The sequence below is a fragment of the Podarcis erhardii genome, assembly GCF_964252035.2.
Source record: "Podarcis erhardii genome assembly, chromosome: 12".
Lineage (NCBI taxonomy): Eukaryota > Metazoa > Chordata > Lepidosauria > Squamata > Lacertidae > Podarcis > Podarcis erhardii.
This window is the reverse complement of record NC_138513.1, coordinates 30,698,290-30,770,378: the sequence shown is the minus strand read 5'-3', so window position 1 is coordinate 30,770,378 and position 72,089 is coordinate 30,698,290. Positions and strand designations below refer to the sequence as shown.

At 45.1% G+C, this 72,089-nt stretch overlaps 1 protein-coding gene across 2 annotated transcripts; it reads right to left on the bottom strand.

Annotated features, from left to right (window-relative positions):
- Positions 1–25,355: 25,355 nt before the first annotated feature.
- Positions 25,356–71,884, bottom strand: SNX10 (sorting nexin 10). 2 transcript variants are annotated; one of them, XM_081833947.1, is made up of 8 exons: positions 71,730–71,884; positions 69,356–69,459; positions 58,147–58,195; positions 44,390–44,476; positions 41,684–41,784; positions 39,565–39,663; positions 27,811–28,023; positions 25,356–27,377 (listed from the first exon to the last, which is right to left on the bottom strand). In XM_081833947.1, the coding sequence occupies exons 3-8, from the start codon at positions 58,168–58,170 to the stop codon at positions 27,290–27,292; spliced, it is 612 nt and encodes a 203-aa protein (XP_081690073.1). In that variant the 5' UTR covers positions 58,171–58,195; positions 69,356–69,459; positions 71,730–71,884; the 3' UTR covers positions 25,356–27,289. The 2 variants fall into 2 exon arrangements, with proteins under 2 accessions (XP_081690073.1, XP_081690074.1); XM_081833948.1 differs by having other exon boundaries at positions 58,147–58,191.
- Positions 71,885–72,089: the final 205 nt, after the last annotated feature.

Below are 72,089 nucleotides of genomic sequence, written 5' to 3'. Positions count from 1 at the left end.
ACTTACGTATCCTGTGTTGCTTCTCAAACCAGCTTCACATCAGCGGGACTCCTTCAGACATTCCTAAAGGACAGATCCTGAAGCTAAGGCTCCAATACTTTGGCCACCTGATGAGAAGAGAAGACTCCCTGGAAAAGACCCTGATGTTGGGAAAGGTTGAGGGCACAAGGAGAAGGGGATGACAGAGGACGAGATGGTTGGACAGTGTTCTCGAAGCTACCAGCATGAGTTTGACCAAACTGCAGGAGGCAGTGGAAGACAGGAGTGCCTGGCTGCTCTGGTCCATGGGGTCACGAAGAGTCGGACACGACTAAACGACTAAACAACAACAACAGCAACCTTAATTCATCTATTGCTGAGATGTGAACAGAGTTAAAAGTCTGAACTGGGAGGTTCAGGTAAAAGTTGTTGAGCTTTATTTAGGGGAGCCAAAGTTGTTGATCTACCAGTAATCTACCACAGATCTACCTGTTGGATGTGCCTAGCATAAGGTAAAGACATCCTCGCCTCCCAACACCCCCTGATGTGTACACAAACAGAAATGAATCTGACACTAATGAAACTGTGAGGATGTGAACAGCTATTAGGGAAAGAGCTGTTGAATGTAAAGCTCTCTATGGTGGTAATGTGAACAGACCCTTGACTGAGCATTCATCCTGATTTGTTTAGAGTGGGTTTATATGTCTTTCCATTAATCATGCCACACTTTTCAATGCATTTCCCCACCACTGTCCTAAGTGCAAAAACTCTGTTGTTGTTGTTTTTTCAGTGGATTTCTTGCACTAGGGTGGCAGAGCACTGTAATCCACTTTAACTGCAGAAACTTACCTTTCCAGACCCTCCAAGTGCCTCTATTTTCCATGGACAGCCCTGGATTTACAGAAGCCATCCTGGTTTCTGATTTGACCCTTGGAATGTCCCACTTTTCCTTAGGACATCCCTATTTTCATCCGAGAAATGTTGGAGGGTATGGAGTTATGTGACTCCCGAGCCAAGGAAATAAGTAACTCTACCTTTAGAAGACATCTGAAGGCAGCCCTGTATAGGGAAGCTTTTTAATGTTTCATGCTTTATTATGTTTTTTTATATGTTGGAAGTTGGGGCAATCCAGAGTGGCTGGGGAAACCCAGCCAGATTTGCAGGGTATAAATAATAAATTATTGTGATGATGGTGATGGTGATGATGCTTCTCTTGGATTGATTGGTGGTACCTGGCCCTGTGGGCTGGCTTGGGATCATCCAATTGGAGCAGGCTCTGAGATGGTCTTCACCTGCCTACCTCGCGTGCCATAATTTTTTGAGTGGCTTTCGTTCATAAAATTTGGTCTTCCACCCACCATGCCAGGTAGCCACATTGCTAATATATGCTGTGGTGCCTGCCTGGTTATAAAAACATTCCCGAGGGGTATTAAAAACATCATTAGTATAACATTTTGTTTTGTTTTGTTTTGTTTTGTTTTGTTTTGTTTTGTTTTGTTTTGTTTTGTTTTGTTTTGTTTTGTTTTGTTTTGTTTTTGTTTTTGTTTTGTTTTTGTTTTGTTTTTTTTTGTTTGTTTTGTTTTGTTTTGTTTTGTTTTGTTTTGTTTGTTTTGTTTTGTTTTGTTTTGTTTTGTTTTGTTTTGTTTTGTTTTGTTTTGTTTTGTTTTGTTTTATACGTACCTACGGGACTGCCTCTCCTGGTATGCTCCGCAGAGGACCTTAAGGTCCACAAATGACAACACTTTGGAGGTCCCAAGCCTCAAGGTGGTTAGATTGGTCTCAATTAGGGCCTCAAATAGGGCCAGGGCCCTGACTTGGTGGAACGCTCTGTCATAAGAGACTAGGGCCCTGCGGGACTTGACATCTTTCCACAGGGCCTGCAAGACAGAGCTGTTCCGCCTGGCCTTTGGTTTGGACTCAGTCTGACCCTTATGTTTCCCTCCCCTGATGGTTTTAATCTATGGGCTACTTTTAAAATGAGCCTGCATTTTGAATTGCATTTTAACCTGTATTTTAAATTGTGTTTTTTTTCCCTATTATGTTTTTATTGTAATTTTACTGGTGTTAGCCGCCCTGAGCCCGGCTCTGGCCGGGGAGGGCGGGGTATAAATTATTATTATTATTATTATTATTATTATTATTATTATTATTATTACAGTGGTACCTCGGGTTACATACACTTCAGGTTACATACACTTCAGGTTACAGACTCCACTAACCCAGAAATAGTGCTTCAGGTTAAGAACTTTGCTTCAGGATGAGAACAGAAATCGTGCTCTGGTGGCACGGCGGCAGCAGGAGGCCCCATTAGCTAAAGTGGTGCTTCAGGTTAAGAACAGTTTCAGGTTAAGTACGGACCTCCGGAACGAATTAAGTACTTAACCCGAGGTACCACTGTATTATTATACATTTGGATACCACCCTATACCCATAGATCTCAGGGAGGTTCAGAACATAAAACAACAATCTGAAAAATCTGAAAATACATAACAGAAACGAAGATAACCCAATAACACCCTCCCTTCCATAGCACATTTTAAAAGGGCATCAGATGTCGATTAGCCAATGGCCTGGTTAAAGAGGAACATTTTTGCCTGGCACCTAAAGGTGTATAATGAAGGCTCCAGCTGAACCTCCCTGGGGAGAGCATTCCACAAATGGGGACACTGCAGAAGAGGTTCCCTCTCGTGTTGCCACCCTCCTCCAGACCTCACATGGAGGAGGCACATGAAGAAGGGCCTCAGAAGGTGATCTCAGGGTCCGGGAAGGTTCCTATGGAGAGAACTGTATCCATGAGGCTAAAGCTAGCTGGGTATATGAGTTCTTTGCTATAGTTGGTCTGGCCCCAACAGATCATCTCAGTTTCTATTTCTATGGAAAAATATGTCTTAAAAATGAACTGCTGGTTCACCAAGCAATATCCTGAGCAACATTTTTATTCGTTTGCCATTAATTAGCAAGATGGCCCATTGGAACCAGGAGGGGTTCATGCGGAATATGCAAACAGAATGAAAGTCTCAAAACCAAAGGGCTGACATATCGGTTGTTCATCCTCAGACTTCAATGATCCTAGACTACTCAGACAGCAGCCCAACTGAATATGTGGATCATCTTTCAGGATTTTGAGTACAACTCTGATAAGTCGCTAGCAATCACCATGCAATGTGCCGACCAATTAATTCACTTATTCGTTTTACGTGGCAATGTTATACCTGGAAGTAATCCCCATGGAACAGAATTGCGTTATTAGAAAGTTACTGCTTACATTCCCACCCACCTTACAATTGAGTTGACAAACTCATTGCATAGTAGAGACAAATTCTCTTCCCAGTCAGAAGCTGCAATGAACATTGCTTGGCGAACTGCGGTGAACATTGCAATATAATCTCTCCGTATATAACTGCTTTCTATATTACCTAAATGGATGTTTGAACATGGTTGCACGGGTTATTCAATATTTCCATTTGATCAGAAGTATTCCCCCATTTGATCAAATTTACTTTTGCCTCCGACGTCTCACCATCTCCGTCATTTCAAAGGCGTTAAAAATTCATTAGTTGCCGCATTATTCATCATGCAAGATTAATGCCATTCTGACAGGTTTTGTAAAGATCTGGGTGCTCACCGCCCCCACCCCAAGCCCTCATCCACAATACCTTCCTCCCGTGTGTATATAACTGTATCTGGGTAAGATTTGTCTAGGATGTTGCATATTGATTAATCCCATCTTCTTCCTTATTTCTGATGCTAAAGAGAGGATGTGAGGGTTGTGATTGTCAGGGTTAGTATCTCTCTGACCTACACATGTACTATTAATAATGTATGAGTTGATTCAAAATAGATCTCCGCGGAATGAGCTCGCAATGAGGACTGAGGATGACAAAGAATCAGAAGGGGCTAACTCACGTGGCAGAGCCTCGTCTGCCTTTTCAGCCTGAAACACAAAAAGGAAAAGGAAACTCAGCGCTCCTTACAGAGCAGTTGCAGAGTCGTTCTCCCAATGCACAGGCAATCACAACACACCCTATTAAAAGGTTTTATCGGGGAGGGAGAAGTGCTTGATTTGTCAGCTTTCGATTGAACTTCCTTGGGCGTTCTGTTTGTTTGACTAATAAGTGTGACTGCAGAACGAATGAGCTCCTGTGAAATTAGGCTTGCCATATTACAAAAAGTGAAAAACTGGACACAAAAGTTGTTGAGTTTTGTTGTTGTTTTTTGTCAAAGTTGTTGAGCTGTTTTGGCAAAATCACTTTTTTGGAGCTATTTTTAAGGTAAATCAAAAAACAACAACACTGCCGACATTGTCCTGGACATTTTTGACAATTTTCACCCGGACACTGCTTCCGACTGCAGTATTCCGGCTATGTCTGGGACATTGCAGACATATGGCAATCCTATATTATGTTAGTTGTTTAACCCTTATAGGATCTGATTAAAAATATGCAAGGGTTCAACTTAACCAAACAATGGTTTTATAAATGCCTCTCTTGGTTCTGGAAGACAAGGGGAGAAGGGAGCTTGTTGCAGCAGAAGGGGGAGACACCTGTGACTCTTCACCAGCCTGGCTCATCCCTGCCTCTTGGCCTCCCTTCTCCCATTCTCCTGCTTCCGCTTCTGCCTCTGATTCTGAACTTCTCTCTGTATAGACTCTCCCAGCTCACTAGGCCCTGCTACCCTTTCCCTTGTAGAACCAGGCCACCTGCCTGACCTTGGCTGTGTACCTGTTTCTGGCACCTCTGATCTTCTCATCTCTCTGACCACATAGTCAACCAGTCTGGCCTTTCCAAGCGACTATTTGCAGGGCTCTGTACGGCTAGGTCCAGGTTTGTAAGGGGCCTTTGGCCAAGGGCTCTCTATGGACCCCCTCCTCTGTTGCCCCCCCCCCCAGAACACAGGCTTAGCTAGCAGAAGTGGTGTGCAGCTGACAGCTGCCATCATTTTAAATACCCCACAATGCCCCAAAGTGCATCATAGAACTTCCCCATATATTTATTTATTTTAAATAATCCTACCTGGTCCCAGGGGATGCAGGTGGCACTGTGGGTTAAACCACAAAGCCTAGGACTTGCCATACGGAAGGTCAGCGGTTCGAATCTCCATGACGGGTTGAGCTCCCGTTGCTCGGTCCCTGCTCCTGCTAACCTAGCAGTTCGAAAGCACGTCAAAGTGCAAGTAGATAAATAGGTACCGCTCTGGTGGGAAGGTAAATGGCGTTGTTGTTTTTTTTAATTGCTCTGGTTCGCCAGAAGTGGCTTAGTCATGCTGGCCACATGACCCAGAAGTCTGTACGCCGGGTCCCTCGGCCAATAAAGCAAGATGAGCGCCTCAACCCCAGAGTCAGCCACGACTGGACCTAATGGTCAGGGGTCCCCTTTACCTTTACCTGGTCCCAGAGTGGGTTGAAATTAATTAAGAAGAAAAAAACCATACATAGCAGACATGCCTAAAACCAGGTGTTAAGATCAACTATGAAGCGTCTTCAGTACCTAACACAATTCCAAACAACCTCAGGAATTACTAGCACTAATTGCCCAAGAAGCCTCAGGCAAACAGGTGGGGAAACTAATAGTAAGCTCAGTTTTCATAATGTGTAACCAAAATAGTACCATCCACACATGAGAGGAAGGTATCCGCAGGCTTGGGAAAACCCCAAGGTTTGCAGTAGTAAATAGGGAGCACTTGAGAAAAACCAACCTGAAGAGGGGAATTCAAATATCAAAGGGTCTAGAAATCAAAGGGGTTAGTTGGTGGTGGTGCTATTGGTAATGGCTATTTAGTGATTTGTTATGAGTTGTTATGGTGTTATTTTTAAGGATTGGGTTATGTTATGGAGTCTTTCCCTCTTCTTTGATTTTGATGTAAACCTCCCTGTGGCTTGTGCAGGGGACAAAAATCTAGGCATGGGAAAAAATCTAAATGAATGAATAAGGAAAGAACAGGAAATGGCACATAGCACAATTCTCAGGGAGCTTTGGCAAACACTCCTAATTTATTTGTAACGATTGCATTTATTTATTTATTGCATTTATATCCCATCTCTCTTTTTTCCCCAAGGAGCTCAAGGCGGCAAGCGTGGCGCTCCTCTTCTTCATTTCATCCCCACAGCAACCCTGTGAGGTAGGTTAGGCTGAGAGGCAAGAATTGGGCCAAGGTCACTCAGTGAGTTTCATGGCCAAGTGGCGATTTGAACCCTGCTCTCCCAGGTCCTGGACCAAAACTATCCATTACACCACACTGGCTCTCAAGCCAAGGGTGGTCCCTGAGGCTTCATCAAACATTAAGCTACATCGAGTACCAGATTTACATATAAGCTAAACAAGCTGTAGCTTAGGGCCCCACTCTCTTGGGGGCCCCCAAAAAAATTTAAAGGAAAAAAACCTGGATGTACATTTCCAAAATATAAGATAAAAAACAAATAAAATAAAACCTACCCACAGCAACAGTGTTTTGTTTTTTGTTTTGTTTTGTTTTGTTTTGTTTTGTGTTGGCTCCTGTGATGTAAGTAATGGGCCCTGCCCGCTAGCCTGCTCCCTAAAATATCCCTGGTTTGCTCATTTCTAAATATTGGGTGCCTACATTCTGCATGGACTGGTTGCAAATGTTATGTGCAAATGGCTTTAGATACCTATTAGGTCCATAAATTACCATATAGCATATATTCAACACAAAAAACAGCAACAATTGTTGTTGACAAAGGACAGCTGGATATATAAAGGGCCCTATTACTTTCAGTAGCTGAGGGCCATCTAAATCCGGCCCTGGCTACATCCTTTATACGGAAGATACACCATCTTGAAGAGATGGCTTTCATCAGCTGCTGAAGGAAACCTGTTCACATGGAGGTTTGAAGCAAGGGGTCTCATTTTCTGGGTAAACAGGGCTGGATTAACCATTAAGCAAAATGAGTGTGTGCTCAGGGCATTAAGGGAAATTTTCCAGTCCTGAATTTACCATGGACTATATGGTGCATGTTTTAAAAAGGCCTCCCACAGTAAATGAAAAAGAATGTGTGTGTGTGTGTGTGTGTACAAAAAAATAGTAATAATAATAATAAAATTGTAACAATTGAGATTAATTATATACATTAATCTTGGGAATACAACCAAATTAGAATCTGGTAAACTGGTAAACTGCCACTTGGTCTACCAAGATTCACGTGTTTATATTTGGAATTAGAAATATATAGGGGCACCCAAATCTTTTAAGTGCTTAGGGCCTCCAAAGGTCTTAATCCAACACTGTTTGTAAATCACAGAATTATAGAGTTGGGCCATCTAGTCCAACCCCCTACAATGCAGGAATCTTTTGCCCAGCATGAGTCTTGAACCCATGACCTTGAAATTAAGAGTATCCTGCTATGTGCCATTGATGTTGTATGGGTGTGTGGTAGAGCCTCTCTTTTTTAAAACAGCCTATGGAGTGATCCCGCCATCGAATTGACTCAGCCCAGAAGGTACACCTACCAACCAATAGCCAACACAAAGAACCCGACTCACTTGTTAAGGCCTTGTAACAAGTCTGAAATGAAGATGTTCGACCAAGAAAATGACACTGAGCCACACTAGCTGCGGCAGGAAAGAACAGCCTGTCAGGCTCATATGAGCGCCACCGTGACATATAGACAATAAAATGGGACAGCACTGGTCCTACTCCATGGGAGGGTTTTCTTCTGCCGTCTCCTGGGAGCCCCCGTGTGCCTCCTTTCGTAGGAAACCTTTCTGCTCAAAGTGGCAGGAAACCCCTTGGAGGTCTTATTAAAATTCTCCCTTCATGCTGTAATATATGTTGTACAAAGCAGCTGACAGCACCCCAACAGTTAATTCTTTATAGCGTCGAAACGGAAGCAACAGAGGCGAAAGCAACTCTGCAGCTGACATCTCCTGGTAAAACTGCACTGCTGGCATCTCGGAACAAGAAATTAATCAGGAGGGAGAATCAGCACATAATCCCACGGCCGGCAGTCCTGAGACGCAGCGGTATGTATTATTTACACTACACAGCTGTGGACTAGATTTACAGGCGATGGCTGCAGTCCCGCACCTGGATAAGGGAGCTCGCGACCCAGTGACTTCAATGGGACATAACTGCGCTCACTTCAGTAAATATCTGTAGGCCTAAAGAAAGACGGGAGGAGGGATTTTTATTGATCTGAACAAAATCAGTCTTGACACTGACTTCGAGTTAGGAATCTTCCCTGCAAAGTTCTCCATTTATAATCAAAACTTGCAAGATGTTACGACACCCAGAAAGTTTTGGGACCGTTTTTTTACTTGTTTCTTAAGATTTTTGAAGCAGGGTGCCCACTTGCATGGGAGAAACAATAGAAAAGAATAGTTTGGATGGAGCAAAGGGAAGCCCAAGGGCCAGGCATAGGCTAACTCCGGCCCTCAGGTGTTTGGGACTACAATTCCCATCATCCCTAGCAAACAGGACCGGTGGTCAGGGATGATGGGGATTGTAGTCCCAAACATCTGGAGGGCCGGAGTTTGCCTCTGCCTGCCCAAGGCCATTCTTAGAGAAGCCAAGACTGAAAGCTGACAGAACAAATCAGGTGACAACAATCAGGTGCCCCATACCCCTTTGGGTCATCCCTGCCATTTCTCTGGAAACAAGCATGGAAGAAGGATTGGACTTTGGTAGGCAGCCTTAAAGACACCGTTGCCAGCCCTGGGAAGGGGAGAGTTACTATTGGTATTCAAGTCAGGTAGGCAGATATTCACATCTCTGTTTCTCCCAAAGAAGCTGCAAGTTGAGATAAGTGTCTTGAAAAGGCAAATCCAGAGGTTACAAAGTTCAGTGGTGAACTTCACCAAATCATTTATACAGCCCATAAGCTTCTCGACCTGGTGTTTGCCTCAACACTGCTGTTTCAGTGAACTGATTGACATGTTCTCCGCCTGAAGACGAAATGCATACATTGGATCACTTTAGAATCCAGGAGGAGGAAGAGGCAGACTTCCTTGCCTCAGAAATCCATAAAGGGACATGATGGAATGCCTTTTATCAAGGAGATAAAGGACTATACAACTTTTAGAAGACATCTGAAGGCAGCCCTGTATTGGAACTTTTTAATGTTTGATGTTTTATTATGTTTTTCTATGTGTTGGAAGCCATCCAGAGTGGCTGCGGCAACCCAGTCAGATGGACGAGGAATACTACTACTAATAATAATACTCTGACACAGAACATATTTAATAGATAGCCATTTTAAGATTTGTATTAAGTCCCAGGATGACACCGCCAGGGGTGGTGGCAGGGGGATAGTGGCTCCCGATTGAATCAACCTCTTTACAACAGGTTGTGATCAATGTACCCATGTTCTTTCAGACAATAGTCCGAAAACTACAAGTTATTGATATTACCAATACCGAAGCATTAGGTCATGCTTTTCTAAAAGGGAATAATTTTGGTGCAATGCATAACTGAATGAATGGGGCAACAAAATAGCAAATGGAATTCAATGTATGCACCTGTAAAGCAATATAAAGGTAAAGGTAAAGGGACCCCGGACCATTAGGTCCAGTCGTGGCCACCTCTGGGGTTGCGGCGCTCATCTCGCTTTATTGGCTGAGGGAGCCGGCTTACAGCTTCCAGGTCATGTGGCCAGCATGACTAAGCTGCTTCTGGCGAACCAGAGCAGCGCACGGAAATGCCATCTACCTTCCCGCCAGAGCGGTACCTATTCATCTACTTGCACTTTGAGGTGCTTTCGAACTGCTAGGTTGGCAGGCGCAGGGACCGAGCAATGGGATCTCACCCAGTTACGGGGATTCGAACAGCTGACCTTCTGATCAGCAAGTCCTAGCCTCTGTGGTTTAACCCACAGCGCCACCCGTGTCCCTGTAAAGCAATATACATTTAGCCAAAAGGAAAAAGAAGTAGTAAATTTCATGAGTATGCTCATGGGGTTTGGAATGGCAGAGAATAACCAGGGACGAGACTTTAAAGTCACAGTTTGATGAAGATGTTGAACTGGTGTGTGGCAGCTGTGAAAAAGGCATATTCCATGTGAGGGATCATTAGGAAAGGGATTGAAAATAAAACTGCCAATATAAAAACGGCATTATATAAATCTATGGTGCAACCGCACTTTGAATACTATGTACAGTTCCGGTTGCCTCACCTCAAAAAGGATATTGTAGAGCTGGAGAAGGTTCAGAAAAAAGGCAACCAAAACAATCAAGGGCTTGGAGCATCTCACCTATGAGGAAAGGACACATTTGAGGGAAAAGTTTAGAAAAAAGTTTAGTTTAGAAAAAAAAAAAGGCAAGCAAGAGCATTGGGACATGATCCAGGTGTATAAGACAGTGTAGAGAATACTAGAATCTGGATCGATCCATGAAGTTGGAAGATTCGGAACAAACAAAATAACTTTCTCCAAACAGCCCATATACTGTGGCATTTGTTCTCAAAAGGTGTAGCATTGGCTGCCAACTTGGATGGCTTAAAAGATTAGGCAAGTTCATGCTTACAGGGAGACAGACAATGGCACCGTTGTGTCATTCTCAACTGGGCAGCCCTTCCTACTTAGCCAATTTTCGAAGATTTACTGATCTGAACAGGATGAGGGTAAGAGGAACCACTTCTCACGGCACTCCTGGAAGAAAACCACAGTCGTTCACCTAAGGCAGGGCTGGAGAACCTGTGGCGCTTCAGATATTCCTTATTTATTCAGCGAGATTGATATACCACTTCATCAAAACATACCGTATTTTTTGCACCATAACACTCACTTTTTTCCTCCTAGAAAGTAAGGGGAAATGTCTGTGCATGTTATGGAGTGAATGCCTGCGGGTGGTGGTGGGGATCTGCTGCAGTCGTGAGCAGAGGATCCATGGTTCCCCTTCCTTCCCTCCTCCGTGGTTACAAAGCATGGATCCACATGGATCCTCAGGATTTTTGCATTGGGCTATTCCAAACTCACTGTCAGATCACATGTCTGTGGCTACAGCATGAACCACAAAAAACATATATCCACTATTTCGTTTAGAATATTTTTTTTTTCTTGTTTTCCTCCTCTAAAAACTACGTGCGTGTTATGGTCTGGTGCGTGTTATAGAGCGAAAAATACGGTATATCTCTAAGTGGTCATCAAAAGAATAACAACAAAAGCAACCTTTAAGAACAGCAGATAAAATTACCCAAAAAGTAAATAAATGTAAATAAAATCACGTTTCTTGGTAGGCTTGCCTAAGCAAAATGGTTTTTAGCTTATGCACACTTACTTTGGAGTAAGCCCTGTTGAACATAGTGGGAGTTACTTCTGTCTAAATGGGCACAGGGTACTAAGTACAGCCTCCCCCTTGATGATAGACCAGGCTGCTTGGGAGCTCAATAACATAGAAGCTCACAGGTTGTCCATCTCTAACCTAATTAAAGTGGCGTTTCCTGCTGCTGCTGCTTCCAAAAGTGCAAAAATTGTAGCCGTTCAGATATTTATTTGCAGACATCAAAAACATCAGTACTTTGTTGTATGGAGGTTATCCAAAACAATTTAGTCTAGAATGGCAGCAACAATAAGACATGCATCCCCCCAAATACTCTGATGAGCCCTATGAATAATTCTCTCTCTCTCTTTTACGCACAAACATATTCTTCAAGAAGTCATGGTTAACTATTTTGGGGCAGCTTCCTCACAGTGGCCACAATCCTGAACCCTCTTTGTGAGAATAAGACCCATTAAACTCAACAAGACTTACTTCTGAGGGAAAATGTATCCCCTGCACTCTGGTCACACCTACCCAATACATTTAAAGCACCCTTATACCACCTTTAACAGCCATGCCTTCCTCAAAAGAATTTGGGAACTGTAGTTTATGCAGCATGCTGGGAACTGCAGTTCTGTGAGGTGCCTCTTTACAACTCTCAGCACTCTTAACAAACAACATCTCCCAGAATTCTTTGGGGGGGGAGGGAGGAAGCTATGACTGTTAAAGTAGTATAAAAGTGCTTTAAATGTATGATGTGGAGGTGACCTTATTCTGTCAACTTTTCTTTGGGTGCTTTCACATGCCTCAGCGCTGCTGTGCAAATTTGGTGCAGCTGTCCTCAACAAAATGCTCCACATGATTTCGCCATTTAATCTACATTTACCGTTTCTGTGGGAAATCCATTAAGGAAAAACCCATGCAGAAGCAGTAAATCCAGATTCAATATGGGGAATGAAAGACTTTGTTTCTTTCCCCTTTGAAAGGCATCCTAAATTTGCATCCATATAGACAGCATATACAAATTGTATGCAGATTCATCTCATGGACCTGTGTCCCAAGTTTTTTAAAAAATATTTACCAGCGCTCCTGCTTCCTGTTGATGCTGGTCAGAGGAGAGGGATTCACTTCTGCCTGGAAACATAGCCTTGTAGCCTCTTAGCAGGCCAGTAAAAATTGCTGCAGGCTAGTAACATTTTTGGGATGCAGGTGGCACTGTGGTCTAAACCACAAGGTCTCTTGGGCTTGCCAGTCATAAGGTTGGCAGTTTGAATCCCCACGACAGGGTGAGCTCCCGTTGCTCGGTCCCTGCTCCTGCCAACCTAGCAGTTTGAAAGCACACCAAAAGTGCACGTAGATAAATAGGTACCACTGCGGTGGGAAGGTAAACGGCATTTCTGTGTGCTGCTCTGGTTTTGGTGTTCCGTTGCTCCAGAAGCGGCTTAGTCATGCTGGCCACATGACCCGGAAAATCTGCCTGCGGACAAATCTCCCTCGGCCTGTAATGTGAGATGAGCGCTGCAAACCCCAGAGTCATCTGCAACTGGACTTAACATTTTTAGGCTTTGAAGGTCCGCTGCAAGCTGCTGCTGTGAAGTCTCCATCTCTTTCAATTTCTGTGAAGGATCTGATTATTTGCTTTTGTCAACAGCCCTTTACACAAACAATATCCAATGTCTGATGGCAATCTGACTCTCTTCACATTTCCCTGAGAGGCAAGAATACATTGGATCATGGTGCCTAGTTTAGTTCCCAAGCAAGGAAGGCTTTTGGTGCTTGCAGTATTATTAACCAGCATACAAGCAGGTATAGCACAAACAGGAATAGCTCACACACAAACCACTTATCCAGCATCAGATTTTTGAGGTGACGCAGCAACACCTCGTCTTGTCTGCTTCCAGTCCAGCAGAGCTCAAGTAAAAAAAAAAAAAAAAATTCACTCTCAAATCTATTAGCAAACCTTCCACCAGATTTTCTTTTCTCCACCAAGCAGTGGATGGGTGTTAACTTCTACAGGCGGAGATGATTATAAAGCCATTATGGTAAAGTCCTTCTGTCAAGTCTCAAGCCACCCATCCATTTTGCCACACACACACAAAAGCCAGCTAGCCATACAATAAAGGGGTTCATAGGAGCTCCTCTTCACACGCTAGAAAGAGTGCATGAGGGAGGTTGTGGGTCCGTGCAGTCTAGCCCCACAGCCTGCTGCCAGCACACCCAGAGACCATACCCAGCAACTGTCTTGTGTGCTTGGTTCATGTCAAAAGTGTGCGCATATCAATGCACACACATAGAGCGCATGGACAGCTCAGTTGGTTAGAGCATGGTGCTTAGAATGCCAGGGTTGCAGGTTCGATTCCCGTATGGGACGGTTGCATATCCCTGCATTGCAGGGGGCTGGACTAGATGATCCTCATGGACCCATTCAACTCTACAGTGGCTCCTCCACACCCCATACACATGGAGGAACACTATACAAGTGTGTAGAATCCCTTTTGATGTGCTCTGAATGTATGAGAGATGGCCGCCTAAGGATGGCAGATTTCCTTACATATAAGCATACCCAGATGTCCCCATGGATGCAAAGGGATGGACGACAAACATGTCCAGAAGCAAGTCCAGAATAGGTGGGACATTTGATTGCCCCATCAGTTCATAACTCGGGTGTTGCTATATCTGTGTTATTCATTTCCTTGACAAGACACCCAGGTCCCCGTCCTTGTACCACCAGCCTTTTTCTTCGAAAGAAGGAAAAAGTAGCACGTCTAGGTGCATCCATATACAGTGGTACCTCAGGTTACATGCGCTTCAGGTTACATACGCTTCAGGTTACAGACTCCGCTAACCCAGAAATAGTACCTCAGCTTAAGAACTTTGCTTCAGGTTGAGAACAGAAATCGTGCAGCAGCGGGAGGCCCCATTAGCTAAAGTTTTACCTCAGGTTAAGAACAGTTTCAGGTTAAGAACGGACCTCCGGAACAAATTAAGTTCTTAACCCAAGGTACCACAGTATGGCCATGTGTGCTTCTGTGCAATGGATATTTTAAAATGACCGTAGACGCATGCATATGATATGTGCAATCCTAAGGAAACACTATGCAAAAAAAAAAAAAACCTATGCAAAAGCCTTTGACTGTGTCAACCACAGCAAACTATGGCAAGTTCTTAAAGAAATGAGAGTGCCTGATCACCTCATCTGTCTCCTAAGAAATCTCTATGTGGGACAAGAAGCTACAGTTAGAACTGGATATGGAACAACTGATTGGTTCAAAATTGGGAAAGGAATACGGCAAGGCTGCATATTGTCTCCCTGCTTATTTAACTTATATGCAGAATTCATCATGCGAAAGGCTGGGCTGGATGAATCCCAAGCCGGAATTAAGATTGCCGGAAGAAATATCAACAACCTCAGATATGCAGATGACACAACCTTGATGGCAGGAAGTGAGGAGGAATTAAAGAACCTTTTAATGAGGGTGAAAGAGGAGAGCGCAAAATATGGTCTGAAGCTCAACATCAAAAAAACGAAGATCATGGCCACTGGGCCCATCACCTCCTGGCAAATAGAAGGGGAAGAAATGGAGGCAGTGAGACATTTTACTTTCTTGGGCTCCATGATCACTGCAGATGGTGACAGCAGTCACGAAATTAAAAGACGCCTGCTGCTTGGGAGAAAGGCGATGGCAAACCTAGACAGCATCTTAAAAAGCAGAGACATCACCTTGCCAACAAAGGTCCATATAGTTAAAGCTATGGTTTTCCCAGTAGTGACGTATGGAAGTGAGAGCTGGACCATCAAGAAGGCTGATCGCCGAAGAATTGATGCTTTTGAATTATGGTGCTGGAGGAGACTCTTGAGAGTCCCATGGACTGCAAGAAGATCAAATGTATCCATTCTTAATGAAATCAGCCCTGAGTGCTCACTGCAAGGACAGATCCTGAAGCTGAGGCTCCAATACTTTGGCCACCTCATGAGAAGAGAAGACTCCCTGGAAAAGACCCTGATGTTGGGAAAGATGGAGGGCACAAAGAGAAGGGGAGGACAGAGGACGAGATGGTTGGACAGTGTTCTCGAAGCTACAAACATGAGCCTGACCAAACTGTGGGAGGCAGTGGAAGACAGGAGTGCCTGGCGTGCTCTGGTCCATGGGGTCACGAAGAGTCGGACATGACTAAACGACTAAACAACAACAGCAACAAAAAGGAAACACAGCAGCCAGACTTGGAGAGGCCTGGCAGCAGCAGCTGCTGAAAGAGCATAGAAAGTTGTCGTGGCAGTAGATGGCAGGCCTGGTCTTGGTTATGGCTCCAGGAGGCAGAGTATCTGCTTCACACCCAAAAGGTCTCCAGACTCCAGACAGAGCTGGGAGCGCCCCCTGCCTGAAAACCTGGAGAACTGCTGCCCGTTAATAGTGACAATAGAACCAAGGCCACATTTGCACCATATATTTAAAGCACTGATACCACTTTAAATGGTCATGGCTTCCCCCAAGCAATCCTGGGAACTGCATCTTGTTAAGCGGGTTGAAAGCTGTTGCCCTGCTATTCCCCTCACAGGTGATAACAGTTTCCAGAGCGGTTTAACAGTCAATCCCTCTTCACAGGGAACTCTTGAGAATTGCAGCTCTGTTGAGGGGAATAGTGGTGTCCTCTCCTCACAGCTCTCAGAAACTTTAGCCAAACTACAGCTCCTGTAATCCTTGGGGGGGGGAGATAGGATTGTTTAAAGTGGTATCACAGTGCTTTGAATGCAAGGTGTGAATCAGGCCCAAGATGGTCAGTATATGTAATAATTTTAATAATTGTCTTATTTGTACCCCACCCATCTGACTGGGTTGACCCAGCCACTCTATAAGTGACTTCCAGCATACACTAAAACATAATAAAACATAAACATTAAAAACTTCCCTATACGGGGCTGCCTTCAGATGTCTTCTAAAGGTTGTAGAATTACTTATCTGCTTGACATCTGGTGGGAGGGCGTTCCATCAGGCAGCTTTCTATGTACCTTGCTATGTGCTAAGTACATACAGTGGTACCTCGGGTTACATACGCTTCAGGTTACAGACTCCGTTAACCCAGAAATATTGCTTCAGGTTAAGAACTTTGCTTCAGGATGAGAACAGAAATTGTGCTCCAGCAGCACCGCAGCAGCAGGAGGCCCCATTAGCTAAAGTGGTGCTTCAGGTTAAGAACAGTTTCAGGTTAAGTACAGACCTCCGGAACGAATTAAGTACTTAACCCGAGGTACCACTGTACCTATTCTTCAGCCACCACCCAATTGCTTGTCTTTGGTCCTTTTAAGACTAAGGTTTCTGTGCTTCACAGAGGCCATGGTTTCTATGACAAATGTGACCCTCAAAACTCCTCATTTAAAAGGAGGGAACACCCTCACAAGGCTGGGCAACAGTACCAGGGCCCAAGGCAGCCTTGTCTCCTGCCCCTTTGTTTGGGGGGAAAAATCAGTTCCCCTCACTTTATGATTGCAATTAATGTTTTCATTCAACTGCAAAAGCTGGTGCTCAATATAAATATTAGCAGAGCGAGCAAAACTGCCATCCTCTCCTCTGCCAGCAGGGTAATCTCCCTTCCCCCCACTGCTCTATTTTTCCCATTATCCCTTTAATGCAGAGCAGGGCTGCTGATTACAAAAGAGGCAGTTTGACTCCAGCAATAGGTCTTCTTCACTAATCCTCACTGTCATGGAAATTCCAGCTGCTACACGAATAAGAGGCTCAATCCATATTTGCCAGCTCTAATATGAAATCTGTCAGAGCCCAAATTAATGAGTTCCAAATTCCTTACATCACGATAACAGGTTAAGACTGGTCAATTAATTACATAAATCCTTCCCGATTCATTGTGCATTTTCAGGCGAGATTGTGTCTTACATTACTCCATGACACAAGGCCTTTTGGCTCTTGTTGTTCCGCAGAAAGGCCCCCATTTAAGCACAGCCCGGCTGCCACAGCCAAGTGTTAAATGTCATGCATTGGATTTGCACTTCTCTGTAATTGCTTTTGTTTTTTTAAAAAAAATTAAATTAAAAGCTGTACTGCGGCAGTGCGTTCGGGCAGCGAGAGGTTAGGGGAGTGGGACCCTAGAAATCTGTTCCTCCCCTTACCAACCTGAAAGAAAGGCTAACTCTCTCATTGCATATTGTGGGAGGGGAGACGACCCCCCAAGGCACTAAGGCAGGTTCTCTATGGCATTTATTTTTGTGTGCTTTGAAAAAAAAGGAGTAAAATGAAGTACCATTGTTAAATTTCCAGACACTGTGAACATCTAGAACCTTCTAGACTATTCAGTCAATAGGGAGGAAGCTTAATTCTCACATCCGTTTTTGGGAGGTCACTGTGGGATTCTGTCCAACTCCAACCCCTGCTTTTGTCCTTTTCGCAAAAAGAAACTTTTGTCTGAATATACACCCCCCCTTGTGGAGAGATAAAAATATACCACAACGTTAACATTTTGTTTTAAACATGGTTAAGAAATAGCTCACCAGCTAGAGGGAATTCAAAAGTAAGCTTCAACATTTAAAAATGGAAATAAAAAAGACCCATGTCTTACGGATTTTTTTTTACCATCTCAAAATTAATATGAAAATTGTGCACTGGCATATTAGGTAGAAGAGTACTGTCACCCCTGGAAGAGATTTAAGGAAGCAATCCAGAAAGGTGACGTGTGTGGTGCACATTCTAGAATACTCCAGAGTCATCTGTTTATTTTCATCTACTGTCATGTCCGAAAGATAAAAAGGCATCTGAAATAATTTAGGGGCTGGGGAGGAGGAACTAATGAAAACAAAACTGATGAGAAACCTTCATAACTCTGGACCATGGCCTCTATGGCTGTGTTATGTGTGTATATTCATCCACTTGCAAACATACACAGCTTGACAAAATAACAGTAAGTGCTTTCTGGGTAATATTATACTTGTTAAACCAAAACATAAATTTAAGTCTAAAATAATTCTGCCCCAAATATTGTGGTATGAGGAAAAGAGACTGCCCCAATTTTTATAAATGTTTATTTTTTAAAAAAGTTATTTTAGGCTTGGCTTACACAAAAGCTAAAGGACCCCTGGATGGTCAAGTCAAAGGCGACTATGGGGTGCAGCGCTCAATTTGCTTTTCAGGCTGAGGGAGCCGGCATTTGTCCACAGACAGCTTTCCGGGTCATGTGGCCAGCATGACTAAACCACTTCTGGCGCAACGGAACACCGTGATGGAAACCAGAGCACACAGAAACGCTGTTTACCTTCTCGCTGCAGCGGTACCTATTTATCTACCTGCACTGGCGTGCTTTCAAAATGCTAGGTTGGCAGAACCTGGGACAGAGCAACGGGAGCTCACCCCATCGCACAGATTTGAACCACTGACCTTCCAATTGGCAAGCCCAAGAGGCTCGGTGGTTTAGACCACAGCGCCACCCGCTCCCTTTTTACACAGTTCAGTGGGTCTCCACACAATCCATCTGCACCTGTATGACAGCTGTGGCATCATGGATGACATAACATGGGATCCAGCAGCAGTTGCGCAGTATTTGGGGATCCATGAGATCACACATCGCATCCTTCCAGCAACCTAAGGCTGGTTGGTGGCATTGCCATGCCGGTGCCTCAGACACATGTGAAACATGTACCGATTGTCCCTTTGAGTTAAAGTCATATGCTTGTCATGAGTTATTACGCGTTTGCTCAGAAGCTGACACCTGTGACTGAAAAGTGCTTTACACAATCACATTAGAGAGTAAGGAGATGGCAACCCTGGCAGACACACAGGGAATAAGCACTGCGCCTTGTTAAAATCTGCCATTCTACCTTTTCCGCTGGTGCTTAATTTAAGCTAATGCTCAGCAGTACACAGTGCCCCCTCCTCAAACTGCTTTCATGGAATATGGAATAGCCCTGGGGGATGTGCAAAGGTTTTTTTAAAAAACAACAACAAAACAAACCAACCTCTGAGCATGTGCAGGCGGCCTCCCACTACCAAGCAACCACAATCTGCCCTCTCCTAACTAGTATTGTGGGATGAAGGTTTGTGATTTCTAGTCAGGCTAATATGTTGCTTTGGGACGTGGGTGGCGCTGTGGGTTAAACCAGAAGGTCGGCGGTTCGAATCCCCACAACGGGGTGAGCTCCCATTGCTCGTTCCCTGCTCCTGCCAACCTAGCAGTTCGAAAGCACATCAAAATGCAAGTAGGTAAATAGGAACTGCTCCGGCGGGAAGGTAAATGGCATTTCCGTGTGCTGCTCTGGTTTACCAGAAGTGGCTTAGTCCTGCTGGCCACATGACCCAGAAGCTGTACTCCGGCTCCCTTGGCCAATAAAGTGAGATGAGCGCTGCAACCCCAGAGTCGGCCACGACTGGACCTAATGGTCAGGGGTCCCTTTACCCATGTAATATGTTGCTTTACATGGGCAAGGGCTGCAGCTCAGAGGCAGAGGATTTACCTTGCATGCAAAAAGTCCTCAGTTCAACACCTGGCATCTGCAGGTACGGCTGAGAGAGACACCTGTCTGAATACCTGGAGAACTGCTGCCAATCTGTGTAGAACATGCCATCAACCGTCAGACTTGGAATATGCATCTTCCTTCCTACTCTGCCATCTGCTTTTAAAAACTGACTTGACACAGAGGCCATGTCCCTGAGCAGATTATTTTTTAAAAAATACTGTATTTCAAATAAGGATCCATGTTCCACCAGGCTGTTGTTTTTTAGACACTCTCCTTTCAATATGGGGTGAAAGTTATGCTTCTGCTGCCAGCAAATTCTGAGCTGTCTAAATAGTGGGGGTTTCAAACAGGAGCACAGAGATTGCAGGCTTTGGAAATGGCAGCTTCTGATTTGCAGCGTGGGTTGATAAAGGAAAGGTGACTTTTCCAACTGACGCAATGACAGTGCTGCACAGTAACAAAACAACTGTCATCTAATACACTGATCCTCACTTCAAAAAAATTGTGGGAGGGGGGCAGATAACGCCATTCCCCAACTGTTCGTTCTTTTGAGGTTTCTCTACTTTTAACCTACATGGAGGGCTGCAGACTTTTTTCCTGCCAGAGCTCCTGTGCCTTTCGCTGCATGATGGACTGAACCTTTTCTCATAACTTTGTCTCGAACAAATGCTTTATCTGCCTCACATGGAAACCATACAGGCAGAGAGAGAGAGAGAGAGAGAGAGAGAGAGAGAGAGAGAGAGAGAGAATATGAAATACTTTGGAACTGCCCTTCATTTTGAGAGGATATTGGAATTTGGCATGAGCCCATCTGCTCTTCAAAGCCATCTTCCCTCCTTAGTTCAAAGCTTAACATGAGTCAATAGTGTGATGCAGCAGCAAAAAAAGCTAATGCTATTCTGGGCTGCATCAACAGAAGTATAGTGTCCAGATCAAGGGAAGTGACAGTACCACTCTATTCTGCCTTAGTCAGACCACACTTGGAATACTGTGTCCAATTCTGGGCACCACAATTTAAGAAGGAACGTGTGCAGAGGAGGGCAGCTAGGATGATCAAGAGTCCAGAAACTAAGCCTTCTGAGGAGCGCTTGAAGGAGCTTGGTATGTTTAGCCTGGAAAAGAGGAGACTGAGAGGAGGTACGATAACCATCTTCAAATATCTTAAGGACATGAAGGAAGAGAGCATGTTGTTTCCTCCTGCTCTGGAGCAGGCACCCCAAACTCGGTCCTCCGGGTGATTTGGGACTACAACTCCCATCATCCCTGACCGCTGGTCCTGCTAGCTAGGGATGATGGGAATTGTAGTCCCAAAACATCTAGAGGGCAGAGTTTGGGGGTATCTGCTCTGGAGTGTAGTACTCAAACCAATGGCTTCAAGTTACAAGAAAGGAGATTCTGAGTAAACATTCAGAAAAACATTCCGATAGTAAGAGCTGTTCAGCAGTGGAACAGACTCACACTAGAGGTGGTGGACTCTGTTTCCTTTGAGATTTTTAAGCAGAGGTTGGGTGGCCATCTGTCATGGATGCTTTAGCTGAAATTTCTGCATTGCAGGGGGTTGGACTAGATGACCCTTGGGGTCACTTCCAACTCTAAGATTCTGTGATTCTGTGATCTGTTAAGATGCAGAGAGGCTCAAAAGATTTGAGGAAGGGCTAAGGAGAGAAGCAAATAATGGCACAAAAGGAGCTGAAATAGGACTAAACACTTGGAGTTGGCCCAAGCTTAGAGCCTACCAAGCTGATGGACACATTACAAAGTCTTAGTCAGGATACTGTTTCTTAGCTCTGGAACATACCTGATGCCCCTGAGCACGTGCAGTGTGCATTTTCACCAGTCCCCAGGTAGCCATTGCCAAGTTGCCATGCGCCTGACATTTATTGCTCAGGCTTGCAAGATCAGGCAATGTGACTTCCAGACAAAAGTGAGACTCCGCCTTGGAGATTTCAGCCTCTCAATTCTCCCATCTGCGAAACGGGCAACATCTGACAGCGCCATCAGAGGCACAAATTTTAAAGTTTGCAAGGGATTCTGTGCACTTAAAAGTGTTGTGCAAAACAGAGAGCGGGACTATTCTGGGCCAACTGAAAAATCCGTGCAGAAGGAGACTCCCTCTCTCATTTTCTTTCTTGCTAAAGGACGCGGGTGGTGCTGTGGTCTAAACCACAGAGCCTAGGGCTTGCCAATCAGAAGGTCGGCCGTTCGAATCCCTGCAAGGGGGTGAGCTCCCTTTGCTCGGTCCCTGCTCCTGCCCACCTAGAAGTTCAAAAGCACATCAAGTGCAAGTAGATAAATAGGTACCGCTCCGGCAGGAAGGTAAACGGCGTTTCTGTGTGCTGCTCTGGTTCGCCAGAAGCGGCTTAGCCATGCTAGCCACATAACCCGGAAGCTGTCTGCAGACAAATGCCAGCTCCCTCGGCCAGTAAAGCGAGATGAGCGCCGCAACCCCAGAGTTGTCCGCGACTGGACTTAATGGTCAGGGGTCCCTTTACCTTTACCTAAAGGGCATAGCTTACCCTGGGACATTCAAGGCCTAGTGAACAAACAACAGCCAGCCCACTTCAGAATAATTTAGCTGCGAATAATCCAATTATATAGTGGGTGACCCTATGAAGACTTTAGGCCTTTGCTGCTTTGCTCCAACCAAATGTGGAATGTGTGGCCTACAGATTTTTCCCCGTTTTAAACTTTTGACCAGGCAGCTTTAAAACGGGCTCTTCCTCTTTTTCCAAGGGGCATCTTCTTCTTCCTGCCTCTCTTCCAGCCTCTCTTCCAGCTCCCCATCCCTGCGATTCCTTTTCTTCTCCAGCTCCCTCTCTCTGCACAGAGCCTAGCAGACAACAAAGCCCCCTCCCAGCTCCGATGACCTTTCTTGCCCAGAGTCACCGGCCAACCTCGCTCTGGACGCGCAGCCGCGACAGCCGGCAGCCGGGGAGGCAGCTTGCATAACAAAGGCGGCCCTCCCCGCCGCGCCGGGGCCTGGCGTCCTCCTCGCCCCCCGCCCGGCAGCCCATTTGCCTAACGTTTCCCAGCCCCTTCTATGTTTATCTTTTCATGCAAATAGGGCGCGGGAGGGACAGAAGGGAGAGAAAGAAATCAGGAGGCCAGGCAAGCACGGAGAGAAAGCCTTAGAATCGCATGGCTGCTGCTTGGAAAAACACCCCCCACCCGCACTCATATCTATATATGTGTACATATGTGTGTTCTTGCAGTAGTAATGTTTTAAGGTCTTGTTTGTCGACTTGTCCATACGCCCAATTTCTTTGTCTCTATCCGCATCCACACGTACACGTGTACATAGATGAGTGTGTGTGCATACATACAGCATGCACACACTATATGTATGTATTTATGTGTCTAGACATACATATATAGAGAACACACGCTATACATATGTAGGTATATTCCTATGCATGTATGTCTGTATATATCTCTGTATACACATACTTACGTATATTTCTTTATGTGTCTGCGTGCACGCTATTATGTATCTATGAATATGCATGCATGTGTCTGTATATACATATTACAGTGCTTTTTCCTGGGAGGGACGCATACCCCTAAACATTTTGTGAATCTACGTTTGGCCTCATTGGGGGGCAGTATTTCAATACCAATAGGAATACGAGAGTAATTCTTTTAGGGGGGAAAGCACTGTACATATAACACGCAAACATATAGATTTCGTGTGCTCGCGTAGATTTTCATTTGTGCCCGCGCGCCTGTAAACGCTATAATCTGCAAGCTATGGATCACCGGAGCCGGAAGATCAAAACAATAAGCAAAATAATCGGTTGGTGTTTTGATCTACCGGCTCGGTGGATGAGCTGCTAGACGAAGCTTGACTCTCTCCCGTCTTCTCTCCCCCCCCCCCCAGTCTTTTATTTGGCCCGTTGCTATGGGTTACGGGATCAAGGCCGGCAGCCTCCTCTCCCCCCCCTCCGTCTCCCTCCCCGACAACCAGCCTCCGGCAGCGCTTGGGCGCGCGGAACGCAGTAGCAGCAGCGTCCCCGGGAGGGAAGCGAGGGCGCGCGCGCTGCTAGTGCTGCTGCTGAGCAAGCGCCTTGCACACGCCCGCACTTCAGCGCGCAACATTTGCTGCTGCTGCTGCTGCTGCTGCTGCTGCTGCTGCTGCAGGGGGGGGGGGGGTTAGGGGAAAAAAGGTCCAGCCATGTGGGTTGGAAGGGGGAGGCGGGGGATGGAAGAGTGGATCGAGGCCCTTGGAGGTAAGGAACCCGCAATCTTATTACTCCAGGTGGTCCCAGAGGAGCAAAGACTTTGGGGCGGGATGGAGAGGCTTGTTGAGAACGAAGGCAGTCCTCGTTTGGGTCCTCGGGCAGATGGTTAGTAGAGAGATTTTTCCTTGCGGGTTTGTGTGCCTTAACAGCAACAAAAAGTTAGGCAGTGGGAACTGGGGAGGTGGGCTGGAAATCAACTCAGGGGTGTTGCTAAGAAAGTCAACTGTCCCAACTTTATTTTTCATTTTTTTAAAATCCACCTGGAGGAGGAGGAGCAGCAGCAACTAATCCATGAGAAGGAAAGAAGTTATTGGAAAAGCGCTGCGATGGAGCGAATACTTGGGAAAGTTGGGCTTGTCGATGCGCGCCTGGGTTTCGAAGTCGCAGGAGTCCAGCAGGGAAAGGGTTACTTTGCTTTTGGGAAGTTCGAGACCCTCTCAGAAGGATACTCTCCCTGTCGGCGTTTACCCTCTCTAAGCCTCCCCTCGCTGCCCTATTTGTAGTTGTGTATCTGGTATTTGCTGTTTGATGTAGAACCGGAGCGAAGCCATTTTTAAGGGAAGAGTAACATTTCAGGAAAAAGGAACTATTCTGTCCGATTGTTTCGGGTTTGTATCAAATTAATGTGAGAGAGAGAGAAAGTGCACAAAATATAATATACAGAAGCAGTAGCACTTCTGAGCGTTTTCAAATAAATGAAGGAGGGTGTATAGAATTGTTTTTATAGATGCAGTCTACTCAAAAGGAGGAGAAACAATATGGTATTTTATAAATGCTGATTTTCTCTCTCATAAGTCTGGATTTTTAGCCTTTGCTAAAAAGAAACTAAACTATTGGGACACTTTACAATTTAAGCAAAGTTGGATGCATTGCTAAAGCAAGTATTCCTTTTATGCGTGAAAACACTTAGTTTCCTATGAAGGAAAACACTTTTTTTGGTTAATGTTTTTATAACTACCAGGAAGCAAAGGAGCTGAGTACTTTTTTAAAATTTACATTGGGTTGTGTGTGGAAAGACTCTAAACTGTTTAATTAAAATGAAAAATTGTGTATTGTTTCTTGTTTCCTGCAAAAGCTGAGTTATTCCAAATACCAGGTTGTTGCAATATGTTTTCTGTAAGGTGTTGCGTATTATGCCAAAAAGTGTAAAATAAAAAATAAAAATAAAATATTGCTCCTACTACCAGTAGATACTGACAAAGAACAAAAATATTTTTGAGCTGTTAGCCTGCATGAAATAATGGATAAATATAAACTTTGGAAATATAACATTTTTTCTCCTTTATATTTTGAGTGTACTCAAAAAGGGAAAGCATTAAAAAATTAAAAGCTGGGAATTAATTGACATTAAAAGGGGGGAATGTTAATGATATATGATTAGAAAACAAAATATTGTAGTAAATCTCATCATTAACACACTACAAATGTTAGCCAGAAGCAAGTCAGGACCCTGCATTTAAATAAAGAATAAAATACTTACAGGATATTTTATTTTGAAATGTGACAAAATACAAACATTTTCTACACATATTAAAAAGGTAGAACACAGAAGAGTCAGCATGTAAATGTTTCACTAATATTTGGTGTACAAAAAAAGAAAATCACAGTTACAGTGTGAAAGGCAGCTGTCCAAGGTGCAGGAAGCAACTAATACACAGCAACAATACAAAATGTGAATTTGTGCAATGTGTGATAAAGCAAACAACACTCTGACCATAACAAATCCCAAACTCGAGACTGAATAAACTCTGAAATGATGCTCAGGCTGAAATAACTAAATATCAAATATCAAACGAGGAAATATCAAGTAAGTGCAATCACCTCAATGTTGAGAGGTTTTTAGGCTTGGTATCTTCGCAGACTACTAAATCTAAAGTGCACAAATTGCTTCAGATTAACAGTAATGAGCACAGCTATGTCATTTTAAAAAGTAAACAATGTCTCCTTCCAGTTCATTTTAGTCACTGCTGCAGTTTTCCTATTTAATGTCTGTTGCTAATTTTTCAGCAACAATTCCAATCACTGTATATTTAATGGCTCAAATTATTATTATTTTTCCAACAGCAGCCTAAATATGTATCTTGCTGCTAGCTCTCTTTCAGTGATTGGGCCCCTGGATATTTTTGTACAGTTCAACAAAAATATTATCTGCAAGACACTTAATGAAATTTACGTTGTGCAAATGCTGACATCACATGCACACAAAAATCATTGGCTCGTGGTAGTTATCTGGCCTCCCCATTCCTATCCCCCCAACTCACCCTGGTCCTTAAAACACAACTGGAGTGTAATCCTATTCCTGACTACTCAGAAGTAAGGGTCACAGAGTTCAGGGAGGTTTCCTCCCAGTTACGTAGGCACAAGATTTCAGCCTCACTAGATTTGAACACAACTTATTTCCTAATAAATGTAATTTTGGATTGAGTGCCAGTGAAGTTATAGTGAGGCTGTCAAAACATACACAAATTAATTTATGGCACTGCCAAGCTAGATACTTTAAACATCTGCAGTGATACAGTAAGCTTTCATCCAGAAGTTTATTTCTGTTACTCGCTGGTTAACGTGTTCCCTTCCTTCATCCTCCTGCAAGAACATTCACTTTAAAACAGTGTAAATATATATAGATATCCATGTAACAGCACAGGTTTTTTAATGATAGGCCTCTTCACAAGACACATGTTTCTTAGCCACGCTCATAAAAGTAAGACCTGTTGCCACGGTTAGGAAGGATTACAGCACCATCCTATATATGTCTCAACTGGGGTTTATTGCCAGGTAGATTTCAGGACTGCAGCCTGGGAGCAAGCCTAACTGAACTCAATCTGGCTTACTTTTGAGTAGACATATACAGAACTGCACTGTCAAGCCTATTTAATTCAAGCGGCCTGTAACTGGCCATATAGCATTTGGTACCCAAGCGTTCCCTTTCAAGGTGAAAGCTTAATAACGAAACATACTTTTCAGAAAACCCATTTGGTCATTTAGTCCTCTGTTACCTTGTGACTGAATGGCGTTTTGGTTTTCTGCATTGCAACTGAGTTACGTAGTCAACACCACAGTATCACCATTGAAAATGCCAGATAAAAATATATTTTGTGGATTCCCAGAATGTTGATATTCCAGGGTTTCCCCACCCCACCCCTTTCCTTTCCCTTACAGTGAACACCACAGTATCACATTAAGAAATCTCATTGATTTAGGTGTTGTGGTGCAGACAGTATTTGTATCGTTCAATATAACAAAGGCTACAAAATGCATACATAGCAAATGAACAAGCTGTTTTGAAAACAGAGAAAAGGCATGCCTTGGAAGTTGGGTGCATGGTCAGTCTATGTCATCTGTAACTTTTGACCAAGATAGAAGCCGTGTATCTGTCATTTGAGTGATGGCAACACATAAATGATATTTCAGGGTTCTTCAGGAACTGTGTCTGTGCTTCCTTTACATCCATGGGAAATGTTATCATCACTGCTGTGTCCAAGCCCTGAGGATGAACTGCAGAGGGAAAAAAGGGGGGGAGGGAGAGAAAGAAGAGAGAGGAAATTGGTTTTCACAACACACTCAGAGCCTGAGTAACAGAGGAGAACTTTAATTATCCCCAGTCACAAAAGAGAGACAGGAAATTTGGACTTTTAATTAGCCATTTGGAGTGCAGTTGGATATTTTTTTTAGCGAGATAATTTAAACGCGAATAATTCAAGTCTGACTAAATGAAATTCACATAATCAGAATGCAGATAATTGAATTTCTACTGCATTCATTAATTCAGTGTGGAGGTGTATGTGAAGACTTCTATGATGAGCTGTCACAGCTCAATAAAATCTCAGTCAATTAATTTTTTCATTATCTTAGCACTGCATCAACAACAACAAAAGTGAACTGTGTTTATTATCATATGTGCATGTTTAGCAAAATGTAAGGAAGTAACCTTTCGGAATCGGAATCTGCATAATTCTCCTTTTTCCTCCCTTCGTCTTCTACAGGAAACCGTCGTTTCAAACAGGCAAACTCGTGGATTGCGTCTTCAACAGAATATTTCGTGTGTCCAGATACACATGCCTCAATGTCCTCTGGGTTCAGCTGGGTTTGTACAAAGAGGTGAAGTCTACTGTCTGAAAGCAGAAGAGGATTCTGCAGAATCCTTTAAAGAAAATAAAGAGGAAAAAATGAACCACTTTCCAAGATCATTTTTTCAACATTGTCTTCCTTTTAAAAATATTTTTTAACTTAACTTCCAATACAGTTTTGAATCCAGTATATATGTTGGCATGGCTGGATGTGTGCTTTTCTTTAATAAATTATTTGGAATTTTAGGTAAATAAAACCATGGCACTAATAGTTTTGAACATCTGTTATAAGAATAATCCCAAGGACATTTTTTTCCATTTAACCATCTGCTACTACCATGTGGATCAATTACTTTTTTGGCTGGGGCGAAAGGGCTGAAATAACATACTACTATGGAAACTGGTTCAGAATCAGTTACTTTGTATACACATTAAAAACATTACGAAGTATAAGGCACTGTAAGATTTGGACCTTCAAATGCCTCTGTAAAACAGAAATCATTTAATGCGCAAATGCAAAAAAATATGTATTTTAAAGATATCTACAAATTGAATGCCATGTGCAATTATTATCTACTGTTTCACAGGTTGGGAAAGTAATTTGTGGAAGCTGGAGCAAGGTAACCTTACATTTCAGTGATTTTTTAAAATATAATTGCAATACACACATTTAAAATAAAAAACACTCAGTTCTGCATAAAATGTTTAATTCAACTAAATGTGCAATTAGCACAAGCTGTATTAAACAGTAACAGCATTCTCCCCCTCCCTGGCAGAACTAATCTGGTTTTTGCAAAACATTTTTAAAAAATGCAAGTGGACTGCTCCCAGTAACTGGAGAATTAGGTCCTTAAAATGCTACACAGATCAGCTTAGCTGTTTTAATAAATAGTTCATAGCATCCAGCCCCCAACTTTCATTTCTGAAACCAATCAAAGTAAACAATTTTCTCTAAGGGACCATTTGTTCAATATGGCCAACTAAAGCCATCCCCTGCCTGCCCCACGGAAGGTTAGCATAAAAGCACATTCTGATTATCTCAAGTGTCATTTGGCCATTAAAACTGGACAATGTTATTAAAATCTTCTCTCATAAGGGTCTAGTACTTGATACAGTATAATACGTCTTGAGCAAAAGCCTATCGAGTCAATAAATAGGCTAGGCCTGGAAATCTACAGTATTAATTATTATGAGGATTAAAGAAGGAAGTGGGATGGTTCCAGTGTCAGGTGAACAAAAGGAAGTGAGATGGTTAAGCCAAAATCAGTTATGTCTACCTGAAACAAAACAGGGGTGGCTATATATTTATCTGGAAAAAAGGGGATGGTCACCCACTCCACTCAGTGCCATATAGTCAACAAAGATTTCAAATACTGCATTCAGACAGGTTAAGAATCCCTGCATATACTTCAGCTGTCCATGAGCACCAATGGATTAGGGTTCATTGCCCTGTGGCGAAATCTTGCGCACAGCACAATCCTAACTACGTATACTCGGAAGGCCTACTGAATTCAATGGGGCTTACCCACAGGTAAGTGGAGTTAGGAATGCAACCGAAGAGGATACTTATAGTCAACAGTAGATCCATTAAAATGACCAAACTTAAAAGTCACGGTTCACTTTAAGTCCGTTGTTTTCAATGGGTCTGCTCAGAGTGCAACTATACCTTTGGCCATCAATATGCCACATGTTATTGAGTGCTTCCAACTGCAATGAGGCAGGGGAGATATGAAGAATTAAGCAAATATTCTCTGTCTTGCTATTACCCTCCTAACAGTGAGTGAAGCAGCCTTTTTCTACCCGCAACTATCCAAACAACAGCAAATCTCCAAATACCCCACTTGCTATGAGGTGCAGTGGTTAGCGTTGGACTAGGCCCTCGGAGATGGGGCCATGAAGCTCACTGGGAGACCTTGGACTAGTCGTTGCCTCAGTCTAGCCTACCTCATAGGGTTGTTGGGGATAAATGACGAGGGGGAGAACCACGTACACAAACTTGAGCCTCTTGGATAAAATGTGAGGTGTAATTGAAATACATAAATAGTATATAGAGTATGAATTACTTTTCTTAACTCCAGTACAGTGGTACCTCGGGTTTAGTACTTAATTCGTTCTGGAGGTCCGTTCTTAACCTGAAACTGTTCTTAACCTGAAGAACCACTTTAGCTAATGGGGCCTCCTGCTGCTGCTGCGCCGCAAGAGCACAATTTCTGTTCTCATCCTGAAGCAAAGTTCTTAACCTGAAGCATTATTTCTGGGTTAGTGGAGTCTGTAACCTAAAGCGTATGTAACCTGAGGTACCACTTTACATCTAAAGCCATAATATATTGAATATATATTCAATATATTGAATATTGAATTCTGTTAATAAACAACGGATCAAATTGTGGCCAAAGTTAAGCATTTTACATTGAAGAAAGGGACCGGCTTGCTCAATTCTTCCATCAAACTCAGTAGGTCTTAATCGTAACTCAGGAACCTTTCTTGATGCCTTCAGTAGCGTCTATGGCTTCAAACCATAATTCACACAAAAAAGTAGTAGCATTGTTTTTTTTTTGTTTTTTTAAAGGAAAGTATCATCAGTGTTTGCTTTCGAAATTTGTTGCAAGATCAGGAAGAACGTAGGGTGTTTTTTAAACATGCTGACATCCCTATTTTTAAATTCAGAGTTTTGTAACAAAAAAGACATTTGAATACAGCATGCATGCAATTCAGTTCTCGGCAGGTTTTTTTTTTTTTTGTAATAATAATAAAAAATGGTGCTATCAGTAGTTTGATTTTGCCACCCAACTAAAACCCAAGTCACTGTTCATGAGAGTATACTCTGTTACTGCTTTGTTGCTCTTTGAAATGTATTTTATTTTCTTTATAAAATAATCGGTAATCTTTAAAATTGATTTTTGATGGTTTGAGGCGTTGCGCCACAAAAGTAATGAGCACTAATGTCAATGATATTGGACAGAAATTCATTTTAGCTTTATTTCGTGTCCAGTGCAATTCTGCTAAGCCTTGAACCAACGAAGCCCTGTTATTAACTTGCTGGTAATCTAACACTTGGGAACAGCAAACAGAAGTGATAAAAGCACAGGTTGGTCAGCACCTCAAGGCTACCTTCTTTTTCCCCCCTCCCTGCCCCCACCCCAATAACTATAATTCAATTTCCAATTTTATTTTGCATTAGGCTCGTTATTTTACAGTTATTCTCTTTTCTGCTTAACAGTGCCATCTGGAGGTTATGAAAGAAGTGAAGGGACCAGAAATAATAAATCAGAAATAATAAATAATAAATAATAAATAATAAATAATAATAAATAATAAATAATAAATCAGAAAGACAACAGGTACAGGAACTTGGCAGCGCAAACATGTCGATGCTGAGTCAACCTGTGAACTGAAATATGGGTTTTGTTCACCCACATGCCCTAAAATCATCTTTCCCCCAAGCTTTTTATTATGAAATAAACCGTGGGGGCTCCAATATTTTTTGCATTAAGAGGGTCTACTACTTGAAATGTATAGTAAGCCCCGGGGGTTATGTTCTGGGAATCATGCCTAATGTCAAAATCACCTTAAAAGACCTTGGGTGCAATGGTGGGACGGACTGCCAAAGTCTTTTTTCCTGGATGCCTGTGCCCTATTTTTATTATTATTGCCAGGCGCATAAATCTAAATGTGCACAAGTTAAATGCTGGGATAGCTCAGTCAGTAAAGCATCAGACTCTTAATCTCAGGGTCACAGTTTCTAGGGCTGGGCGATATCTGGTTTTCAACATTGTTATATATCACCAGCTAAACATCAGGATATACCGATATATCACAATGTCTGAATGAAGGATGGAGTTATGTAGAGGCATTGGCTGGCTTCAGAGTTTTACCTGCATTGTGATTTTTGCTTAGCGGGTACACACACACACACACACACACACACACACACCCCAACCATGTTTTGCAATATATTTCCAGGTCAAAAATTATGAAACCGGTATCACAGTATAGACTTCAAACCAGTTTTGGGTAATATATGATGCCCAGCACTAGGGGGTTCGAGCCCCACATTGGGCAAAAGATTCCTGCATTGCAGGGGGGCTGGACTAGATGACCCTTGGGTCCCTTACAACTCTACAATTCTAGGATCCTAAGTTGCAGGCTTGCTGCAGAGCTAACCACAAGTAGATGTAAATGTCTTGCAGGCCTGCCTCATATCTTGAGAGGAACACAGCACATGTGAGAAGGGGTTCTGCATGCATGCTACTGTAGGCACATCTGAGGGGAGATCCAGGCCCAGTCAGGATCTCCCCTTTGCCTGGAGGGTCTCTACATGTATAGCCCCCCTTTGGCATGCATACAAGGTGGGAGAAAGGACCACCCTTTATATCAGCAGTGAGGGTTGGCAGGGATAGCCAACGCAGTCAATTCTCCTTCTGCATTCTATCAGCACAAAGGGGGTTGTCTAAACTGTGGTCTAAGCCACTGAGCCTCTTGGGCTTGCTGAACAGAAGGTTGGTGGTTCAAATCCTTGCAACGGAGTGCGCTCCCATTGCTCTGTCCCAGCTCCTGCCAACCTAGCAGTTCAAAAGCACACCAGTGCAAGTAGATAACTAGGTGCCACTGCAGCGGGAAGGTAAATGGTGTTTCCGTGCACTCTGGTTTCTGTCATGGTGTCCCGTTGCGCCAGAAGCAGTTTAGTCATACTAGCCACATGACCCGGAAAGCCGGCTCCCTTGGTCTGAAAGCAAGATGAGCACCGCACCCCATAGTTGCCTTTGACTGGATGCAATTGTCCAAGGGTACTTTACCTTTTTTAAAATTAAAAAAAAAAAAAACCTGGCTGATGGGAGCAGGGTATCTTTCAAGGAAAACACCCCAGGGCAAGAGACAGAGAGAAAGAGGGCTAAATTTTCACACTGCAGTTTGACGTTACCAGCCAAATCCAAAATGGCAACACCTGCACAGCACCTGAATTTACAGAACAACAAATAGATTTATATGAGGCTTCAATGCTCTTATTAAAGTGGGATGCAATCAAAGGGTTTTACAGATTTTACATTTTCGTATACACCTGTATGGACCCATGAAGGGCCTGAGGCCTGCTTAGTGGCCGCACTCTTCCCTACCTAGTGGTGGAAGGGAAGACCAGTCTGCGCATGCTCAGAGGCACTCTCTGTTGCTTCTTATATTTGTGGGTCAAGATCCTGGCTCACATGAAGCTTGGAGCATTTGCATACAAAGAGGCTTTTAAGATCCTAATCTCTGCTGGAACGGGAGCCTAAACCCACATTTTGGCTCCTCCAAAGAACAGTTTGTGCATAAAGTAATCTCTGCGATGTTTGCTTTTAGACCATCCGCAGAGGGCTCAGGATGCGCGAATCAGAATGAATTCCTCCTCCCCAAGCTAAAAACAAGTATGTTTTAATAAAGGCAAAACATGTGGTTGGTCTTGTTTGGACAGAGGCCAAAATCTGGTTCTTTTCAACATGATTTTATTAGGTATATTACACACTGTTCTGTTGGAGGAGAGCATATGGCTGAACAGCGCAACTTAATCCTAACTAAAGATTTCCTGTATCTTCTGTAACCCAATATAGTGACAGATGCAGGCCTGCATGTGTGCAGAAGGTTAACACTCTGATTTTGTTTTCAACAAATTTACTCAGCCCATTTACATCATATTACGATGTGAAGGCAGCGGAAGGGAGGGAGCGGAGGAGGAGGAGGCGAAACAAGACCGCAGAAACAAGCAAACACAGCCTGTGTTCTGGTGCCCTCTATTGAATGCACACACATAGATGTTGCAGCAGGAATCTTCGCGAAACGGAGGCTGCAATAAAGTTTACCAAAAAAAATAAAAATGCCAAAAAAAAAAAAAGAATATTTTTAACAAAATTGAAAACTGAAATGAGCTTTCCATGTGTGAAAAAAGGTAGCATACAAATTACATGTATGTTTTCAGTGTCTATTGTACTGACACTACCTGGAAAGAGAGAGAAAAATTCTTCCAGAGAATTGAGGCAATCCTAGAACTGTAGAGTTGGAAGGCCCCACGTGTCATCTAGTCCAACCCCTGCGACGCAAGAAACTTTGGCCCTGCATGGTTCTCGAACCCACAACCCTTAGATCAAGGGTCTCATGCTCTACTGAGAATAAGGGGTTCTTAGCAGCCATTGGTTGAAAAAGCATGAAACGACTTCCAGTTCTGGAAGTTTCATTTCATATTTATTGGAGAATTGATTTGTTTTCTATTTGGAGTGTACTGTTTGGATCATTCCAGTGTCTTGTACACAGTGTACCTTGTTTGTTATTATATAGTGGCCATGGTAGGTTTTGTTTCTGTTTGCTTGTTCCACTTAATATCTTAATTGTTTCCTGTGACTTTGTCATTTTGTTGCCGACATTGGAAAACCCCTTCTTGGAAAAGAAAACAATAACAGCCATCCTTATAGTTTAGGGGAGAATTTGGGTTACTGCCATTTTTGTTTTAAAATCCAAAATTTTCCCTGAGGTGGTTAATAGCAAGAAATCCAAGAAAGGGTGTTTGCAGAGGGGTTCTGACTGCAGGACTCCGATTTATGAAACAGTATCCCCATGCAGTGCCAAATTTACATAGAAGCTAAACAAGCTATAGCTTAGGGCCCCACTCTCTTGGGGGGCCACAAAAAAGTTTAAAGGGGGAAAAAACTGGGTGTATATTTCCAAAATATAAGATAAAAAACAAATAAAATAAAACCTACATACAGCAACAGTGTTTTGCATTGTGTATGGACCTATTAGGTCCATAAATTACGGTATAGCATATATTCAACACAAAAAACAGCGACAATTTGCTTCCTCAACTTCGGCCCTCCAGATGTTTTTGGCCTACAACTCCCATGATCCCTAGCTAGCAGGACCAGTGGTCAGGGATGATGGGAACTGTAGTCTCAAAATACCTGGAGGGCCGAGGTTGAGGAAGCCTGGCTTAGGGCCTCATCAAACCTAAATCTGGCCCTGTCCCCATGATGTTGTGGGCATTAAATTCCAGCACACATTCCACAACCCCCTATGTTATGCGGACTCACTCACTCTTTCTGCAGAAAATCTGGTACATTTTTTAAAAAAACTGTTGTTACACACAGCAATGGGCAGCGCCGTAATGGGGGGGGGGGGGTTGCCCAGGTGAAACCTCCAGAGGAGCACCCTTGAGCCTCCGTGTGTGTGTGTGTGTGTGTGTGTGTGTGTGTGTGTGTACAGAAATGTGGTTTTTTTGGGGGGGGGAGAAGCAAAGCCTAGTTTTGCCTCTGGCAACAGGTATTCTTGGCTTGCTCCTCTGCCCTCTCTCCCATGCCAGCAGGCAGCAGGAAATATAATCGTGCCAGAGAGAGCAGCGGTGGGCCTACCTAAGCTTCCACAACATTGGTGGTGGTGTGTGTGTGGGGGGGTCTTCTTTCATCCCCTTCCCTTAGGAAGGGCGGTTTCCTTTCATTTGCTCCAATAAATGGAGACGACCCCCATAAGAGGCCAGAGTTCACACTGTCAACTACTTCATAGACTGTGCATCTGTTCAAGGAGGGCAGATGTACCATCCTAGTCAGACAGTATCAACAGAAATTTGTGTGGGGCCTGGACTTACGGTTTGGCATACATTCTAGTCAGGAACCTCTCCCTCTCCTCCCTCTCCTCAGATGTGGGGGGGGGGCACAGAAAGTTGGAACTCGAACCCTAGGCTGCTTTTTTGCTGCCCTCCTCCATGTTTCCAGAGATTCAGGCCATAAGCAGCTTCTGGCACTGAAACAGCCACGGCTATTTATAAAAGCTGCAGACCGTTTTATGTCGGTGCTGCGCTGGCTCTGCAGAGAGAGACAAAAAGCCTGCGCGTAAAAATTAATTAATTGGGAGCGCCTGCTCGTTCACTTTAATAAAAACCCAGCCTCTGGTTTAGATTTTCAAAGTAGGAGAACAGAGCATGTCCAATGTTGAGGGACATGCTCTGCCCCTTCCCTCAACATTCTGGGCAGGGCATGCTCAGATTCCACTCGCCAGGAAAGCTGCAGGCCTCTGAACACCTTTAGCTCCTCTGAAACGTAAGGAGCTGCCTTTCTACCCACTTAGTTCTTCTGTCTCCTCAGGGATCCAGGCAGGGGGCAGGGATTGAAACCAGGGATCTTTGGCAAGCAGGGAACCTCTGTCCACAAGCCCGCAAACCTCAACCGTGGGAACATTTGATCCAACCCCGCACAATAATTTAAAGCTATATTCACTGTAGAAAAACCAGTCTGCATAGTTGTCTCACGAATACAGGTATCCCTAATGCTATTCAGTCTTGTACGTATTTCTAGGGGTGCGCAACTGATGGCCCCTAGGGTAAATCCAGGGGTGTTTTGTGGCCCTCAGTTGACCGTGGCACTGAAAAAAGGGGTTTGTGGGTGGAGAAATGGCTTGTGAGCAGGAAATTTAGATGGGGCGGAGGTCCTGATCTCAAAAGTGGCACAATTTGGGTGCCCAAGAAGGCCACATAATTGCATTACGCAATTCAGAGGCTATTCTTATGTGAGTGAGGCTTCTTAATTCTAATTTAGGAATGTGCTTTCAATTTTCCTGTTGGCTGTAGTAGTTCTCTTACATCTCTGGGCTAAAATCGGTATGTTTATTTTGAGCATTTCTTCCCTTTCCAGGGAATTTGCACCTTGGAAAGGCTGGGAATCCCTTATTTATGAATTATGCTCCATTACACAATGCAACTCTCTCCTCTTCCATCTTCCTGCTCAACCCACGAGCCAAGGAACATAAATACAGGATCCCACACCCCTCACTACACATTGCACAGATGGGGGATTCCCCAGCCTTTCCAGTTTGCGACACCCCAAGGCAGATCCTCCATCAGACGATCAGCGCACTGAAGTTTATGTGGCCACAGGATGGAAGGGAATGCTTGTATAAACACTGTAACAGGAGCTATAATCCTAGCTGTTTCTCCCAGATGTTATAAATCCTGCTTATGAATAAGAGTCCTCTGCGCCAGTAAAAAATGGCAGCTGCAGGCAATGAAAGTACATCAGGGCTCTCCCTCGCTGGATCTTTCCTAGGTAATCTCACTGCGGTGAAGAAAAATTATGGAAAGCTTTATGGGACAGGATAGAAGCTAAAGGTGTGGAGGGGACAGGGGATCAAATATGAAATGAGGTTTATTTTGGCAAAAATAAACTGTTTTGAGCATGCCAATAGCAAAAAAATAATAATGAGTGTAGTTATATAGCATTATGACAAGACAGTGCTATTCACAGCCTCTAATACCAATAATACAATACAGTCGTACCTTTGTTCTCGAATGCCTTGGTACTCGTACGTTTTGGCTCCCGAACGCTGAAAATCCAGAAGTGTTCTGGTTTTCAAACATTTTCAGAAGCCGAACACCTGAAGCTGCTTCCGCTTGAGTGCAGGAGGCTTCTGCAGCCAATAGGAAGCTGTGCCTTGGTTTTCGAACGGTTTCAGGAGTCGTACAGACTCCTGGGATGGATTGAGTTCGAGAACCAAGGTTCCACTGTATTAGAATAGGATTGTTTTTACAGCTGAAAAAAGTGTTGGCCCATAGACCTGAACAAGATTCTTTTTAACTGCTGAACGGCCATCAATAATGGATTGGTCATGTGAACAGGGGTTGGTGAATGGATTTACAATCGTCGTAATTTTATATAAGAGCATATGGGGAGCTCTGGTGCCGGATGTATGTATAAGCTAAACAAGCTATAGCTTAGGGCCCCGCTCTCTTGGGGGCCCCAAAAAAATTTAAAGGGAAAAAAACCTGGATGTGCATTTCCAAAATGTAAGTTCAACAATTACTTTGATAAAATACTACTTTGTTATGTGCAAATGGCTTGAGATACCTATTAGGTCCATAAATTACCATGTAGCATATATTCAACACAAAAAACAGCGACAATTTGTTGTGACAAAGGACAGGTGGACATATAAAGGGCTCCATTTCCTTCAGTAGCTTAGGGCCTCATCAAACCTAAATCTGGCCCTGCCAGCATCCCATTCTCTCAGTGGCCAAACAGATGGCCACTGTAGAGGAAGACTGTAGACAGGATGTGACCGTTAGGACCACTGTGGACTTAATGGTCTAACAGCGTTAAGAAGCTCTGTTGAGCAGAGCCCTAGACGTCTGCCCCAAGTCCAACCACGGTGGCACCACTGATTTTCAAGAGGGTTACTAATCGATTTCACCATTCCAAAGGAGAAGGTTCGACAGCAGCCGCATGCTTGCTGGACACAACCAAAATGATCACAGAGATTGAGGAATCCCCCTATGAAAAAAGCCTGCACCATTGGGGATTTCTCAGTTTAGAGCTCAGGAAACTCGAGTCTCCAGCTGTTTTTTGGACTACAACTCCCATCACCCCTAGCTAGCAAGACCAGTGGTCAGGGATGATGGGAACTGTAGTCCAGAAACAGCTGGAAGCCCCAGTTTGGGAAACACTGGTTTAGAGAAAAGTTAACACAATAGACCTTTATAACATTATGCCTGGCATGCAGAAGGAGGACAGAGAAGAGTTTTTCTCCCTCTCTCACAACCCTGGAACTCAAGGAAAGCCAAAGAAGCTGCAGGCTGGAAGATTCAGAACTGAGAGTACAGCTTCACACAGTGTATAGTTGAGCTGTGGAACTCATTGCCACAGGAGGCAATGTTGGACAAAATCATACAGAATAAAGCTTTCAATGGCTACAACCAATGATGGCTTGGCTCTGCCTCCACAATCAGAGCCAGCAATGCTTCTGAATACCACTGGCTGGAAGCCACAGAAGAGGAGAGTGTGGGTCTTGTGTTCGGGTCCTGCTTAGTGGTTTCCCACAGGCTTCCGGTCGGCTACTGTGAGAACAGGATGCTAGACTGGATGGGCTACTGGCCTGATCCAGCACGTTTGCCTTATGTTCTTATGAAATCTGAGGACTATGCTTCTAATTTGCAGGTACATTAAAAAAGCAATTATAATAGAAGGTTGAGAAGGTGATTAAAGAAGAATGACGCAATAACATCAGGAATGTAATGGACATATGTTTGTAACGGGAGTGGGAAACCTATTTGGGGGGGGGAATGTATTAAATTTAAATAATTTGGATGGATTTGTTAAAATGTGGAAAACTAATAAAAATTAATATTTAAAAAAGAGCAATTATTGCCGTGAAACTCCCATTGATGCTGCAATCCTAATCACAACACAATAAATACCGAACACAATACAGTACCAAACACAATACATACGCTGCCTCTTTATTTAAGTAAGGCTTTAATATTCTTTGTGCTGCAAAAAAGGACAATTTAAGCCTCTTGCCTATTTTACGTCTGTTGAGCTTGCACCAGAGAGTGGCAATTTAGTTCCTTCACCGTATCACATTTCAAGAAAAACATACATACACACAGTGCTGCTTCAAAGGGTAAAAGGGGGAGGGGATCCCAGAGTAAACAAAACGTTACAGGAATGGAAACAGAGTGTGCTCAGCATCTCAGCTACATTATGCAGCAAATGCACAACTGTGGCCACAAGGTGGCTGTCGTGTACAAGGGATGAGGGCCCCGGAAATTAATGACCTCATTAAAACAAGAAAACCACCAAACGGGAAGAAGAAGCAAGCACACTCACTTTTGGAGGAACTGCTGCAAGCCTTGTCGGCGCTGGTCCACGTGTTGGGGGTTATTGGTGTTGAAAAAGGGCGTTCGGGCTGGAAGTTCTGGCAGTTGTCTTTAAAACACACACACAAAACAGAAAGCGTGAGTAGCCCAAAATGAAAAACATGAATAAAAATGCTTTTGTTGGTTTGTTTGTTAAAAGCGGGGCTTTTTTTTCAGCCGGAACTCAAGTTTCAGCACCTCTTAGGTGGGCGCCATCGCCATTATAAGAGAACAAGGGAGGCGTTCCTGGTGAACACCTTCTTTTCTAGATAAATAGCACTGGTTAAAAGGATTGCTGAACTCAGATGGAGAAAAATGAAACAATACTGACTTGGGATTTCTATGGGCAACGACTTAACACCTGGCAAAGCTAATAGCCACACACTTTGACAGCAAACTTCAGAGTTGCAGCCATGTTCGCTTGTTGTGGCAAAAGCTATGAACCATTAGGGGCAAGCTAATATTAGCTGATTAACACTGCACCAACAGTTTCCATGGGCTACTACACTCTCCTTCATTTGATACATGAAGTGTTAGATGGTGGTATCTCTCCTATCCTTTACTCCTCCGTCCCTTAGCAATTAGGGTTTTTTTTACATCGCTATCTCAGCTTTCTTTCATCTTGGAAAACAAGGTGACATACGTTTGGTTCCCAGGCATGGCCCATGCAGGCACTGACCCAGACCTCTTGGCTTCCATGATGTGGTGGCCATATGTGCTTTCAAGACCATAGTTTCACCGGGCAAGGAGTGTTCTGAATGTGCTATCTGTGTGATGACTAAAGCCAGCTTCCTAAAAACAGTAGCTCGATTCAGACAGCACACAAAGCCATAGTTAAGAGAGCTCAGATATGGCTTGGTGCAATGTCTGAATTGACAAACTATGGCCAGCAAATGAGAATGAAAAATCACAGCTTGTTCATGATTAAAAGGTAAAGGACCCCTGACAGTTAAGTCCAGTCGCAGATGACTCTGGGGTTGCGACGCTCATTTTGCTTTACTGGCCGAGGGAACCAGCATTTGTCCGCAGACAGTTTTTCTGGGTCATGTGACCAGCATGACTAAGCCGCTTAGGCGAAACCAGAACAGCACATGGAAACACTGTTTACCTTCCCACCAGAGTGGTACCTATTTATCTACTTGCACCGGCGTGCTTTTGAACTGTTAGGTTGGCAGGAGCTGGGACAGAACAATCCCCCTGTCACGGGGATTCAAACTGCCGACCTTCTGATCGGCAAGCCCAAGGCTCAGTGGTTTACACCACAGTACCACACTAAACTGGGATTGCATGTGCATTGCTGAACGGGTGGGTATCCTTCTCATGTATGACTGATGTTGTAGCTTCCTCTGTACCTCGTCCACAAAATGTTCTCCTTCCTTTGTGCCATGTAAAAAAAATATGTTAAGTTGTTCTGGCAGAGGCCTGTCTGTTTTAATTATTTGCCAGGCACTTAGCAAAACGTTCAGCATCCTTTACCTTGCACAGCACTTAGCGAAATGACAAGGACTTAATAAATAATACACGATATTATTAATAGCACAAGAGACTTGGGAAAGGCAGGGGTGGTCTGAATGGAAGCCTTTGCTTCCCTCTTCTCCACGTTCCCTACCCTGCAAACATATAACACTGATTATTGGCGCAGGGTCAGTCCAAGATATTTTGCTGCCCAAGGCAAAGGACAAGAAAGAGCCCTGCACATTCCGCATGTAAAAGCCAACTGAACTGGCATCTGAATCTTATTTCAACACTGGAAACAGAGCACGCCCTTCATTGCCCTGAGGGAAGCAGGCTAGGGGGCAAGGCAGGTGGCACACACAGCACAACCTCCAGCATTTTATTGCCATTTCCCCAGCCCAACATCTCCTGTGCTGAGGGAGCTGCTTCACTCTGTCTATTAGTAGGGCCGGTCCTGACAAGGAGGCAAGAAAGATCAAGCGCTTCTTCTCCCCCACCGCACTAGATCAAGGCTATATTTCCTATTCCTCTTTCAGAAAAAGAATGAGGCTTTTAACCTACCCTCTGGGAGAGGGAAAAGGCTAGGTGTACGCTTTAATAAAGCAAGTTTCAGAAACGTTTGGACATTGACTTACATTAGCGCTGCGTTACTTTGAAGTCTCTGGCGAAGCCACACGAATTCTCGAAAGCGCCGCCGGACGCAAGAAGTTTTCCTCGTAAAGCACATGCTGTTTGTCTGTAAAGAAACAGGACTTGTTCACCGTGACTCGAAGATACACCACCTTCCCAATACCCAAGAACTTCGTTGTTTGCATCCATCCAATGGAGTGTGCCTCTGGGGGTGAAGTCAAAACTGCTGCACTAGCGGCAGTGAAGTGACCTTCCTGGGAAGCAAACCTGGGCAGTGTGTATGGAGGTCCTGGGCGGCCCACATGACAAGACCTTGGGACTCGCTGATGTGGTCCAAAGGAAAGCAGCACAATATGTCTGGCACCAGCTTAGCTTCAGAAGTTGCTGGAAGGAGGAGTGCAAAGCATGGCGAGGTAGCAAATGCTCAGCAGGCCCCTTTCTTAACCGCAGGCCTCTGTGCCACCTAACAAGAGCCTTCTAAAACTGCCCCTGAATGTCAGAATAGTGCAAATTGCTGGAGCTGCAACCCAAATGGAAAACGTGGAGGTTTCAGCCGATGTACTTGCCAAGGCCTAGAAATCCCCTTGATCCCAAAGAGGATTTTAGTTCCCAGACCAGAATCTGCAAACCCCGTCCCAAACAATCCACAGTTAAACAGAGAATCCAGGAGAACCTTGAATCAGATCACAGGAACATCTTTGCATGTGACTGCCAGGTTAAAATAATTAGCATCTAAAGCACAAGGCCATATTTCCATCACAGTTCTTTTGATACATGCAATGTTTGAGGAAGACTGTGGATGCTGTTGTGTGTAGAGACAGAACAAAAATATTAAAGTCTACATTTTTTTAAAGTCCATTCAACATCCTGATTCTTACTCCTAGAAGTCTAAGTGCTTCCCTATGTCTCCACCAATGCCCTTATCCTGTTCCATTAAATACAATGCAATTAACACGGATGCCAGTGATAGCTGCTGCACGAGACCAAGTCAGTCACCCAACTGCTGCCTGAAAGATAAAATGCCTCACCTGCTCATGAAACTATGCCCCGTGTTATCACTCATGTGATTGCTTTTCCTAGTCTCACTAGCGTACTGGATTAAATCAAGAAGATTATTTCTCCTTACTTATCAAAGCTCCGGACCACAGGGAGAAAGGAAGGGTTAGGATTATTCTCCAAACTGCAGCTTGAACAATCAGAAATGACACTTCTGTGCATAATAATAATAATAATAATAATAATAATAATAATTTATTATTTATACCCCGCCAATCTGGCTGAGTTTCCCCAGCCACTCTGGGCAGCTCCCAATCAAGTGTTAAAAACAGTACAGCGTTACATATTAAAAACTTCCCTGAACTTCCATATTACATATTAAAAACTAATGCTAAACTTCCTTTCCACCCAATTTATGCCAAGAAATCAGATCTGGGCAAGTTGTAATTTGCACAATCCAGGAGCGGATGAAAAGAATTCACGTGTGGGAAAAGAGCAGGTATGTGGATTCAGACAAGAGGGTGAAATTCAAAAGGGTGGCTGCAGCCTTCAGACCATTACATCTGAAGCAGGTAAAACTAGGGTACAGGATTCAATAACTACCCAATAATAAACTGCCTTAGCAAAAATATCAAGTTATTCGAAACAGCACTCCCCCCCCCCCCCCGGTGTGGACCTGGAGTAAGCCTGAGTCCCTATGTACTTAAATAAATCTGCCTGTGTTTTAGTAGAAAAAAAACAATACTCCCAAGGATTCTAAATGTATTCTTTTTAACTTCAGATACCTTTCTGCATCTGAAGAAAGGTGGTGGCTTCTTCTACACTGGAGATTTTTAAATAGAGGTTGAGGGGTCATCTGTCAGGCAGAGGGCCTTCTTGGTAGTGGTGCCCGCCCTGTGGAACGCCCTCCCATCAGATGCCAAGGAAATAAACAACCATCTGACTTTTAGAAGACATCTGAAGGCAGCCCTGTTTAGGGAAGTTTTCATGTTTGATGTTTTAATGTTTTAATGTCAGATGTATTCTAAAAGTCAGATAGTTTCCTGTAACCTCACTTCTCACAGTGAGGGAACCGCTAGAAGGCCCTCAGTGCTGGACCTCAGTGTCCGGGCTGAATGATGGGGGTGGAGACACTCCTTCAGGTATACTGGGCAGCGGCCTAATTGACACTTTCGTAGAAAACATCACAAGGCAGCACGCAGACTAAAAACACAGCATTGCAATAAAAAATGTCAGACACCATTGGGTTAAGAACTGGCTGGCAGGGGCCCTTTCTGGATTGTATGGCCAAACTTCTACTGGCAAGGAGTTCCGCAGGTCAGAGCCTGCCACATTAAAGGCTTGAGACCACAGCTAAACCTCAAGGGCATGTGGAAACACCAAAAGCATTGCATCAGAGCTGATAACCAGGGAAAGGATCGTGTGTGTCAAGACACTGATCGCCACAGTGCTGTGTCTCCTTTTTTTTTTTTTTTCTTTCTTTTCCTGCTGCCACCAAAATGGGTGGAATTGGGAGGGAAGGTGGCAGAAAAACGGGCTTGAGGGGCTGATCGGACCCCTGAACTGGGGGTTAGCAACCCCACACACACACACATCAGTTTAAAGACATCGCTTGTCTCATGCGCTGTCAGGCACAGTTTGCATAAGTACACAGCGATCGAAGGACATGGGCAAAAGTGCTGCAAAAGCAATTTCCCTGTAGCTGGTGTACTTACATGAATGAAGATCTCATAGTCTATATGTGAATGCCAGGAGTCTTCCTTTTTTATCCGAGGGTCTCGCACCAAGACCGTGACAAATTCCTGCAAGCGCATAATAATTATAATGAAAAAGTGGTGAATATGCAAGTTAAGAATCCTTCTTCTAAGAGAGTTTTGAAGGAGGCCGTTCCCAAGCCACTTCTGTTATTGTTAGCCAATGTCACAGACTTTAAATAAGGGCTCCGGAGGGGGGAGAAATAAGGAAGCAAAATGAAAAGCCATGACTCATCCTGCCTGCGGCACATGCCCGGAAAAACTACTTGTCAGCTCGCCAAAGGGGAATTTCTAAATTGAATAATGCAGTGTATTTCCAGCGAACCAATGTGTGATTATTAAGCTACAGTTTCAGGAATTTTCTGTCCGGTTTATGCCGGCAACATCTGCTGCCGAACAGGTGGGGAGTCTCCTTAGAAAAGCCCACCTGTGTCGCTGTTGCTGAGCAAACAATTTAAGAAGAATGAAACTCAAAGGAGCAGAGAGTGCCCTCGGTTGACACTGCAAAGCTGCGGCTTAGAAGCATTTGTTCAAACAGAAGCATTTGTTCAAAGGAACAAGACCCAAATTCTTCTAACGTGAGGATTAGCTCTCCCCTGGCCATAGCTCAGTGGTTTGTGGGGGAAGGCTGCAGCTCAGTGATAGATCACACACAGAAGGTCCCAGGTTCACTCCCTGCCATCGTCTGGGAGGACCGGGAAATATCCCTGTCTGAAACCCCATGGAGCTGATGACAGTGTAGGCAGCACTGAGCTAGACTCTGTATAAGGTAGCTTCCAATGAGTCTTCTTATGCCCCAGGTGCATAATATATGTGCCAGGTTGCACATCTGAGTCATTCCCATCCTGTGCATAGGACCAGTGCCCACATGACAATGAACAGATCTAGTTAAGTGGAGCCTTCTTTCATAGGCACTGACATATGTGGTAAAAGGTAAAGGATGCCTGGATGGTTAAGTCCAGTCAAAGGCGACTACGGGGTTGTGGTGCTCATCTCGCTTTCGGGTTGAGGGAGCTGGCATTTGTCCACAGACAGCTTTCCGGGTCATGTGGCCAGCATGACTAAACCACTTATGGCGCAACGGAACACCGTGACAGAAACCAGAGCGCGCAGAACCACTGTTTACCTTCCCACCACAGCGGTACCTATTTATCTACTTGCACTGGCGTGCTTTCAAACTGCTAGGTTGGCAGGAGCTGGGATAGAACAACGGGAACTCACACCGTCATAGAAATTTGAACCGCCGACCTTCTGATCGGCAAGCCCAAGAGGCTCAGTAGTTCAGACCACAGCACCACCCACACTGTATGCTCTGATTCACAAAGCTTATTGCTCATTAAGTCAATCAGGCCATTCACACAAACCATTAAAACAGCAACAACAAAGCAGGTGCATGCAAAATACTTTGAACCATGCTAAAATATCATTAAAATTATTCCATTACTACTGCTCAACATGTATTAACATTCATTATCATCTCAAATGGCAAGTGTCTTCCGCCTCCCTGCAGCCAATGGAACAAATTTCACAGTCCTAAATGTCGCATAATAATCTTCTCCAGCCAATACACATTGATGATAATGATGATTCATAGATCACCCGTCATCTGAAGATCTCAAAGCAGTCCACAAGATAAAAATACAGAATGAATGCTGAAAGGAGAGCTGTTATTAGTAATTCCAACACTAAGGGGCTCAAGGTAGCAGATCCTCAGATCTCAATAGAAAGGACACTCCAATAAAAAGCATACCAGATCCTCTACCTTTGGTGATCCAGAATGGCAATGCTGAGCCGGCCCATACTGAACCCCATAAGATTTGTTAAGCTCCATCAACTGTACAGAATTTAGTCTATCTTTGGTGAAAAGCCATCTCAACTTCTGTGAGCAAGTAAGAGGCCGGTACGGAGGCAGCTCCCCCGGAAAGGGCAATATAAATTGCATTGAAATGTATGGAGGTCTTGGAGGGGTAAGGCACTATCTGCTTCTAGATCAGGCACAGGCAAACTCAGCCCTCCAGATGTTTTGGGACTACAACTCCCATCATCCTTGACCACTGGTCCTGTTAGGTAGGGATGACGGGAGTTGTAGTCTCAAAACATCTGGAGGCCCGAGTTTGCCTATGCCTGTTCTAGATGCTACCATTCCCCTCTGAGTTTCCATCCCCACACACCTTTCCGTGCCACAGTTTGAGAAAAAAACCCCAGTGAAAAACAGATTCCTTTCAGCGCATTAAAATATTGTTCTAATTCTCTTATCAGGGCGAAGTCCGTTCTTTGAGCTTTGAGTTTAGTGCTCAAACCTACCAGTTTGTGGATATACCTGGTAATTGCTCACCCACAAATTGCCTCATTGAAGAAAACAAAAGATAATTGGGATGTGTGTGGGTGAGGGGCAGGAGATCAAAAGAAACCTTTGCCTGGAGGCCACAGACTTTCAGTTAATCATGGCAGGCCCAACCATTTTATGCACATGGTCTGGCTTCATGTTATCTAAAGGGAAAGTCCAGGTGAGGCAAGAGGGGAAATTCAACTATTTACATGACAAACCAGAACACTGTCAAAGGCTTCTATGCCCTTTCCCCAGCACAATGAAATGAATGAATGAAAGAAAGAAAGAAAGAAAGAGAAAGAAAGAAAGGTATTTTGCTTTTCAAATAAAAAAAAGCAGTTTGAATGTTATCCTAAAGCCTAATACTCTAGGTTAACCAAGAAAGCTTCTGCCAAATCTTGGTACAGTGGAACCTTGGTTTTCGAATGTAATCCGTTCCAGAAGACCGTTCGACTTCCGAAACATTTGAAAACCGAGGATCAATGGATGGTCGGCAAAATCCATTGAAAAAATGGAAAAACACGCAGTGGAAGCCGTTCGACTTCCAAGGCACGTTCAAAAACAGAAGCGATTACTTCTGAGTTTCCGGCGTTCGTGTTCCAAATCGTTCAGCTGCCCTGCCACTCAAAAACCGAGGTTCCGCTGTAATGGGCAATGTTTTGGCTTATGACTTACATACAACTTATAACGGCTCTATTTTTGCACAACACTCTTCCCTCTTACCTGACTTCCCATCATGGGATTTGCTATAATAATAATAATAATAATAATAATAATAATAATAATAATAATTTATTTATACCCCGCCCATCTGGCTGGGCCTCCCCAGCCACTCTGGGCGGCTTCCATAGAAACCAAAAATACAATAAAATCACACGTTAAAAACTTCCCTGAACAGGGCTGCCTTAAGATGTCTTCTGAATGTCAGGTAGTTGTTTATCGCTTTGACATCTGCTGGAAGGGCGTTCCACAGGGCGGGCGCCACTACCGAGAAGGCCCTCTGCCTGGTTCCCTGTAGCTTTGCTTCTCACAATGAGGGAACCGCCAGAAGGCCCTCGGCGCTGGACCTCAGCGTCCAGGCAGAATGATGGGGGTGGAGACGCTCCTTCAGGTATACTGGACCGAGGCCGGTCCAGTATATGCCTTACCCAAGAGACAGGGAAGGTTAGCATGGTGTAAACCCACCAGTGTTCCTGATGGTGAGATTGCACAACACAGACCCTGCTGCCATGTTGCTCCTGCACTCCCGGTAAGATACAGCAACGCCAGTGATGGAATGATCATGCGAGCACTGGCACCCGCCCACCCCACACGGACCACAACTGCATCCTAGAGAACAAACCATAGAGCAGAAGAAGTGCAGCCAGCCTTTGGCTTCCTAGACAGGCAGTGCCTTCACCCTCCGGAGGAAGACCCCAGTATTAAGTTTTAGCTTGAGTTGAAAAATGCAGGAAACCACACCAGGTAACACATTATGGAAAAACACACAGAGGGATTTTCTCCTTGGAATTTCCCCATTTCATTTCAAAGGGCCCTAGCTAGGTATTTTCTCTTTCATACATGTTGTTTTTATTGCTGGTAGGCTGGGCAGCTTTTTGTTTCTGTATTTACTCTCTCTCTCTCTCTGCTTTCTCTCTTACCTTGATCCTTTGTCCTTCTCACTCTCCCATATCCAGTGCTTAAACAAGCAACACATCTACTTAAAAAAAAAAAAGACTACCTTCTTAAGAAATACAATTTTACTGCAAAATCCTACACACGTTTACACAGAAGGAAGTCCTAGTGTGTTTAAAAGGGCTTATACCCTAGTAAATGTGCTTAGGGTCAGGAATTGTGCTTCTCAGAAAGCCTGGGAGCAGGACCCGGGTGCAAAAACATTTCCCCCACTTGTGATTTTCAGCAACTGGTACTCAGTTGTTCTAAGAATTCTAAGGTCAAGTGATCAAGTGATCCTAAGTGCACAAGGTAAACACACTTACATATGTATATAAACCACATGTCTGAAATAGCACAGGAGAGCAATCCTGGCATCATCTTGACTCTTAATGACTCCAAATATTTCCTCTGCCCAAGGAAATAGACTGGGAAAAGCTCTCCTAGTGGTTCTTTTCCCTTACAAATCCTGTCTCTTGAGGGTATATTTTGTGTATGAATAGGGCAGGTCTATGACCTGGATTCAAGAACTAAGGTATTTACCATCTCAAAAGAATGGCCTCCTTGGCCAGGTCATGCAATCAGTGACCATTATCCTGACTGATCTTGTCAGACATGAGACAAGCTGCAATCTCAAATTTCAGGGAAGATTTTAATGCTTGATTTTGTATTGTGTTTTACTGCTTTTTGTGGGAAGCCGCCCAGAGTGGCTGGGACAATCCAGTCAGATGGGTGGCATATAAATAATACTATTATTAAACTGTTGTAGCCTGCCTCTTTCTGTAACGTGTGTGATGCTTTGGGTGGTCTTTGGTGAAGGGGCTGGGCAATTTCTAAAGTCTTTAAAAATCATTAATAATAATAAATTTTATTGCACACCTTTGTTCAGTGTCTTCGCCTCCTTTCAAGGGAGCGGGGGAACTCTATTGCAAAATAAAGATAATGGACATAGGGGACACTTAAATCCTTTGATGGAGAGTTGGGCTGTAAAAGCCAACCCCAAATTTTAGCAGTGTCTACTACTAGTATACAGTGGTGCCTCGCAAGACGAAATTAATTCGTTCCGCAAGTTTTTTCTTCTTGCGAGTTTTTCGTCTTGCGAAGCACGGTTTCCCATAGGAATGCATTGAAAATCAATTAATGCGTTCCTAGGGAGACCGCCTTCAGACCAGGTCCGGGGACAGTCTTTCCCCGGACCTCTTCTGAAGGCTGGTGGGGGGGGGAGGACTTTTCTCCCCACCGCCAGGCTTCAGAACAGCCTTCTGAAGGCTGGCGGTGGGAAGAAAAGCCCTTCTCCCGCCGCCAGCCTTCAGAAGAGTTCCTGCAGGGCTGCCTAGGCTGCGAATAGCAGCCTGCTGCCCGGTGCGAGGGACGCTCTGAAGCAGAGCGCCCCTCGCCCGGGGCAGACATCTGCAGCTTGGGGAGCCCTGCCGGACTTCCCCACAGGGCTCTCCAAGCTGCGGATAGCAGCCTGCTGCCCCGCACGAGGGGCGCTCTTAAGCAGAGCGCCCCTCGGGCGGGGCAGACATCTGCAGCTTGGGGAGCCCTGACTTCCCCACAGGGCTCTCCAAGCTGCGGATAGCAGCCTGCTGCCCCGCACGAGGGGCGCTCTTAAGCAGAGCGCCCCTCGGGCGGGGCAGACATCTGCAGCTTGGGGAGCCCTGACTTCCCCACAGGGCTCTCCAAGCTGCGGATAGCAGCCTGCTGCCCCGCACGAGGGGCGCTCTTAAGCAGAGCGCCCCTCGGGTGGGGCAGACATCTGCAGCTTGGGGAGCCCTGCCGGACTTCCCCACAGGGCTCTCCAAGCTGCGGATAGCAGCCTGCTGCCCCGCACGAGGGGCGCTCTTAAGCAGAGCGCCCCTCGGGCGGGGCAGACATCTGCAGCTTGGGGAGCCCTGACTTCCCCACAGGGCTCTCCAAGCTGCGGATAGCAGCCTGCTGCCCCGCACGAGGGGCGCTCTTAAGCAGAGCGCCCCTCGGGCGGGGCAGACATCTGCAGCTTGGGGAGCCCTGACTTCCCCACAGGGCTCTCCAAGCTGCGGATAGCAGCCTGCTGCCCCGCACGAGGGGCGCTCTTAAGCAGAGCGCCCCTCGGGTGGGGCAGACATCTGCAGCTTGGGGAGCCCTGCCGGACTTCCCCACAGGGCTCTCCAAGCTGCGGATAGCAGCCTGCTGCCCCGCACGAGGGGCGCTCTTAAGCAGAGCGCCCCTCGGGTGGGGCAGACATCTGCAGCTTGGGGAGCCCTGCCGGACTTCCCCACAGGGCTCTCCAAGCTGCGGATAGCAGCCTGCTGCCCCGCATGAGGGGCGCTCTTAAGCAGAGCGCCCCTCGCGCGCGGCAGACATTCACAGCTTGGGGAGCCCTGCGGGGAACTCTTCTGAAGGCTGGAGGCGGGAGAAGGGCTTTTCTTCCCACCGCCAGCCTTCAGAACAGCCTTCTGAATGTTGGCGGTGGGGAGGAAAAACCCTCCTCCCACCGCAAGCCCCGGGAAGAGAGGAGAAGCTGCGCGCCTTCTCCTCTGTTCCCGGACCTCCCACCGCAAGCCTTCAGGACAGGTCCGGGAACAGAGGGGAAGGCACGCAGCTTCTCCTCTCTTCCCGGGGCTTGCGGTGGGAGGAGGGTTCCCCGCTGTCCCCGGAGATTTCCCTATGGGCTTTCGTTTTGCGAAGCAAGCCCATAGGGAAATTCGTCTTGCGAAGCCGCTAAAAAATCGGAAAACCCTTTCGTCTTGCGGGTTTTTCGTTTAGCGAGGCATTCGTCTTGCGGGGCACCACTGTACATCACTGAACATCTTATCTTCTGTGAGATAAAACTCTTTCAAAGCTGTCCAAGCTGGTGGCCATCACTGTTTACTGTGGGAGCGAATTCTAGAAGTGTGCATAGTAAGAGCAGCAAAGGATTGTTGTGGCTTCTCAAGAGATTAACCAATTCACTGCAGAATCTACTTTTGAGAAGCAACAACCTCCTTTCACCAGATACATGAAAGGGATTTCCAGAAGAGTGGCCAAGTGAGTCTGTGCAGCAAAAAAAACAAGAAATAGCTTTTGAGGCACCTAGTCCCATGGACTGCAAGAAGATCAAACCTCTCCATTCTGAAGGAATCAGCCCTGAGTGCTCACTGGAAGGACAGATCCTGAAGCTGAGGCTCCAATACTTTGGCTACCTCATGAGAAGAGAAGACTCCCTGGAAAAGACCCTGATGCTGGGAAAGATTGAGGGCACAAGGAGAAGGGCACAACAGAGGACAAGATGGTTGGACAGTGTTCTCGAAGCTACCAGCATGAGTTTGACCAAACTGCGGGAGGCAGTGGAAGACAGGAGTGCCTGGAATGCTCTGGTCCATGGGGTCACGAAGAATAATATTATTGGTATAATAATAATAATAATAATAATAATATATTATTATAATAATATTATTGGTATCCCCAGCCACTCTAGGCAGCTCCCAACAGAATATTAATAATAAAAAAGTGACAACATCAAACATTTAAAACTTCCCTAAACAGGGCTGCCTTTGGATGTCTTCTAAAAGTCAGACAGTTGTTTATTTCCTTGACATCTGATGGGAGGGCATTCCACAGGGTGGGCGCCACTACCTCCGGTTCCCTGTAACCTCACTTCTCACAGTGAGGGAACCACCAGAAGGCTCTCAGAGCTGGACCTCAGTATCCAGGCTGAACGATGGGAGTGGAGACGTTCCTTCAGGTATACTAGGCCAAGGCTGTTTTAGGGCTTTAAAGAACAGCACCAACACTTTGAATTGTGCTGGGAAACGTACTAGGAGCCAATGTAGGTCTTTCAGGACCGGTGCCACAGGGAGTGTTAGTATTACATTTATATCCCACTTTTCCTCCAGTGAGCTCAAGATGGTGCACATGGCTCTTCACCCTTCCCATTTTATCCTCACAAAAACCCTGAGAGGTAGGTTCAGCTGAGAGATAGTGGCTGGCTCACTCCATGGTTAAGCAGGTTTTTGAACCCTGCACTCCAAGTTCCTAGTCCAGCACTAACAGCTACATCAAACTGGTTCTCTAAACCTTAAGTACACTTGGCATAGAAAACCCAGCTAGAATGTTTTCGTAAAACGAATACAGAATATATTTGCATTACCTTGGTTGATTATTTTATTTGCCATAAGTTACAGTACTTAATATAAAAACGAGGTTTTGCAAATGAACTGAATGGTGGCAATCAGCAGTACCCAAATCGGGAGAGGGGGCAGAAGTGAGGTGGTATTTTAAATTCTTTGTTACTCAAGAGGAATTCCCCTCCCGCCTTGCTTCCCCAGTCTTCTAAGGAAATAGAGGTTAGCACACTATTCCCACTATTGCTACAATGATTTTAGCAAGGCTGTGAAATCCATGAAGGGATGGAGAGAAAGATGGTTGCCATTCTGTGCTTCGAGAAAACCCATGTTCTAGAAGAAGCACTCAGAACAACACACACTTTTGCTGAGGAGCTCTCTAGATGATTATGCATCCATGGCAGAGGTGCAGAGGTGGGGAAACAATGGCTCTCCTTCTCCTAACAGTCCTAGCCAGGGATGATGGGAGTTGTAGTCCGACAATATCTGGAGGGCCACACAGGTTCCTCAGTGCTGATCTATGACTATAAGCAGCAATAACAGCTAAGTGACAATCTAGAACAGTGTTTTGAAAACCTGAGTCCTCAGCTGTTGGACTACATCCCTAGCTAGCAGGACCAGTGGTCAGGGATGGTGGGCATTGTAGTCCAAAAACAGCTGGAGGCCAAAGTTTGGGAAACACTGGACTAGAACGTTAAAATTAGTATTCTATGGAGATATATATATATGTATACACACACACACACACACACACACACACACACCGGAAAAATAATACCAGGAAGAATATTAAATTTGCAGTGAGTAAGCATTATAAGAAATGGAAGAAAGAAGGAAACAACAGATGATACATAGACTTGTGTTTTGCAGATTCATGGAGCTACAAACTACTGAGCAATCTGAGAAAGCAATTAGCAATGGGGAAAAACAGAACTAGCTGCCGCCTCATCTTCTCCTAGCAGCTGAAGGGATATAATAATGGGCATTTATGCACATGAATTGAGCAGACCCAAGTTCAAAACTACTCAGGTATGAAACTGTTGGGTAGCCAGGAGTAGTTATTCTCTGCCAACTGAGGCCACACCAAGAAGCCTAGCTTTTGGAATCCTGAAAAATATAATTTTCCCAGGCCACGGCACCTGAGCCCTGATAGACATCAGGAGCCCTGGGAAAATTACATTTTCCCTGCCACCTGCTGCATTACTGCCATAGTAGGGAGACACATCAGAGACAGAACAGAGTGGTGGGTTTGCCTTGCCACAACCGCTGCCAGGTCAGCGGAAGGGACAGCACAAGGCAGGCTACAGAAACCGGAAAACTCTTAGTCAGATTTTGGATGATTGGCAGCCAGTTAGAAAATGTGCAGACTCCAGGAGAGGATGCACCTCCACAGGCACATACCTCCACATGTGGTGGGAATGTCCTGAAATCCAACTCTTCTGGACATCAGTCATACAAGAAATATGCAAGATAACTAAGCAAGTATTAGAAGTCACCCCAGAATGGGCCCTACTAAACATCTTCCAAGATAATAATGCCCACTCACATTATAACCTACCTACTCTCAACAGCCAGAAGCATCATAGTCAGACACTGGAGAGACCCGTCAGGAGTTAAGCATGGACCAATGGTATCAAACAGTATGGGAAACAGCCTTATTGGAAAAATTAACCAATACAGCCGTACCTTGGTTCTTGAACGGAATCCGTTCTGGAAGTCCGTTTGACTTCCGAAAACATTCGAAAACCAAAGCACGGCTTCTGATTGGCTGCAGGAGCTTCCTGCACTCACTCGGAAGCCGTGAAAGCCGCATCGGACGTTCAGGTTCCAAAAAACATTCACAAACCGGAACACTCACTTCCGGGTTTGTGGCGTTTGGGAGCCAAAACGTTCAAGTCACAAGGCGTTTGAGAAGCAAAGTACGACTGTAAAACTGAAACTGACACGGGGACAAATAGAAGAAGACGCCTTCACTCCCGTATGGTTCCCCTTTATCACACTCATAGCCCAACAAGACAACAAAGAATCTGTCGATAGCATGTGAATCAATATGGCTAACCTGATCCAAAAATACACACACACCCCACTCACACACAAAAACAAATCTCACTACAGCCAACCAAAGACAACCAACCACACCCTTGGCCACCCCCAACCTCTCTCACCACCAAGGAAATATAACAAGTGAATACAGTAGTAAGAGAACGCATACAAGTGATGCTTACACAAAACCCCACACATACACTAAGCAGAAGAATAGAAGCGTAACCACTCGATCCCATTCCCACTCCCATTCCCCACCCTCCCCCTCTTTTCTTTCTAACCTAATACTGCATGCAACACTAATGTCTCACTACAAACGAAACTGATCTGTAGAAAACACAACTTGAAAAAAAAGACAATGCATGTATTTTTGTAAACTAAGAAACCTTTAATAAAAATATATTTTTAAAAAAGAGAAAATGTGCAGACTTCAGCGCACTCCTAAGATCGCTGGAGGCACAATCTGGAGCAATCCAAACGATTTACTTTTTCTTGTCTTCCTGTTTACCAAGCCCAATTCCCAATCAAGCCAGGGGGTGTTTCTCTACCAAAAAGTGGGCAAGAAGGGGGGGTGTGGAACGCCTAGCATGTCACCAATTGGAGGTCAATATATTGGGGGATGGGGTGTGAGAACAGCAGAGCAGAGGGAAGTGGACTGGCCAGCTACTACCGTAAGCAGCAGGCCACTGAAACGGATTGGAGAAGTGGCAACCCATCTCTCAGGCAATTTTCAAATTTGCTAACTTCCCCAAACTACACCTGCTGTACAAAGAGCAACTCCCTTTGTGGATTCCGTGTCAATTATTTCCCCACAAGCTTGCCACTAATGAGCAGGACCTTAAATGAAAAGTGAAAGTTAAAAATTCCCGCTTCCCTCAAAATACAGTAATCTTTTGCAGCTGGGGACTGCGTTGCCTTGAGAACATTCTGGGGGCCAGAGCCAGAGGCAAGGGTGAGTGCAGAAAAGGTAAATTTCATCTTGGTAGGTTTGTTTTTATGACTCTCTCTTATGAGGCCCTATGACTCTCTCTTCTCTTCCTACCAGACAAGCAAGAAGCATGAGTTCAAGGAGACATTTCAATCAAGCAAAAACACTCAGAGGGCGGAAAGGCTGGGAGGGAGGGGTGTGGCAATAATAATAATTTATTATTTATACCCCGCCCATCTGGCTGCGTTTCCTCAGCCACTCTGGGCGGCTTCCAACAAAAAATTTAAAATACAATAAAATATCAAACATTTAAAACTTCCCTAAACAGGGCTGCCTTCATATGTCTTCTAAAAGACAGATAGTTGTTTATTTCCTTGACATCTGGTGGGAGGGAGCTCCACAGGGCAGGCGCCACCACTAAGAAGGCCCTCTGCCTGGTTCCCTGTAACCTCACTTCTCACAGTGAAGGAACTGCCAGAAGGCCCTGAAAGTGGGACCTCAGTGTCCAGGCTGAACGATGGGGGTGGAGACACTCCTACAGTTATACTGGCTAGAAAGAAGGTGTGGTTTGGAGAGGGTCTCAAAGTGTGGCTTGGAGAGGACCTGGGGCCCGAGATCCCCCACCCACTTTAAATGACAGGCAGCTGTTTTTCATTCTAACTTTCATTCACTGAACCAACAGCTCACAATAAACCGGCATTGTTATGTCCCTAACATTAGCCCTAAAGATGCTCAGAAACATCAAGGTGTTGCTCCGTATACAATTATAACCACATTATTTGCCATTAGCAGCATGTGATTTTGGTTCTGTCTCATTGAACCTAAGTGTCCGTTTGGTTTGGGCTCATTAAAAAAAAAAACCACACCAGGCCCATATATATACATATTATTTCTACATTTGCGGCTTGCATGAATGAACTACAAATTCTTCTTAATGCCACTGTGCCTTGATTCCAATGCCTTTTTAATGGGAAGATCAATCTGCAATAATGTAACAGGGGTTCTGCATTTTAAAGGCTGTTGGCTGTTGCCTGTCCCCAAACATTTAACAAGGGCAACTTGGGACTCCCTCCTTGTGGGCTTATTTGCACACCAAAAATTGTTTTGACGAGGGAAACGAAGCTCCCGGTTTCCTCTTCGTTAAAAGCCCATGTGAGAGCAATGTTGGGGACAATTAGGAGGGCCACCGATCAGTGGAAGAGCACACACTCAGCCCCCCCGAGTCTCCAGTTAGCAGGATGTCAAGAAGTCAAGCTGAGAATGACCTCGTTCTAGGGGCTACAGACCCTCTGTCAATCAAAGGAAACAGCACTGATCTACATGAATGATTGGCCTGACTCAGGATAAACCAGAGGGTGCACATGCTGTGATTGTGCAGAAGCATGAGATGCATTCATTGACAATATTTCCTCTAAGGAGCTTGATGTGATATGCATGGCCCCCTCTTTTATCTTCACAATCCTTTGAGATACGTTAGGCTGTGAGACAGTAGTTGTGTTCACACCAAACTGTGGTTTAGTGTGAACACAACTACTGTCTCACACTAAACCATGGTTCAGTGTGAATGAGCTAGGTCCTGGAGGAGAAGTTTGCAGCCCATTTGCTCCTCCCTGGTTGTCATGGACTGGTTGGATGCAGACGAACCAGCTGGCAAAGGCTCAGAGCTCAGGGAGTGGTGGTGGGACAGCAATGAGTGGTCAGAGGGAGAAGCGGAAGCAGACTGGGAGGAGGTGGTGTTGGAAGCTGAAGAGGCAGCAGGGTTTACTGAGTGGGGGGAAAGTCTGTGACAGAGAGAAGTCCAGAATCAGAAGCAGGAAAGGAGGGAAGCCAAGAGGCAGAGATGAGGCCGTCTGGTGAAGAGGCACAGGAGTCTCTCCCTCCTGCTGCAACAAGCCCTCCTGTTCTCGCAGAACCAGGAGAGGCATGAAAAGAGCAGAGATGTTAGCTGCACGCAGGCGCAATCTCAGATTGCTTGGGTGGGGAAAACCCTGAAGAGGAGGGGAGTTAGGCAGCTGTGGGAAGTTGGGGACCTTCAGTCTCCACAACTGCTTCGAGGGGCAGTCCTGCCGGAGATGAGTTGCTGTGCTCATTAGGCCTGACCCTCCTGTGCAGATCCTGTTTTTGCTAATGGTCAACTCCAGCTGCCTTGGTGTAATTTACTGCTGGCTTGCTCCCGTCACTGGTCCTTTTAGCTCAACACAGCATGGCAGCGGAGCCAAAGGTTGGCTTAGCAAGAGCTGTAGTTCAGCAGCATCTGAAGGGTCAAAGGTCTCCCAAACTTGCTTCCAAGCACTGAGGAACAGCCTATGTCAGCAGAATTGTCTTTCGTCGTGACCCCTGCTTGCAAAAGAGCCAGATACTTGGGACTTCCCCCATGCGCCGCATTACAACATACAAGCCAGAGGGACTATTTCTGCCATCTCTTCATTCCAGCAATTACACAACCTACTTGGTCTCCTAAGATGCTACCCCAGATATAAGCTGCCCTGTTTGCCACTGCTGGTTGGTGATATAGTCACACCCAAGGTGAAAGCTGTTCGCTGAATAGTGGCTGATCAACGCAGAAGCATTTTTGCAGAACATTTCTGCTTTTAGTAGTATAAAACAAAGTTCCATATTTCTAGGAAAACACCCCCTTCCAAACTAAAAAAGCAACACACACACAAACTGAAGCACTTACCTGTTTTTCATGCTTTGGCGTCATCTTGAAAACTGCATGTGAAGTCTATCTAAAAAACAAAAGTGGCAGACCTAAGTAATTAACACTGAAAATAGATTAACAACAACAAAAACTACTACTACTACTACTACTACTACTACTACTACTACTACTACCACTGAGCTATACTGAATGTGATCTTTTTGTCCAAATTGAAAGGGGTTCAAAGGAAGGAAACAACAACAAGCAGGGCAACGGAAAGCAATTCTTATGAGCAACAATGGAAAGAGCTGAGTATCTTTAGCCTGGAGAAGGAAAGGTTGAAGGAGGAACATGACGGCATTCTTCAAATAGCTGCATGGTTGACACACAGAAGAGGGCACAGACTTGTTCCCTTGTGCCCCAGAGAACAGGGTCAGGTCTAATAGAAGGGTAGATTTGGGTCAAGCACTGGAAGAGCTTCCTGGTGGTCTTATTAATGCAGCCTAAAATTGCATTAGCCTTGCAAGGGTCTTCAAGAAGTGTGCTTAGTTAAGCCTTCCCTGTACCTTTCTACAGCCTCTTCTGTTGTGTTCTGCTTGTGGAAGTTAACTATGGTTCTCTGACATAAGGTAAGGTGCACTGCTGAGAAAAAAACTTGTTCCTTGAACTGTGGCAGGATCTACTCCTTATGGGAGGTCAAGGGCACTATGAGGTTCAGGGGAGGGAGAGAGAGAGAGAGAGAGAGAGAGAGAGAGCGCAACTCTGCCACTTTATAGGATTTCTAGAGCCAAACTACTTCTCAAATTTCACTCCATGCTTCTGCTAAAGCAGTGCTGTTAAAAAGCATATTTTAGATGGCTGTTTCTCCATTGACCACTGATGAGAACATTTCCAAGAAGCCACTTCCCTCATTCATAATAATGAACTGAATTTATTCAGTTTAAGGAAGGTCATTTAAAAAGCGATGTTTACATGGTGCAAAACCCCGCACTGCTTACATATAACTGATCGACACAACCTTGGGCACAGGATCAGGAAGGAATTTCCAAGAGTGTGCTGATAGTGACACTTTCTGCTGCAAAAAATGAAAGGAACTTGGCACACCAAGATGTGGCAACCAATTGACTCTTGTTTTCTTTTATTATTTAATAGTGGAACATTTTGGCAATTCCAAAATATCTCACAATCTTTAAGAAAATACGGGGCAAGGCATTTCCTTCCTCAGTATTCTTATCCCATTGCCCAAAGTTGAGAATCAGGAAGTTCAGCGTGCGCCCAGACAAAGCCTGAAGCAATCATCAAAAGAAGAAACTTTTCACAGTTTTGCAACTTTCTTAGGGAAGACCACAGAATGGGGCTTCCTTTCAACATCAGATGAGCCTGGGAATAAGCCACTTTAAATACCGATCAGCTGTTTTTCAAGCTACATGGCAATTTGGGCAGGGCAGAAAGCTTTTCTGCATGAGTCTTCTGTTGTGCTCTTTGCAAATGCGGGCTTAATGCATGTGTACTTAGTAACAAGCTCTGCAGGGATCAAGCACACTCTTGCCTGTTTGCAGCTGGGTGCAGAAGTTAATGAAGTCGAAAGAACAGCATAGGAAAACAGAGGCTTAAAATAAAGTCACGGGTGTTGTGCTGAGAAATGGCTAAGAGCAACAAATGAGAAGGCTGTTGATTCTGTCGTTTGGCGCCTCTTCAGGGGTCCAGCACAAGTAGGGGAGATGAAGGCAGCAGACAGTAGACAGATCTTTCCACACTTTTCATGTTGATGACGCACTTTTTAGACATGCATCATTTCGTGACACAGTAATTCAGTTTTACTAGCCAACCATAGGTTAAGCTAGGCATAGGCAAACTCGGCCCTCCAGATGTTTTGGTACTACAATTCCCATCATCCCTGACCACTGGTCCTGTAAGCTAGGGATCATGGGAGTTGTAGTCCCAAAACATATGGGGGGGGCTGAGTTTGCCTATGCCTGGGTTAAACTAACCCCTTTCCAGCCCTGGGAGCTGCGTGGGGAGTGTTCGTGCGACACACCTGAACAATGCAGCCAACACACAGTTTGGAAAGGTCTGCTGTCAGAGTCTGGTGTACAGGAGCACCAGAAGAGGCATAAAGTCAGGGTTTTCCAGGAGCAAAGCCAAGGCACAGAGCTGCCCTGCAAGTCGGCTCTCAAAAAGCATGCAGATCTAGGAAATGGGTATTGGACATTCTTAGCACGCAGTAAAAGGGATCTGCTAGGCAGAAATGTCCTGCCTATAGGCTTCTCAGAGGCATCTGTTTGGCTATGCTGAAAAACAAGATGCGAGAGACAGTGTGTGGTCTGATGGTTACAGTGTTAGAAACTGAGATTTAAAAGCTGGGAGCCAAATGGCAACTTAAACCTCGGCTTCAGTCACCACAACGGAATGCCGAGGTGCCCCACAGACCAGCTGATCTATGCAGCTGTCTTTGGGTGCCGAGCTCCTGCGCAAATCAATTGGCTTGCGCAGAACCAAAAAGCGTGTTTCGTTTGGTGCCGTGCCGCCCCACAAGACAGCTGCCTGGCAGCTGCGCCAGCTAAAGATGCTAGTGGCCAAAATGTGGTGACCAGACATCTCCAACTCCTTGCAAAAGGCTGCTTGGGCCTGTCATGAAATGTGACTGGCACCCGGTTATTTTCCATCTCTGGATGGTTGGATTATGGCCCGGGAGACCAGGGTTTGAATCCGCACTCAGCCATGCAGCTTGCTGTGTGATCTTGGGACAGTCCCTGTTAACATTTCTATTCCACCTTAAGGAGCAGACGTGTGGAACTGTTGCGCGTCACATGTCTGTTTACATTCCAGCACAGCTTGCTGGGAACTTCCGTTGTGTGTATAGCTTTTGCTTTTCCCGTTCTCTCTCAGAAGACGAGAGAGAGAGAGAGAGAGAGGTTTCTTTGTCCTGATTTATGATTAATAAATCTGTAGTTGTAGTATGCTTTCACAAGCCTCACGCCTATTCTGTGTGCGCAGTTTGCTCTGCTGATAGTGTGCCTGGCTTTGAAGTCCGGGTCACTGATTTACGTCGGAGCAGATGCCGATGGTCTTCGAAGTGGGAAGACTGGAAGGAGACAGCCCAGTTGGGGCTAGCCAGCTGGCCTCCATGCCCTCTGCATGCTGACAGTCCCTGCCTCTCAGCCTAACCTACCCCACAAGGTCGTTGTGAGGAGTTTTTTTTTAAGAGGGGGGAAGAGAGAACCATGTACATCACCTTCAGGTTCTTGGAAGAAAAGGTGGGGTGTAAATGTACTAAATAAATAAACAGCCTTGATATCAGGCCTCTTCTTCAATGGCCTTCTAAGAGTTTTGAGACAGTTCTCATCGGGCACTGAGAATGCTAGGAAGACCTCTCCTCAAAGCACGCTCACTTCATGGGTTCAGAAGAAGTTATAGTGACTGGAAACAAGAACAAGGATAATCTGCTGTACACAGTTTTACAATGGAACAAAGAGATGCCAGAGGAACAATATCGTCATCGGTATAATGTACTGAATTCATTACCAGCCCTTTTAACATCAGGTGCCAGGGCAGGTTACAACAATGTAAAATTCAGTACTGTAAACAGCTGAAAGCGGACAGCGTCAATCAATGGGTACGTTTGGTTCTTGGGGGTGAGGGTGGTGACAGACAAGCTCAGGGCTCTTGGTATTGCTGGTTAAAGACTTGCAGTAAGTTGCCCTGATTACATAAGGATATAGGGAGATTGAGAGATCCTTCCATAGCTCAATGAATTTAGCTCAATGAACCATAGCTCAATGAACTTAGGGGTTAGGCCGCTTTCTTTTGCATTTGAATGGTGGGTGGAGGCTAGCACAGGATTCCTATCCTTCCAAGTTTAGCAATTGCAGATAGCTTCATGGCAGAGCGGGGATTTGAACCCTGGCCTCCCAGGTCTTAGTCAAAAACTTTAACCACTACACCACTCCGGTTTGGGATTCTTTGGGGAAGGCCGGACTGGTCAAAGCAGTACAGTAGTGTTTTAAATGTATTGGTGCAGATGTGGCCTCAGACATAATTATTGGTTACCTATAAAAGTAAGATTGACATGGGTGGCACTGTGGGTTAAATCACAGAGCCTAGGACTTGCCAGTCAGAAGGTCGGCGGTTCGAATCCCCGCGACGGGGTGAGCTCCCGTTGCTCAGTCCCTGCTCCTTTTCTTTTGCAATAAATGCCCACCTTCTCCAATTTTTCAGTACCCCCTCAAGGGTAATCCTTAGGGTTAGAGAGTGGAGAGAGACCCAGGTTCAAATTCTCACACAGTCACAAACCACACTACGAAAGTCACTATCTCTCAGTCAAACCTACCCACCAGGACCACTACCGAGAAGATCTACTTAATTCGTTCCGGAGGTCCGTTCTTAACCTGAAACTGTTCTTAACCTGAAGCACCACTTTAGCTAATGGGGCCTCCCACAGCCGTCACGCCACCGGAGCACGATTTCTGTTCTCATCCTGAAGCAAAGTTCTTAACCCGAGGTACTATTTCTGGGTTAGCAGAGTCTGTAACCTGAAGCATATGTAACCTGAAGCATATGTAACCCGAGGTACCACTGTAAATTGTTTAATGAATAATTAGAAGGAGTTAATTGTCATTATAATAACTTATTTATTTACATTGGTGGGGTGTGTTCCACTTGTTTCTAAACACGCCAGTGCAATTCTCTTTATGCATTTCCTGAGCACATGTACAGCTTGAACTTCCTGCTTGCTAAAAGTTGGAACAGAAAATGCATCCCACGCCACACCGGTCGGGCAAGGGCTAAAAGGCTTTGCGAAAATCCTTCGAAGACAAACAACTCTTACAACATTCCAGGATGTTGTTTTTGGAACCCCTGGCAAAATATTTTTTTTTGGATAAACGACATTTCCATTTCTCAACATACTATTTCCGCCCAAAGATACTATAGGATGATCTGATTCATTATCATGCATCCACCTGACACACGGGCAATTGGCACTCACACATTCCTTTAGTGTGAGGAGTTAATTGTTGTTGTTGTGCATATGCAAAATGACTGACTACTGAGTTTAACCCGGAGGCAAAAGAAGCTGGAAAAGAAAACCAGGATATTCATTGGAACAGTGTCACAATGTTTTTCTTTTCTGGAAACTTAGTCAGACATTTAGTAAATAGGATTCTTTCTTACATGATGAAATGCATTGGAGCCAACTAAGTTTTACTCAAGAGTAGACCCACTGGAATTAATAAACCTAAGTTACTCTTGTCCTTTCATTTCAACAAGTCTTCTCTGAGTATGCCTAACATGAGATTCAATCCGTGTCTTGTTTTTCTTCTTTCTAAATGGAGTATGAGAATAGGGGAGAAATTAATTTTCTCCCGCGAAAATCAAATGGTAGAGACAGATGAGAAAAACCACCCAGGAATGCACACGCATTAACATTTTCCTCTTACCACTACCGCTGACTCATACATTACTGATTTTGCCTCACCTTAATCTCTGCTGAACATCTAGCAAGATGGGATAAAGTAAATCACTAAGAGATAACATATTTTGGCTTTTGGACTGAAATTAAGCTTATATTGATGTCTGATATCTGCCTGACTGGAGCAGGTTCTAGGTTTGTGAGCAGGTGGAGTAATGGTTAGAGTGTTTGACTAGAGCCTAGGAGACCAGGGTTCAAATCTCCACTCAGCCAGGAAGCCCACTGAGTGACCTTGGGCCAGTCATTGCCTCAGCCTAGCCTACCTCTTAGGGCTGTTGTGGGAATTAAATGAGGAGGGTAGAACCATGTATATACCATCCTGGACTTATTGGATAAGACCCACCTCACAAAGTTGTTGTGAGGACAAAATTGAGAGTGGGGGGGGGGGACATCACCTTGAGCTCCTTGAAGAAGAGGTCTACTCAGGTGAGCAGCTTAACATAAGAGCGGGGAGGTTGTACAAAACCATAGATAGATAGAATCCTAGAACTATAGCGCGGGAAGGGACCCAACGGGTCATCTCCCCCCAATGCAGGAATCACAGCGAAAGAATCCCTAACATCCAAACTGTATTTAAAAATATCCAATGAAGAACAGCCTGCCACCTTCCAAGGCAAGTCTGAACAGCTCTTAACCATCAGAAAGCTCTTCCTAATGTCTTTCTGTGGAAAGAGGAGACGCTGTGATAGTGGCTCCCAGGGGTGGCCCGTCCTATTTTGCCACCCGAGGCAAAACAGGAATTGTCCACCACCCCATCTCACCAAACACACACACACACTTCCGCCAGGGCACTCCTCAAAGCGTTGCCTGGGGAGGGGGTCAGGAAGATGAGCAGCAATGCCACATGCCAGAACACCACACCTCCCTCTCAGTGGCGGAAGCAATGGGGTGGCTGGAGCACTGCCTCTTTCACTTCCAGTGCTTGAGCCAGGTTGTCCACCACGCCTCATGGGCGGGCCGGCTCTGGTGGTTCCACATCTATGAAATGAACTATCTTGGGAGAGGGGTTTATCTCCACGTCGACTCCACACATTCCAGCCCTCCTTTGAGCAGACTATTTCAAGGATCAGGGTGGTTTTTTAGCACACAAAGTGGCTCTTCAGAACCGATTCACAATTCACCACATAAAAGCAAAGGAACTCCACAACCGCAGCTACTGGTTCTCATGACTTGCCACAGCACTTTCTGTTTGGGAAGCATCAGACAGACTGGCCTGTGTTTCCCCTTACAACAAGCTGGACTACAACTCCCATAATTCCCGGCCTGATCCCTGGCAATCAAAAGCTCTGCTGCCTGGAGCCGATTTAAGATGGCGTCCAAAAGAATGGGGGGGGGGGAGTGGCGTAGATATAAACGTCCAACGTCTGGAAGGCCATCCCTGCTTTACAAACAACCCTGTGACACTTGGGACATCTTCATCTCTGAATGCATAGATGTGAAGCCTGAGGCCAAAAACAGTTCTTCGTTCAAGGCCTCACCCTTTGCCAACAGCAGAGGTGGAAGCTAAAAATAGCTCTCATTAATCCGTGGCCCATTGAAGCACAACTCATTGATAATAATCAACACATTCCATTTGCCTAAAGCCAGCCTTCAGCAACCTAGTGCCTGCCAGATGTTGATGGACTACCAATCCCATCAACCTTGACTATTGGCCATGTTGGCTGGGGCTGATGGGAGTTGGAGTACAAAACTTCTTGAGGGCACCAGGTTGGGGAAGGCTAGCTTCAGCTCATGTATTAATAAAGGGGGGGAATAGTAGTTATTTTATAAAATAGAATAAAAATACTCAGTTTAAGGGGTTTCCTGCATGTCCTGTAGAGGGAAGTGAGGGGTAGACGGGGAACATTAACATGAGAAGCTGGCCCATCTAGAGCAGGGATGTCCAACATGTCAATCGCGATCTACTGGTCGGGGTGTCCCTCGTCCCTGGTCGATTGCGTGATCCTGATCGATTGCCCCCCCCTAAAACTCAACAACTTTAGGTCTTCCTCCCCCCAAAAAGCTGAACAACTCTGACCAATGCTCCCCAAAAAAGCTCAACAACCTTGGTCAATATAATGGGTAGATCACCGCCAGTTGTTTTTTTTTAGTGGGAGTAGATCGCAGTCTCTTGGAAGTTGGACATCCCTGATCTAGAAGAGGGGAAAATCTGACCCTAAACCTCCACTGCCTTGCGGGATATCTTCAGGAGAAGGAAAGGCTAAGGAGTAAATCCTTCTCAAATCTGGAAGGGAGTCCCTAAAATGGTTGGATGATGTCTTGTACGCCTCCTTCCAAAAACTCATGAAGCCAAGCTGGTATCAAACATATTGCTCAGTGAGGCCAAGACTAGGGGTCTTGTCTGGGCAGTCCCGGACCTCCATACACTCTGCCAGGCCTTACGCCCCAGGGAGGTCACTTCTGTGCTGCTAACGCAAGAGTTTGACTTCACTCCCAGAGGCGCACTCTACAGCAAACTAAGGCTGGGGGCCAGATCCAGCCTAATTGCCTTCTAAATCTGGTCCACAGACGGTCCGGGAATCAGCGTGTTTTTACATGAATAGAATGTGTCCTTTTATTTAAAATGCATCTCTGGGTTATTTGTGGGGCATAGGAATTTGTTCATATTTTTTTTCAAAATATGGTCTGGCCCCCCACAAGGTCTGAGGGACAGTGGACCAGACCCATGCAGAAAAGGTTTGCTAACCCCTGGTCTCTCGAGACAGACCATTGCCAACAACCTTTTATAATGGCTTCCTAACAACGGCTATATAAGGTTATAAGCCAAGGCCATGATTTGCCCTCCAACCCCTATATAAGGGTTGCTCCCAGTCAGCTCACCTGGTCCACCCCGCAATGTCTCTCTCAGGCAGGCTACAAGTCTAGCCAAAGAAGACAACATGGTCTCCAGGCTTCTCCTGACTTGTTTACTGAGGCTGTCTAATCAGATGTTTAATCCATGTGTTTAGTGCTTAGACAGGAAAGGATCAGAGGGAATCTGGCCCTTTTGCGATGGTATGTCTGAGCTACTGTTTTTAGAAGGGTGCAGGGGAGGTATGATTTGGCGAAAATTGGGAGGAGTCAGGGGTAGGACTGGTGCATTCATTAAAGGTAAAGTCGTGACCAACTCTGGGGTTGCGGCACTCATCTCGCTTTATTGGCTGAGGGAGCCGGCGTACAGCTTCCGGGTCATGTGGCCAGCATGACTAATCCACTTCTGGCGAACCAGAGCAGCTCACGGAAACGCCATTTACCTTCCTGCCAGAGTGGTACCTATTTATCTACTTGCACTTTGACATGCTAAGTTGGCAGGAGCAGGGACCGAGCAACGGGAGCTCACCCCGTCGCGGGGATTCAAACCGCCGACCTTCTGATCGGCAAGTCCTAGGCTCTGTGGTTTAACCCACAGCGCCACCCGCGTCCCTGGTGCATTCATTAAGGCCCCCTAAATTAGCATCATAACTGAGACCCTAACATGAGTCCTAGGTCTTCCTTGGTCACTCCTGCCTTCTAGCAACTGTGCTCACAGCACACTGTAGAAGACAAATGCAAGGCCTCCAACTGCAGAGCCACATGCAAAGTAATTCCTGTGAACCGACTCCCAAGGGAAAGAGGAAGCAACAGCCACTTAGGGCACTGTAAAGCCAGGAGAAATACGTCTTCACCTGTGACTGCATCATCTCTCTATCTGTAATTACTCCACTGTGCTCAGGGCTACTTCAGATTTTCCACGCTTCTGACTAATGCCAAACAATTATATAGGTAAGTGTGGGCCTGCCAGAGGCGGCATGCAATGAAGAAGCCATGAGAGCTGGTGAAATCGATCACAAAAGGTAAAAATGGGGAAGCAACGGCTTGCTGAAGGAGCAATATAGTAGGAGAAAATGGAAAAATACTACAAGACAATGTCTGGGTGGCCACAGGTTCCCCATCTCTCTTTCTCATGCACAAGCAGAATGGTGCAACATTCCTGCCTGGACCACGGGCAAAGGTACCAATCCTATGCATGCTTAGAATAAAGGAAAACACAGAGAAAGCTCCTTGGAAAACCATGGTTTGCTGTTGCAGCAAAACGTGGCAAACTCTGGTATATCCAAACCATAATTTGCTCTTCAATCAGCCTCTCAAACCAGTGTCAAACCGTTGTCTGGGATCCTGGTTTAAGAGTAAACAATGACTTCAGCAAACCAGAACTTGCCGCCTTTGAACGCAACAACAAACTCTGGTTTGCCAACAAACCAGAAGTCAGTTTAGAAATCGCAGCATGTGAAGGAAGGAGGACGAGGGAACATGTGCGCCTGAGACTCCCGGGGACTCTGCTTGTGCGTTGTAACACAGGGGTGGAGAACCTTAAAAACCACCAGATGTTTGTTGAACTACAACTCCCATCATCCCCAGCAGGCATGGTCAATGGCCAGGGATGATGGGAGTTGTAGTTCAGCAAAACCTGCAGGGCCAAAGGTTCCCTACCCTTGATGTAACGCCAAACCACAGTTCAACCACAGTTTGGCGTTACATCTGAGTATCCACAGGCCTTTGATAGGTAGACCCAGATGGGTGTTCATTCTTTATTATTTCCAATTAGGCCAACCCGAATACATTAAATTTTATACCATGGATTATTAACACAGAATGAGAACTCTTGACTGCTAAAGTATTTATCTTAGGCTGCCTATACAGCCACCGTCCATAGCTTTTATTTTTGTTACAGACAGTTGCCAACAAAAAAAGGTATTGTTTACTATTATCTAAGTGCCACTCCTGTTCATGTATTTGACTTGGACAAGCAAATGTCCCAGAATCAGAAAAGGCACAGCCAGAAGCATTATCTAGTTAGAACAAATCCTCTTACCTAGTGTCAATGGGTACAAAATTGAGCAAGAGGCAAGACACATTCTTTTGACTTACCGTATTTTTCGCTCTATAAGATGCACCAGACCATAAGACACACCTAGTTTTTGGAGGAGGAAAATAAGGGGGGGGGGGGAGATTCTGAATCCCAGAAGCCAGAACAGTAAGAGGGATCACTGCACAGCGAAAGCAGCGATCACTCTTGCTGTTCCTGGCTTCTGGGATAGCTGCGCAGCCTACATTCGCTCCATAAGACATACACACATTTCCCCTTACTTTTTAGGAGAGAAAAAGTGAGTCTTATAGAGCAAAAAATACGGTATTTGCTTGCCTCCACAGAATAGCAGACCATAAGAGTAGAATCACAGATCTGGGGTGCTTGGCACCTGACTTTTCTCCTACAACACCCATCAACTAATTTCCTGAAATGTTGGCTAGGAACAGCTAAGGAATTTTTGAAGAACAGCTAAAACAAACAGCCTCCTCCGTCTGCTTCCTGCTGATAGCACCAGCACCTACTCCAGGGGTGGGAAACATGTGGCCTTCCAGATGTTTTCCTTTCCAGATGTTTTCATAGAACCATAGAGTTTAAGGGACCCTGAGAATCACCTGCAATACAGGAATATGCAACTGTCCCTTATGGGGATCAAACCTGCAACCTTGGCATTATCAGCACCGCACTCCAACCAACCAAGCTATCCAGCCCTTGCTGGACTACAACTCCCATCAGCCTCTTCCAGCATGGCCAATGGGAACTGTAGCAACATCTGAATGGCCACCAGTTCCCCATCCCTGGCCTATTCTTTGATCTAGGGCTTCTGACACAATCTGTTCCCTTTCTGTAAATGCCCACAACTTGTTGTGGCAGCAATGCATATTATACCGTAAGTATCAACACAGTAATCTCAAAAAGGAATATAAATCTCAAGTGCATGAATGCATACTTACCCAGGAGTAACGGGAGCTTGTTTTGTACACGCAACCTTGCTGATCGGATTTAGCAGGCAACGACCCAAAGCGGATCAGTCAAAACTTCAAATGTTTGTTGAAAACTACAAGAGATGCAATATAAGCGCATTAGTTGCTGGTACGCGAGGCCATCTAAATTGTAGCTATTTCAAATGCGCCATAGTTTCCACTGATGGAAAATAGTCGCCAGGTAAGCTCCAGTTCGCTGCCTGTGCTAGGAGTGCTCATTGTTGCTAAATTCTCAGTCGTATTAGACAATGCCCAATTGCACAAGATGCCAAAGTTGTTTTGCTTAAGCTTTTAACTTTGAACAATCCCACAGGTCCACATAGGGAGCTTTGGTTCAGTTTATTGCTAGCTGCCCGGCTGTGTTTGACCAGTAAGTGGAAGTCACCTAAACCCAGTGCAAACTGTCAACGCTACAGCAAACAGATGGAGGGCAGCAGTTCTCAAAATTATGGTCCACAAACCACTGCTACATCCAGGTGGTCTACAATGTCCCTGTGGATGTGTGGTTGAAGATCATAGATGGCACACCCATTGCAATAAACAGCTGTACCAATTTGTTTTAATTAAAACACATTTATTCAAAAGTTGCAATACAATTTGCTTTCCCCATATTTATTTACCCACTTGATTTCTAGAGCTGCCCCACAGCAGAGGTTCTCTAGGAAGCCAATATAGTGTTGAAACAGAAATTTAAAAGCAAGATCCAAGAAGCATAGAATCCTAATATCCCCTCTTCCTTCATCTGATTTCCACTCTTCACCTATCTAAACTTTCAGGAAGAGGCTGTTCCATCTCCCTTTCAGTCTAAATGCATATTAAATATTTGAATACTGTTTGGCATCCCACTTTTCCTTATTCCAGACAGCCCATTTTTATTCTATTTTGAAACAGCATTTATTTGTGCTTTTTAAGCATAATATTGATTATAAATGTGATTGCTTTCTATAGGTATCTCATTTGTTTTTATTCTTCTTTATTTTTTACGTTTATATACCACCCTACATCCAAAGTTCTCAGAGCAGTTAACAACATAAAAATGCAAAATGAAAACACAAATATTAATGCCTGGATGTGGTTTGGCTCCCAATTTACTCAAGACTGGTTGTATCTTGTATTGGCGATCATTTTTTAAATTTTGGTATCCATTAGAAATTGTGACTGCATCTTCCAGAAAAACTGGGAAAGACCCCTCTATGAAACTCTGGGGAGTCCCTGCTGGCCAAAAGAGATAGCACAGAGCAAGGTGGATCAATGGGATGATTTGGTTATAAGGCAGTTTCTTAAGTTCCTAAAATAGTGATGGAGAACCTGTAGCCCCCCCCCCCCCGTAAGTTGCTGGACTCCCAAAGTCCATCAACCCCCAGCCAGTAGGGCCGATGGGCAGTAAGGATATAAACTGGCTTCCAGCAGCAACCTTTGAGAGCCATCACATCCCAATTCCCACCCTTACCCTAAGGAGACTAGTGTGCCTGTGGAAATGACCTGGAACACATCCAAACCTAAAAGCAGGCACAATCTTCCTATCACTTCCAGCGCAAGGCTTTTCGTCACCCCATCAGCTGTGACAAATGCTGGGCTGGGCACGCCTATGAGGTGACCCACAAACTGACCTCGTGCATTTTCCTCTTTGCTAAAGAGCTTTAATCTCCAGAGGTGAATCACAGCGACGTCCCAGCAGGACGAGCAAAGGCAGCGTTGTTGTTGTTGTTGTTGTTAGAATCATAAGAGTTGGAAAGGGTCACCAGGGTCATCTAGTCCAACCCCCTCACCCAACATGGGGCTCAAACCCATGACCCTGAGATTAGGATTCTCATGCTCTACCTACCAAGCTACTACTACTATTCTCCTGTATTCACTTTTTCACCCTGGGCACCAGCAACGCGCTTAAAAAAAAGGCACCCTAGCCAGAAAGCCACCAGATCTCTCTAAAAAAAGATCCCCCCGGGGCTCTTCTTAAAGCCTCCTGCCCTAAGCGCACTCAGGACCGGGGGACGTGGGTTTGAGCCCTACGATGGGCAAACGATTCCTGCGAGGGTTTGGACTAGATGACTTTCAGAGGACCCTTCCAATTGTATGATTCCTGCCGCTGCCTTCCAAGGAGGCATCGCTAGCGGTCTGAAGCGGGTCGGGGAGAGATCGATGCCTCAACTCCCTTGGGGGGGGTGACGGCGGGGGAGAGACCATCTCCCGGACCAGCCCTGGGGGAAAGACCCGGTTCCGACGTTCATCCCGCGCAGCATCAGCGCCCAAAGCTGGGTTTCCTCGTTCCCGTAGAAACCGAAACCGCGAGGCAAACCGAGGCGCTTTTGCCCTGCCTGGTGGGGCTGCTTCTCGGGGGACTTACCTGGGCGCCGTTTCCCGCAACGAGACCGGCGGCAGCAACAGCAGCCCGAGATTGTGCGCTGCCTTCGCTAAGACGCGCCGACGAATGAATAAAAAGCAGCCGCCGAGGCGACTTCGGGGCAGGAGCGAAGAGCTCGCAGACACGTGATCGCCAGCCGGAGGAGGAGGAAGAGGAGCCGCGGAGGGCGGCGTCACGTGATGCGATTGCGACGAGGAGGCGGGAGGGATGACAATGGAAGGAGGCCGGGAGAGCGGCTGGCTTGATCGGAAAGACCAGGAGGAAGGCGGGGGGGCCGGGGAAATGAAAGGGAAGCAGGATTGCAGCCCGTCTGGGTCCCGCAAGTTTGATAAGGAGGCGCCG

Coding starts and splice junctions, on each gene's coding strand:
- SNX10 (XM_081833947.1), bottom strand. CDS start 58,170: ATGACGCCAAAGCATGAAAAACAG. Junction 39,664..41,683: donor CAAAGTAACGCAGCGCTAAT/GTAAGTCAATGT, acceptor TGTGTTTTAAAG/ACAACTGCCAGAACTTCCAG. Junction 27,378..27,810: donor GCAGATTCCGATTCCGAAAG/GTTACTTCCTTA, acceptor TTCCCTCTGCAG/TTCATCCTCAGGGCTTGGAC.